Source organism: Lithobates pipiens, unplaced genomic scaffold, assembly GCF_037356315.1.
Source record: "Lithobates pipiens isolate NorthernLeopardFrog02 unplaced genomic scaffold, aLitPip1_a1.2 Scaffold_16, whole genome shotgun sequence".
Lineage (NCBI taxonomy): Eukaryota > Metazoa > Chordata > Amphibia > Anura > Ranidae > Lithobates > Lithobates pipiens.
The window spans coordinates 471,002,454-471,070,930 of record NW_027507748.1 but is presented as its reverse complement, the minus strand read 5'-3'; the positions used below and the strand labels follow the sequence as shown (position 1 = coordinate 471,070,930).

At 42.0% G+C, this 68,477-nt stretch overlaps 1 protein-coding gene across 3 annotated transcripts; it reads right to left on the bottom strand.

Annotated features, from left to right (window-relative positions):
* Nucleotides 1-10,945: 10,945 nt before the first annotated feature.
* Nucleotides 10,946-56,149, bottom strand: LOC143983356 (protein-lysine methyltransferase METTL21E-like). 3 transcript variants are annotated; one of them, XM_077482930.1, is made up of 6 exons: nt 55,983-56,149; nt 55,757-55,892; nt 55,231-55,298; nt 20,925-21,085; nt 15,476-15,593; nt 10,946-11,497 (listed from the first exon to the last, which is right to left on the bottom strand). In XM_077482930.1, exons 3-6 carry the CDS (start codon nt 55,244-55,246, stop codon nt 11,064-11,066), a joined length of 729 nt encoding a protein of 242 aa, XP_077339056.1. In that variant the 5' UTR covers nt 55,247-55,298; nt 55,757-55,892; nt 55,983-56,149; the 3' UTR covers nt 10,946-11,063. The 3 variants fall into 3 exon arrangements, with proteins under 3 accessions (XP_077339056.1, XP_077339057.1, XP_077339055.1); XM_077482931.1 differs by lacking the exon at nt 55,757-55,892 and adding an exon at nt 52,803-52,847; XM_077482929.1 differs by lacking the exon at nt 55,757-55,892 and having other exon boundaries at nt 55,983-56,148.
* Between the last annotated feature and the right edge of the window lie 12,328 nt (nt 56,150-68,477).

The following is a 68,477-nucleotide window of genomic DNA, read 5'->3' as shown; positions in this document are numbered from 1 at the left end:
ACATTCCTGTGACCCATTTTTAGCAGACAGCGGGTTTATCACAGAGCCGGTCCAGGCTGGGGCAAGAACATAACAATATGGTCGGGATCCACCCACAACCCTGGACAGACTCCTAGCTCAGACTCTCAGGCTCAGCTCTTAGAGCCTGGGCCAGCGGCTCCCACACCCTCCGCAGCTCCAGTGAGTGCTGAAGGGTCAGTGTAGACAGCGGTGACTGTCAGTCACCAGCTCTCTGCTCACGGAGCTCTAAGAACTGAGTGATTAGCGGTTCCTTTCTTGCTTCTGGTCCCAATTTATATTAGTAAAACAAAGCCAATGAAAATTCCCAGCTCAATTCGTCAGCTAGCCTGCAAACAATCGGATTAACCCGCTTAACAGTTTGCTTTAAAAACAGGGGTTTTGTTTGCACACATTTTCAAATACATGCATAAGCTGTGGAGGCCCCGACAAGGCACCCCATTATTATCCGCAGTCCTAACTCAACATATTTTTGAGAGCCTCCATAGTAGAAGCACATGCATTATAATGGATAGACAGAGGGCAGGTGCATCTGGAAGGAGCCCACTCCCCCTTAAAGGCACAGGGGCACACTTGACACCCAGCACATATCACAATGGCAGCAAAGGTGTCCAGTGCATGCCCTCACCAGTATTCCAACAGTGCAAACAAATTGCCACTGCCCCCACTTATAACTGGCCTTAGCGGCATCTCTAACGCCACTGTATTGGTGTCAGGTCATCTGAGGCTAAGTGACAGGTGCACCCCATTGGGGTCAGGAACTCTTGCCCTCGGTGACAAAATAAAAACAAATTCGTAGTGACTCTTAGAGGGGTATGGCATGCAAGTGAGACTTAGCCCTGAACTTATGGAAGTGGGTCAGGGGTATGGTACACAGATGAGACTTAGCCCTGAACCCATGGAAGCTAGATAGGGGTATGGTATGTACAGTAGGTGAAATTTAGCCCTGAACTCATGGAAGTCTTACCCTCAGTGACAAAATAAAAACAAATTCGGAGTGACACTTAGAGGAGAGTTGTCTGATCTATAAATGCAAAAACAACACTTTGTTGTGCTTTAATGGGGACGAGCCTTAGGCCGCGTACACACGGGCGGACTGTTCGCCCAACTTTGTCCGCTGAACAGTGTTTCAGTGGACAGTCCGCTCGTGTGTGGGCGTTCAGCGGACAGTTTCAGCGGACAGTTGGACGAACAAGGTCTTACGGAAATTCCGAAAAACTGTCCGCTGAAACAAGGTTTCAGCGGACTGTTCGCTCGTGTGTAGGCTTGTTCGGCCAACTAAGTCTCGCGCATGCTCAGAAAGGATTTCCACGTCGGAAGGTTGCATTGCAGCGTATTGGACGTCGAAATTTTCGATCCGTCGTGCGTGCCGAAACGTCATCGCGCACGGTTTCAGCAAACTGTTCGTCCGTCGTGTGTGGCCATGTCCGTCCATGCTAAGTTTGAGCGGACTGTTTGCCGAAACTGTTGGACGGACAAAGTTGGGCGAACAGTCCGCGCGTGTGTACGCGGCCTTAGGGTTTTTCTAAAATGTATTAAACAGAATTCAGAGTTTCAAAGTCAGAATTTTGAGATTAAAAGTAATAATTCTGAGTTTCGAAGACAAAGTTCTGAGATCCAAAGCCAGAATTCTAGATTAAAAGTCAGAATTCTAAGTTTTAAAGTCAGACATTCTCAGATTGAAAATCAGAATTCTGAGATTTAAACGTTAGAATTCAGAGTCCAAATTATGAGTTTATAAATGTAGTCACCTCTGTTAGGAGGGTTGTGGTTTGTAAGAATATAGGACCAATAAGCACCTAATATATATATATATATATATATATATATATATATATATATATATATATATATTGTGACAGAGCGAGGCTCTGTCCTTATGAAATCGGAGGAAAAAGAGACAGAGTTTGCATATCTCCAGCCCTGTGTCCAGGTCTTGAGGATAACGAGCAGGGTGTGTGCCCAGCTGCACACAGGCCATTTAACAAAGGGCTGTTGGGAATGGAGTGTGGAGGATGGTGGAGTAGCTTGCTGCTGTGCATGTCCAAAGAGCCCAAAGCTGTGTGCATTGAAGGGTTGAAGCTGTGTGCGTCCAAGGAGTCCAAAGCTGTGTGTTGAAGGGCTTGAAGCTGTGTGCGTCCAAGGAGCCTAAGACTGTGTGTATCCAAGCAGCTTGTTTGAGGGGCAAGTACTTATAGCAGCACTACTGCTGAAGAGTAGCCAGGTGGGCTAGCATTTTCATTTGGATTGTGTGTATTGAATTTAAGCTTGGACCCCTGCGTGGGATTCCTGGATGGACTATTATTTTGTTTTTCCTTTTAATAAACGTGGGCTACCAGGCCCTTAACTTTAAATGCCTGCCTGATGTGGACTGAAAAATGCCTCTAACCACTTGAGCTAAACACCCCAATGTTACAAGTGGTGTTCGAATGCGGGCACAAGACGGTGGAATCCGGGTCCTTGCCCTACAGTAAGTTCAAGTCAGGAACTATTGGCTGTGTGTGGAAGTGCAGCCAGGCAAAAGGCATTGCGTGTTGCAGGTGGTGTACCTGTGAATGAAAAGTCAATTTTTTTTTTTTGCTATGAACTGTGTTTGTGTGCATGAGACAGCACAATCTGTGTGTGCAGCTGAGGAGAGCTTGCACGAAGAGAAAAGCAACTTGCTTTAAAGTGACAGCGTTTTTCTTTTTTTGCTGGACGGCGCAAAAGTCTGGTGGAGAGACTGCAAAGATGAAGCAAGGGTTTGAGCCTGCTGGAGAGTATTGCAGACTGTTTTTTGCTACACCAAACCCAGTTAAAGGGGACGTGCATATTGTTGCCCCTGACAACGCTGGTGCAAGCAGGCCAGTTATCAATGTGCAGAAGCCTAATTTTGAAAGTGGATGCAATTGGGGAAGCCCTGTTAAGGCTCTGAAACAAGAGCGCTGTTTGCGGTGCAGAGAGTGGGGTCATGTTGTCGCCACGTGCCCATTGTCTCTGTCTCCAATACAAAGCCACATGGCCAGACAAAAGTCTAAAATGTTTAGGAAACCTGATTTGAGTCCCAGGAGTGCCCAAAAGGCTGACCAGAAGTTCAATAAGTATGTGGTTGCCCGTAGCAACCGTGGTAATGTGAAGGCTGCAGACAACCACGTGAGAAAAGTATGGCCTGCAGAGGATTGTGGCAAGGTGAAAGCAACAATGCTTCAAGGAGTGCAAAATCGCTGCATTTGGGAGAGTCAAAGTACAGCTGGAAGAGTGCCATCTCCCTTGGCAACAGGAGATGGAGTGTTAACCGGAAGGAGGAGCTACAGTGGAGATGTGGAACGGCGTCCTACTAAAGATATGTGCAGAAATGTACCATGCCTGGAATGTGGTCAACTGGGGCATGGTATTTTTTCTTGTCCCAGGTTATGGAACATGCCTGGAGATGTGGTTACTGGGCAGAAGTCTTTGTCCGCAAGCCCAGATTTTTGTGCAAACGTGTTTTCAGTCACCTCTGGCAACAGTGAGGAAGCACCTGTTGTGCTTGCAGGGGGTGCTAAGGAGTCAGAAGTGGCTGCTGCAGTTTCGTTCCATGGCCACCAGGGAGAGTTGGCCAGTAAAAGCGTGATAAAGGAGAGACGACGTACTCAAATGAAGCCAGAGTTACCTGCTACAGATTATGGTAAGACTGTTGCAGTTTGTGGGACTGATCCCAGTGAAGTGGAAGTATATCCGGCTGGAAGATCAGCAGAAGGTGTAAAAATGGACTTGTTGCAGGGTGCTACCCTGAGTAGTGGGGAGACACAGGTTGAAGCTCAACCTGCAGCAAGGTTAAGAACTCAAAAAGACTGGACTCTGTGTGTGCCTGGTGTAATCCACCAGAGTGCTGGAAGTGGTAACCTAGGGGTGACCAATACAGTTTGTGTGCCATGTTCCCTAGTGACTGGTGCTACAGAGATGCCCAGGGAAACCTACCAGGAGCCCGCAGTGGTGAGGCATGTGGTTTCCCAGGACAACTGTGGAGCCGCCCTAATGGGCAAAATAATGCCTTTGGAGAGGAAGGGTGGTGTGCTGAGTGGTACACGGGGTGCTGAGTGTACTGACCAAAAACAGCCTGTTAAAGCTAATAATACTGCTATGTCTATCAATGCTGATGGTAAAGGTATTGCCGATGATAAATGTACTTATTCTGATTTGCTCAAAAGTAATGAGGAAAGAGGGATGTCTCCCTTGGTAACCAGACGCAGAGCCACGGGGTTGTCCATGGAAGTCTCAGGGGCTCTCCATGCGTTTGAGCCAGAGATTTTCCAGGACAGCACTGAATTTGCTCTGGGGGAACAGACTGGGTCTACACCATGCAGTGATAGTTTGTGTGAGCAGTCTGTTTACCATATGTGTAACCCAGTTGGTAAAGGGTTAAGTCCACTGGCCAAAGGTGAAGGTACACAGCTGAGTGTGCTTGTGCCCCAGAAGCAAGGTGGTGATGGTGTATTGCAGCCTGCCTTGTTTGATGAAGCATTAGCAAAGAATAAAAGCATGTCGTCAAAATGTGATTTATATAGAACTGACAAAGGTACTGATTGTGCTGCAGAATCCCAGGTGTCTCCTAAAGCAGAAGAGGTACTGCTGAGCCCTCATTATGGAAGCACAATGGATTGGGACAAACAATTACTAGCCATGTTAGACAAGGCTATGTTGAGTGACAGGGGTCTGAATACAACAACTGCTATGCCAGACAGGGAGTTTGCAGAGCGACCGATGGTTGAGGGTGCGTTGGTCACTGCAGGGGATGTTTCCCTCCTGTTGGAAGGACCAGATTAGGGCGCATGCATGGCAGATGTGGTGCTCACAACCCAGCCGCTAAATGTCAAGTGTCAAGGTGACACGGTAATAAATTTTGACTTGCAGAGGCTTATTGGTGAGTTAGAGGGGATGAGTGGGAGACATGCATCTAACAGTGTTCCAGAGGAGCATCAGGCTGTGATGGGTACCTCCAGTGAGGTGGAGGCCCCCTTAAATGTCGTGGCCCCTAACGCTGAAGTGAATGAGCCCCTCTATGTCTCTGATAAGGGAAAGGTCCCCAAAAATGTTTTGCATATTGATGTGGAGTGTGTAGAATTTACAGATATGCTAGTAGAACTACTTGAACTGATGAAAGCACCTTCCTTGTATGCCTGGGTGCCTCTGTTGCAGTCAGATGTGGTAATGCTGCATGGTACCAAAGGGTGGAGCCAGGTAATGCAAGCTGTGCTGGGTAACATTAATCACCAGTGGAACTGGGTGGTATGGTGCTTAATAGTCTGGAAAGTGATGTCACAGTTCCCTATGAGAGTGCTTCCGGAAACGGTTCAGTACGGAAGGCACTCTAGGTGGCTGCTGGAGACATCAAAGGGTCTCTCCGCCTGGTTCAGTGATAGACATGTCTGCTAGTGCAGTCCGAGGTGCGGCTGAGCAGGGTATAGTAAATGGTGTGGATACTGCGTCACCCGCTAGACCTCGTAAGAAGGAAGGGCCAGATATGGACATGGCAAAAGCAGAGATTCTGTCTATCACCTGCAGAGAGGTACAAGTTTGGGTACCCGGAGACGCTCTCAAATATAGTATGGAGAGGAACAAAAATTGTGACATGGAAAAGTGTGAGCTAGCAAAGATTGGTACTGGTGAAAATAGGTCATGCGTTGTTCAATGTCAATTGTTAGGACAATTGCCCACAGAGATTTGGACAACAGGTGAAGTGAAGCCTTATGAAGATCCCATAGGGGATAGCTGCTCACCTGTGTGTTGTCCCTCCTTGGGCCTGGCCCTAACAAATCCCGAGCAAGAAAGAACTGACAGTATTGGTAATTGGAGAAATGGTGGTGTATTCCTGAATGTTAGTTTAAATAATGGCCTTGATATGAACATGAATAATTTCTTGGAAAATGAGCATGATACACAGACGTTAAGCTCTGGGGAGTTGGTGGTCAAGGGTAAAGGCAAAGGAGTTGGTAAACCCAAGAGACCTGTTGTGATGGGGAACACAGGTACCAGTGAGGGAAAAGGTAGTTCCTCATCAGGTGTAGTGTCTGAAGCAGGTTCCCTACAGAATCTGGAAACTGAGTTTAAAGGAAGTAGCAGGAAAGGTGGTGGGCCACCAGAAAATAAATGGGAGCTCAGGAACCCCAAGGACAGAGGAAGTAGGCTGCGGATACAGAACTGTAGGACCCCGTTGCGATCCAGGGTAAGGCGTGCCTGGAAGCACACCCAGAAAAAAGGTTGGGCCTACGTGGCTGACAACCAGCACAGAGGTGTCCCAACCATCATGATGGGTGCTGGTGTTCCTCCCGCCGGATCGAAACAAAGGGGGGGGATATGTGACAGAGCGAGGCTCTGTCCTTATGAAATCGGAGGAAAAAGAGACAGAGTTTGCATATCTCAAGCCCTGTGTCCAGGTCTTGAGGATAACGAGCAGGGTGTGTGCCCAGCTGCACACAGGCCATATAACAAAGGGCTGTTGGGAATGGAGTGTGGAGGATGGTGGAGTAGCTTGCTGCTGTGCATGTCCAAAGAGCCCAAAGCTGTGTGCGTTGAAGGGTTGTAGCTGTGTGCGTCCAAAGAGCCCGAAGCTGTGTGCGTCCAAAGAGCCCAAAGCTGTGTGCGTTGAAGGGTTGAAGCTGTGTGCGTCCAAGGAGTCCAAAGCTGTGTGTTAAAAGGCTTGAAGCTGTGTGCGTCCAAGGAGCCTAAGACTGTGTGTATCCAAGCAGCTCATTTGAGGGGCAAGTACTTATAGCAGTACTACTGCTGAAGAGTAGCCAGGTGGGCTAGCATTTTCATTTGGATTGTGTGTATTGAATTTAAGCTTGGACCCCTGCGTGGGATTCCTGGATGGACTATTATTTTGTTTTTCCTTTTAATAAACGTGGGCTACCAGGCCCTTAACTTTAAATGCCTGCCTGATGTGGACTAAAAAATGCCTCTAACCACTTGAGCTAAACACCCCAATGTTACAAAATATATATATATATATATATATATATATATATATATATATATAAAATATATATATGTGTGTGTGTGTGCGCGCGTGTGTGTGACCAACACACATGATAGGGGGAACCAGTACTGTGACGTGATCTGTAGCTCCCTTACTGTATTGATAGTTACTTATGTACATTTAATGCCTATCCTGCCATTTATCTTCCTGCATGTCATGTGTTCAGCAGACATTAAAGGGGTTGTAAAGGTTTGTGTTTTTTCACAAAAAAACACCTGGCAGTCACTGGCCCCCTAGCCCCCCATTTTACTTACCTGAACCCCTTCATTCAGTCGGCCGGGACGCGTTGTCTTTCTCTCCACGGGCTCCCGGCTCCTGATTGGATAGATTGATAGCAGGCAGCCATTGGCTCCCGCTGCTGTCAATCAAATCCAATGACGCAGGCGCTGGGGGAGTGGCATTCTGTGTCTTTAGATGCAAATGATGGACTTGGGAGCACGCCCGCAAGTTAACCCCCTCAGGGAAGCGCTTCTCAGAGGGGGTTATCAGATTTGGGGAGGAGCCGCAAGAGCCACAGGGGACCCCAGAAGAGCAGATTCGGGGCCACTCTCAGCAAATCAAGCTGTACAATGGAGGTAAGTATGATATGTTTGTTATTTAAAAAAAAAAAAGGCCTTCACAGTCACTTTAAGCAGACTGGTGGCCAAGTGCAGCATCATGATCTACAACACCCCACGTTGCATTTTAAAATGACAGCTATGCCATTCATTACCTTATGTACTTTGAAGCTGCTACATCAAAAGGATCCAAAATCACTCAGGACTAGAGTACTAATTAACCACTTAAAGACTGCCTACCGCATATATGCTGCGGCAGGGCGGCTCTATTGTGTGAAATCACATACCTGTATGTCATTTCATGTAATAGATACTGGGGGCGTGTGCACGACGCTGGAGGCGTCGCATGCTGATTGGACAGAGGGGGAGCAAATCAGGGGGTCCGGTGGACCGTGAACATTCCCCTGGGAGGCAGAACGGCGATCTGCCTATGTAAACAAGGCAAATCGCCGTTCTGTCAGGGGAGGACACAGAGATCTTCTGTTCCTGCTAAGTCAGTCCATCCCTCACACAGTTAGCAAGCACCTCCCAGGGACACACTTAATCCTTTGAGCGCCCCTGATGTTAACCCCTTCCAAGTCAGTGTCATTAGTACAGTGATACAGTGCATATTTTTAGCACCGATCACTGTAATAATTGTCACTGATTCCCAAAAAAGTGTCAAACGTGTCACTTAGTGTCATATTTGTCCACCACAATGTCGCAGTCCCGCTGAAAATTGCTGATCGCTGCCATTACTAGTAAAAAATAAAGAAAGAAAAATGCCATAAAAATATCCAATAGTTTGTATACGCTATAACTTTTGCGCAAACCAATCAATATACACTTATTGTGATTTTTTTTTACCAAAACTATATAGCAGAATACATATTGATCTAAATTTATGAAGAAATTTGATTTTATTTTTTTTATTGGATATGTTTTATAGCAGAATGTAAAAAATATAATTTGTTTTTCAAAATTGTTGCTGTTTTTTTGTATATATATTTCTATATATTGTTTTACTGTGGAGGTGATCAAATAATCCCAAAAGAAAGCTCTATTTGTGGGAAAAAAAGGACATCTTTTATAATTGGGTACAGCTTCGCACGACCGCGCAATTGTCAGTTAAAATAATACAATGCCGTATCATAAAAAATGGTCTGGTCATGCGGGGGGTAAACCTTTCGGAGCTGAAATGGTTAAAAAAAATACACAGCAAGAACTTTGTGCACTTCCCTTACCCTTCATCACATTATGCTTACATAAATTAACAACAATTGTATAAACATTTCTTTTTCCCACCCATTCATAATAGTGTAGCAAGGTGTTTTTTGTTATTAGATGGAGAGAAATGGTACTCAATAGTTCATGCTGGTCAGTAAACCACCAGACTACGTGACATTGCTAAAATTCACGTAATTGGCTGCCATGGGTTGCCATATCTTGCTGCTGTTTTGTACTGTGTATGGTAAATTCTACTGTATGCAAATACTGTACTGAGTATTAGCCCTTGGGCTTAGGCGGGCGTGAAAGAGCAACTAAAGTGACATATGACATTTGAAATTGATAGTTCTGTCCGGGGAACGGTGCACACATTACTTCATAGTATGTGACCGATATTGAATTTAACAAGTGTAAATACTGGGCATGTGTGGCATAACACATACAGTAAGGATATAATGTGTGAGCCATGCGTAGCATTTCCCTGCACAGTAAATTCTTATGAAAACCTTATGCTATGTTATGTAAATGTTAGCATATAAAATTACATTTAACGAGGGCTCATTGATAATTTACTTCAAGATGTAATATGTACAATAAATACTTGTCAAATGCATATTCCAGTTTGTCACACCAACCTATCATGTTGCACCATCGCATACACAAACACTTACTGAATAAACTACTATAGGTCACTGTTTTTTTTTTTTCCAGAATGGGTTTGCCAAGTTTCCAGTAAAAATAAAATCACCAATATAGGTATGCCCTAATTATAATATATACAGTAGTTTTGATTTCACTTTTATTCAATTAACAATAAGAATGGGCACAATATTTGGCCAATAAGTCAATACAGGATGTACATTATGTTAGTATAGGTTGCGAGCGACCTAACAATACTGTGTCCAGTGGTGAACACGAACAAACAGTGGAATGGTTGGTCATCAGACTAGAAGTTAGCAGGCAGAGGAGGGGAGGGAGGGGCTCCATTTTTTGATTAACCACCTTAACCCCCGGGAAGGATTTACCCCCTTCCTGACCAGAGCGTTTTTGCGATTCTGCACTGCGCCACGTGAGCTGACAATTGCGTGGTTGTAGTAGCCAAACAAAATTATTTTTTTCCCCACAAATAGAGCTTTTATTTGGTGGTATTTGATCACCTCTACAGTTTTTATTTTTTGCGCTGTAAACAAAAAAAGAGCGACAATCTTGAAAAAAAGGAAAATTTTTTACTTTTTGTTATAATAAATATCCCCCAAAAATATATTTAAACTTATATTTAATTATTATTAAATTTATATAAACAGATTTCTTCCACAGTTTAGGCCAATATGTATTCTTCTACATATTTTTGGTAAAAAAAATAAATAAGTGTTTACTGATTGGTTTGCGCAAAAGTTATAGCATCTACAAAATAGGGGATAGATTTATGACATATTTTTTTTTACCAGTAATGGCAGTGATATGCGATTTTATCATGACTGTGACATTGCAGCAGACAGATTGGACAAAATAGCCACTTATTACTGTATAAATGTCACTGGTAGGGAAGGGGTTATACACTAGGGGGTGATCAAGGAGTGAAACTGTGTTCCCTCAGTGTGTTCTAACTGTAGGGGGGATGAGATTCACTAGAACATGACAGAGATCCCTGTTCTTGATCACTGGGAGCAGTAGATCTCTGTCATGTCAATAGACAGAACAGGGAAATCCCTTGTTTACATAGGCATCTCCCCGTTCTGCCTCTCCTTCTTGTAATTGCGGGCCAACGGCAAACATCGAGTCCGCGGTACCCACGGCCACGCTCCGGCGGCGTGCGCACGCTAGGCGGGAAATAAGAAAGGAAGTATGGGTACACCATTTTGTGCACCCGTTTCATTCTGTCAACGTAAATCTGCATGCAGCAGTTGGCAAGTGGTTAATAGGTGCAATTTAGTTTAAGCAGGAAGTGGAAGCATCAATGAGAGGATCGTTGGTTACGGGTCTGAGTTGATACCATTGAGTATATTGAAAACATTGCATTATAGATTGTTGAGTTTCTACGGGCTAGGTTTAAATGAAAGATTCCCAAACAATGAAGAATTTTTCAACCCATAATTCTTTATGCAGGGAGGCCTCCGTCAATTCAGGTTTTTTTTTTATAACATTGTAGTACAAATCTACAACTTCAAACTGTGTAATCTTTTATTATTTTGGAAAAAGAACAGTTAATCTTTTATAATTTCCTTAATATGTTCTGTTGATAAAAATTATTTTATGAATGTTTAATACCTATAAATGCCCTATTTCTATCCATGCGATTTCATGCCAGATCCAGTAAACGTACATCTTCTTCTTGCCTTGTAAAGTTTTATGCCTAGGCTTGGCAGATCATAGATAACCTCCATATCAAACTCTTTCTGAAAGTTGTGAAAAAATGTGTTTTGTATAAGGGTATTCTCTTTTCTGAATCTCATAGCCCACAGGATAATGGTATTCTCTTGGCACAAGTGATCAAATGTCTCAAGAAGTTCATTCAGGTATGGGTGGTTGTACACTACGTCTGCAGCAAGGATGTATTCAAAGTGTGAGGAAGATTTAGGAAATTTCTCCTCCAGATTGAATCCCCAAGTTAGCTCTTTAACTTGTGGTACATGTTTGCATTTCAGTTTTGTATTTCGAACAACATTATACTGCAGATTTCCAATCAGGTCCTGCAGGTCTGTTGCTATGACTTGTGCTCCTGCAATAAGAAAATAAGTGTCAAAACTGTAACTTAAATTTTATATACATAAACACTTTTTTTTGGAAAACCTTTATTTTGCATATAATCTGTACATTAGTTAAAGTGGACGATATCCCTAACTTCATTGTATATTATACGGTAGTTAAAAATGTTCCCTCCTCGCTTCCCTTTCCTATCCAGCCTAACCAGTATAAAAAGATCTGTATACTCACCTATTTTAGCTTGTCAAGCACTCCCGTGCACAGAGTTGCAGAATCACATGACTGGAGATCTGGTACGGTGATGTTGATCGCTTCCTTGCACAGAGTTGCAGAATCACATGACCGGAGATCTGGTCCGGTGTTGTTGATCGCTCCATTGCACAGAGTTGCAGAATCACATGACCGGAGATCTGGTCCGGTGTTGTTGATCGCTCCATTGCACAGAGTTGCAGAATCACATGACCGGAGCCCTGGGTCATTAAAGAATACAAATGTGTCCTCTCCCCAAACATAGCCTTTTTAATGGACAGTGAAAAAGAAAAAGCAGACTGATGGTGTCAGCCTTCTACTCACGCTGCCTTTTCCTCTTATCAGCTTGTTTCTTGTCAATATATTTACACACAGCTCACCCTATCAGTCCCCTCCCAATTGGATTGCTGCTATTAATGCCGCGTACACATGACCAGACTTTCTGTCAGAAAAGGTCAGACGGAATCATTTCATCCGATATTCCGATCATGTGTGGGCTTCATCTGACTTTTTTCTTCAAAAATTCGGACTGACCTAGAAATAGAACATGTTTTAAATCTTGCCGACTGAATCAATTCCTATGGGGAAAACCATTCGTCTGTATGCTAGTTCGACGGACCAAAATTTGGCGCAAATGCAGCTATTGGATACTGGCTATTGAACTTCCTTTTCTAGTCCCGCCATACGTCATCACTTTTGAAATGAAAGGACTTTGATGTGATCATGTGTAGGCAAGTCCGTTCGGTTGGAACTCTGTTAGAACTCCGTCAGAAAGATCGTCAGAGTTTATTCTGACGGAAAGTCCGGTCGTGTGTACACGGCATTAGAGTAGAGGTAAGAGGCTGAAAATCTACATAAAGAAAAGTTCAGTAGATAAACAGAAGTAGCAGTTCCACCCACAGGTCTTGAAGAGGAATATGTGTCCAAAAATTTATTCTATCCAATGTTATGATGGATTGCAGTCCATCTTTGTCAAGGCCCTTGACAAGAATAGATTGCGATCCATCAAAACGTTATACGCAATAAACACCTCTTGTTTGGATACACACTCCTGCTCAAGAACTGTGAGTGCCATTACTACTTTTTATTTATCTATTGATATTACTTCTCAGTGGAGGGAAGATACTCCCTTAAAAAAGAAGATTCAAAACAAAAACCCATGTTTTTTATTCACCTATGTAGATGCAGCATCAATCCGATGCTGAAGCTGTCCCTCGCCGCCTCTACCCTGAGAAGTAAGTGATTAAAGACCACTGATCGCTCAGTTCCTGGGTTCACCTGAGCACAGAGGGGCGACTGTTAATCACCGCTCTGTGCACTGCCCCTCCAGTGCTCACTGGAGCGCTAGGGCTATGGAGGGGGAGGGAGTAGCTGGCTCCGGCTCTCAGTGGAATGCTGAGAGGCTGAGCCTGCTGCTGTTCCAGGCATCAATTGGATCCCGACATTATTGTCAGAATTCCTGCAGAGTCTGGAGAGGCTCTATGACATCAGCTGACAGTGGTTATATTTCTCCTTTATGTTGCTTATAAAAAAATGTATTTCATTTTTTAGTAATGAACATTGCGTTAATTTGTGTCTTGTAGACTGTGTGTGAAATGTAATGTAATTTTCTGCTCATGTAATTGGCTCACTGCTTTTCCCAGCAGTTTTCTCATATTATACCGATCCTGAGATCTCCCTTCACCTTCAACACATCAAAAATAGGTTTAGAGCTTGGCTGCCATCACCAATGGCTTCTAGGTTAAATCGCTATAAAGAATTTATTAGAAGGTACTTTATACAATAATATGTCTATAATATCAAGCTTAAGCCAGTGCCTTGAAAAAGTATTCCCACCCCTTGAAATTTTACACATTCTGTCATGTTACAACCAAAAACATAAATCTATTTTATTGGGATTTTATGTGATAGACAAACACAAAGTGGCCCATAATTGTGAAGTGGAAGGAAAATGATAAATGGTTTTCAAATGTTTTTACAAATAAATATGTGAAAAGTGTGGCATGCATTTGTACTCTGCCCTCCTGAGTCAATACTTTGTCGAACCACCTTTTGTTGCAATTACAGCTGCAAGTCTTCTTAGGGATGTTTCTACCAGCTTTGCACATCTAGAGAGTGAAATTTTTGCCCATTCGTCTTTGTAAAATAGCCTAAGCTCTGTCAGATTGGATGTCTGAGAACAGCAATTTTCAAGTCCTGCCACAGATCATCAATTGGATTTAGGTCTGGACTTTGAATGGACCTTTCTAATACATGAATATGTTTTGATCTAAACCATTCTATTGTAGCTCTGGCTGTATGTTTAAGGTCATTGTCCTCCCCAGTCTCAAGTCTTTTACAGATTCTAATGCCCTGTACAAACGGTCTGACTTTCTGATGGAAAATGTGCAATCGGATCGTCTGTGGGCACCATCTGACTTTTTCCGATGGAATTTCCGTCACACAAAGTTTGAGAACTGGAGCTAAAATTTTCAGACAAAATCCGATTGTTTAAATTCCGATTGTGTGTAGACAATTCCGACAGACAAAGTGCCACACATGCTCATAATAAATTACAAGATGAAAGCTATTGGCTACTGGCCTCTTTATAGTCCCGTCATACGTGTTGTACGTCACCTCGTTCTGAATGATCAGATTTTCCGACAACTTTGTGCAACCGTGTGTATGCAAGTTTGAGCCAAAATCCATCTGAAAAAATTTGACGGATTTTATCGTCGGAATGTCCGACCGTGTGTACAGGGCATAACAGGTTTTCTTCTAAGATTGCCCGGTGTTTGGCTTCATCTATCTTCCCATCAACATTGACCATCTTCCCTGTCCCTGCTGAAAAGCATCCCCACAACATGATGCTGCCACCACCATGTTTCACAGGGATTGCATGTTCAGGGTGATGTGCAGTGTTAGTTTTTCACCACACATAGCACTCTGCTTTTAGGCCAAAAAGTTCAGTATCGATCTCATCTGACCAGAGCACCTTCTTCCATATGTTTGCTGTGTCCTCCACGTGGCTTTCCGCAAAAACTGCAAACTGGATTTTTATGGCTATTTCTCAACAATGACTTTCTTCTTGCCACTCTTCCATAAAGGCCAGATTTGTGGAGTGCACGAACATTAGTTGTCCTGTGGACGGAGAGTCTCCCACTTGAGCTGTGGATCTCTCCTCCAAAGTTACCAAGGGTCTCTTGGCTGCTTCTCTGATTAATGCCGTCCTTGCCCAGCCTGTCAGTTTAGGTGGACAGCCATGTCTTGGTAGGTTTGCAATTGTGCCATACTCTTTCCATTTTCGGATGATGGATTGAACAGTGTTCCATAAAATGTTCAAAGCTTGGGATATTTATTTTATAACCTAACCCTGCTTTAAACTTCTCCATGACTTTATCCCTGACCTCTTGTGTGTTCCTTGACCTTCATGAAGCTGTTTGTTCACTAAGGTTCTCTAACAAACCTCCGAGAGCTTAATAGAAAAGCTGTATTTATACTGAGATTAAATTACACACAGGTGGACTCTATTTGCTAATTAGGTGACTTCTGAAGGCAATTGGTTCCACTAGATTTTAGTTAGGGGTATCAGAGTAAAGGGGGCTGAATACAAATGCACGCCACACTTTTCAGATATTTATTTGTAAAAAAAAGATTTAGAATTTTCATTCCATTGAAACATATTAAGCCAAACTGATTTTTTTTTAATCCGACTTCTACAGTTTATCATGGCATAAATCTGATTCACAAATGAAATTGTACTTACCCAGTAAACTAGCTACTACAGAAACTAGCCCAGTTCCAGATCCTATTTCAATGATGCATTTGTCCTCTAACCCCAATTGCTTTGCATGTTTTTCCAAAAAGTAACAAAGTACAAGTGCCTGTAGAGAGCACAAATACATATTGGATGATATTGATCAAATATTAAAAACATACCGAAGAGTATTACACAAAGCCTGCAACACCTATTTTTACATTAGGGTACAAACATGATATAAAAAAAATCTAAAAACAATGCAGTTCATGAGTATTTCTTTTAATCCAAATAGTCTTATTTATAGCTTTTTAAAATTTTCTTTGTTTCTTATAAAAAAATTGATGACTTACAAGGTAGCTTTTGATGTCAAAATGTTTGTAAATCTAGAATCCCAATATACCAGCTTTAGATGTAGCTAAATATGATGTATTAGCAGTATACTTTCTAACTCACAGTTTAGCTTTTCTATATATTCTATCTATCACCACAATCTCCAAAAAAGTAATATCCCCTATGGACAACACAGACTGTTTTTCTACTGGACAGTGGCATAACTAGAACCTTCAGGGCCCCAGTGCAAGAAACCATGAAGGGACCCCCTGACCTCTGGATGGAGCCCTTTTCTCCGAGCCCGGTGGCAGAATGCAAGTGTGATGTTGTGTGGTGCCAGTAGTTTTTTTATTTTTTATTTATTTTTCGAACATTTGTTTTTTTTTTTAATGTTTTTTACAATTTGATAGGAGCCCCTATCAAATTGGGGGCTTTGGTGAGATACCGGGGTCTAAACAGACCTCTGATGTTTCACATTTGAGACAGAGAAAGGAGATTAAGGAAACAGCCCCCCAATCTCCTTCTCTGCAGCCTTAGTTGCACAGAATGAATGGCTAGGAATGGCTCTGTACAGAGTTTCCCATTCATTGACAAAGTGAAGCATAGGAAACACAGTTTTCTATGCTTCAGTTATGAATAGACAGAGTCATTGATCGGTACAGATCACTGACACTCCTTTCAGAAAAGGCTTCGCCCTGACAGATCCACTGCAGCAACCAGTGGGAGAGGGGGGAACCGTGCAGAGCTGTTAGGACAACGGGGGGAGGGGGGTGGGCAGGAAAGAAGCACAGGGGGGCTGGAGAGCACACAGGGGGCATCAGGAAGAAGCTGCATAGGAGAAGCTGTGGGGGTGGCTGCAAATAAAGGAACCAATGTCTCTCCATTTTTCTCCCGCTTCTCCTACTCTCCCATTTAGTGGCTGCAGGAGGAAAATGGAGAGATCAGTTCCTCTATGCCAGTGTTTCTCAATCTTTTTCCAGTCAGGGCACCCTTGAAGTATAACCCTAGGTGAATGGGGCTGTACTGCAACCACCCTGCAACTGTGTGCATTGAGGCCTCTGAAAAAAAGCTTGTATAACAGTGAAAATTTGCTGTCCCCTCAAAATAACTCAACACACAGCCATTAATGTCTAAACCACTGGCAACAAAAGTAAGTACACTCCTATGTGAAAATATCCAAATTGGGCCCAATTAGCCAATTTCCCTCCCCGGTGTCATGTGAATCATTAGTGTTACAAGGTCTCAGGTGTGAATTGGGAGCAGGTGTGTTAAATACCATATATACTCGAGTATAAGCCTAGATTTTCAGCCCCTTTTCTTAGGCTGAAAGTGCCCCCCTCAGCTTATACTCGAGTCACGGAGATCAGGTAGACAGACGGCGGCCATTCCACTATTCAAAAGCCGCGCCTCCCTGTCTGTGATAGGCGGAACACTCAATTTCCCAGCAGTCAGTGTTCCGCCTATCACGGACATCCGCTCATTCTCATACTACGGACGAGGATGAGAGGATGTCCGTGATAGGCGGAACACTGACTGCTGGGAAATTGAGTGTTCCGCCTATCACAGACAGAGAGGCGCGGCTTTTGAACAGTGGAATGGCCGCCGTCTGTCAGACGAGGAGGAGAGGTGCGGCATGGCACACAGAGGCTGCAGATTGGCACAGGTAGGCAGGGATGGACGGGACACAGTGATGGACACAGCGATGGACGGGACACAACGATGGACGGGACACAGGGATGGACGGGACACAGGGATGGACGGGACACAGGGATGGACGGGACACAGGGATGGACACAGGGATGGACGGGACACAGGGATGGACGGGACACAGGGATGGACGGGACACAGGGATGGACACAGGGATGGATGGGACACAGGGATGTCTCACCCTCGGCTTATACATGAGTCAATACGTTTTCCCAGTTTTTTTGTGGTAAATTAGGGGCCTCGGCTTATATTCGGATCGACCTATACTCGAGTATATACGGTATGGTGTTATAGCTCTCACTCTCTGATAACAAGTTTGCTAAAGACAGGCAGACTAAGGACATGGCTTAGTGTAACCATGTCCTGTGCTCTGATGAGACCAAGATAAACTTATTTGGTTCATATGGTGTCAAACGTGTGTGGCGGCAACCAGGTGAGGTGTACAAAGACAAGTGTGTCTTGCCTACAGTCAAGCATGGTGGTGGCAGTGTCATGGTCTGGGGCTGCATGAGTGCTGCCGGCAGTGGGGAGCTACAGTTCATTGAGGGAATCATGAATGGCAACATATACTGTGACATACTGTCCCTACCTTCGGAGACTGGGCAGAAGGGCAGTATTCCAGCACGATAACGACCCCAAACACACCTCCAAGACAACCACTGCCTTGCCAAAGAAGATGAGGGTAAAGGTGATGGACTGGCCAAGCATGTTTCTAGACCTAAGCCCTATTGAGTATATGTGGGGCATCCTCAAACAGAAGGTGGAGGAGTGCAAGGTCTCTAACATCCACCAGCTCCGTGATGTCATCATGGAGGAGTGGAAGAGGACTCTAGTGGCAACTTGTGAAGCTCTGGTGAACTCCATGCCAAGAAGGTTAAGGAAGTGCTGGAAAATAATGGTGGTCACACAAAATATTGAGGCTTTGGGCCCAATTTGGACATTTTCACTCAGGGACAATAATGGTGCCCACTCAAAATATTGACCCGTTGGGCCCAATTTGAACATTTCGCAAAAATGGTAGGGGTGTACTCACTTTTGTGACATATTGTATGTGAAGGAAATATTTGCTGAATTGAGTTTGCTGATCTTTATCTTTGCTTGTATCTTTGTGTATGTTTACACACCCTCTATGGACCTAACTGTTTTGTAAACCTATACGTATATTGTAACTTGTCTGTGATTCAATCCCCTGGTTTCTCTTTGTACTCTGTACTCTTTTGAATATTAATAAATCAGATTAAATCCAAAGAGTGAAGTAATTATAAAATAACTAAAGAGATACATTTCCAGATTGCTCCTGAACCTGAAAAACCTCTGGATGACCTGGTTTATAAATTTCACACATCAAAAGCAACTCAGATTGCTAAAGACCTTGACATCTTGGGGTTGATTTACTAAAAGCAAAAATACTTTTTACTTTGGAAGGGAAGTTGAACTCTTCAATGAAATTTTCCCCAGAGATCAGTAAGGAGAAATGCTGCTGACTTCCAACATCTAATCATGTGCAAGTAAAAATGCGTTGTTTTTCTTTGCATTTGGTTATTCTTTGCAAAGTGAATTTTGCCCTTGGAAACTGAACAGCCCATTTGCCTTTAGTAAATCAAGCCCCCAGGAAAGAAAAAGGGAAGGCAATATACCAGGGATATGCAATTAGCGGACCTCCAGCTGTTGCAGAACTACAAGTCCCATGAGGCATAGCAAGACTCTGGCAGGCACAAGCATGACACCCAGAAGCAGAGGCATGATGGGACTTGTAGTTTTGCAACAGCTGGAGGCCTGCTAATTGCATATCCCTGCAATATACCCTTCTTTAGGATTACTCTGTTTTTTACCTGGTGATCCTGCCAGTAACACACATCCTGCATTAGGGTGCCTACACTCTGAACAAATGAGCAGCAGAGACACCTTTGGAAAGCAGCATTGTTAATCTGAGAGAAGGGTAGTGTTAGATACGCTAGTAGATTTAAATACATTAACACATTGAAGCTGAACTCCAGCAAACACTTTATAAGCAGTTACAGCATTTTGATTTTGGAATAAAGGTTTTACATAAATAAATAGAATCTGGCCATTGTAAGCACCCCTGTCAGTGGTGAATGTTTTGTCTCAACCATCTAACTGCTACCTCTGCAGAAGAGCTTGTTCTAAACAATAGACTTACTGGTCGGAATGCCAGGTGAAAATAAAGGAAAGAAAGCCTAAAAAAATAAAACAAATGCAACCTTTGCATCTAAGAACTGGTAAGCTGCATTATAATAGACAAAGATATAGGTTTATAGGGCAAGTAAGCTGTTTACAATGAGGGATCCTGTATGCCCTTGACGTAAATGATGTCCTGGTTCCTACCTTCACATGTTCTGGAAATATTCCTACGATACAAAGTTTCGGGTGGAGATATTATTATTAATATTTTACAGTATTTATATAGCGCCAACAGTTTACGCAGCGCTTTACAATATAAATGTATTGAGGTGTTGAACATGAAATTACAGCTGGCTCTCCCAATTACCCCATCTTTGGCACTATTGGGTATCATGGATGACGAACAAAGATCTCACCAATAAAAATATTCTCTATTATGCGAAAAAATACATTTTGATGAAATGGTTGTCCCCATCTCCCCCTGTACTATCCTCCTGGTAGGCTATGGTTGATGGTGCCCTCCCTATGTACAAAATGACGTATATTAACCAGCGATGTCCATGGAAGTTTGACAAAGTATGGTACCCATGGACCTCTGATTAGCTGGCTAACATAAGGGGCAAATGATGGGGCAGATAATCTGGGTGAGGAGTTTTGGCTTCATGTTATATCCACAATATGGTATAACTACGATGTTATGTGCACTTGCTCTATGTGAGTCTTTTGAGAACTTACCCTGATGACGGTATTTCCGTGTTAATTCTATTGATGTAATGCATTGTGTATATCTTGTTTACGTTTCTTCTTTATAATGGTAATGCAAAAAAAAAAAAAACATTATTTACTATGAGTCCAGGCAATAGAGATGAGGTGTAAAAAAGTACACTTGGGTAGTCTTTTTTTTCATTATCTGTCTAAAATCTAAATTGTGGGCTATATGAAAATGACATCTTCATACCTCCCAACTGTCCCAAATTTCACAGGACTGTCTGCAGAATTAAAATATAATCAGGTCCAATCTATGCACTTACTGCCAGGCAGAGTGATCTTAAGCCCAAATACTATGTGTAAAGTACTGGTGTCAATGTCTGAACTCTCAGCACATGCTATATGTTATAGGCACAATACTTTTCAGTTCTTACAGTGCATTTTTTTTGTTGTTGCAGGATTCTACAATGCATACAAGAAGATACTGGTTGATTCAACCAGTTTGTCTCCACCCAAAATTTAAATTCACTTTATATATTGATTGACCTTATAAATGTTTGATACTTACTGAGGGCCACACAGTAGCACCAAAAAGGTCTGTGGATTCTACTATTTTTATCTCATGCCCTACAAAGTTGAAACCTTCCCAAGCTACACTTGTAAGATATGCTGGAAAGAAACGCCGCTCCAAGATTTTGGACACCATCCATTCATCTTTGCTATGACCATCTGCAAACAAAAGAAGGTCAAACAAAGACATGATATTTAATATATCAAATAAATTCAGCACTACTGAGTTTAGAAAGTCACAGAATAAACAATTTAGTTTTTAAAAAAAAAGAATTAGCAAACTAGATAAATAGATTTGACCTTGTACAAAATATTTGGATATGTGGTATTCAATTTTGAATTTAACCGTTCTGAAAATGGATTTTCATTGCACCGGATATTGAGCTGCAGATGGAAGTGTCTCCTAGCTACACCACCTAATCTTCCAACATAAAAAGCATCCCAAAACAAGGTACTCCCCCCACATGTTAGCTGGGTTATGTAATAAAGCTTTAGAAAATGAACACAAAAAGTAGACTTATCTCCGTATAATTCAGTGAGAATCCCGCTTGTGCTGACCTGCCTTTGGGAAAGTGAATTCTGATTGATTGTTGTGGGTTACTACACACCCCATTTTGAATTCTTATTAAATAATCAGTAAGTAGTGTGGTTGGGAAAGGTGCCAAGCGACACCTTTATTGTTCCATTAAGATGCCTATAGACAATAGATGGCTATTTCCCAATTCAATTGTTCCTATATTTTCTGGATAATGTCTAGATTGTCTGACACAACAGTTCTCAGGGGATAAAGCAATTGGATAGAATATATCCAACAGTTATAATTTTTTTTTTCCCCCAAAATAATCTGGCACTAGTACTGTCTTCAGAGCGGGATCCTCACATCCTTGTACCTTAATGTTTGCTAAAACAGATCTGCTTGTGTAATTTGAACATTCTTGTTTACAGCAATTGCTGCACCTTCATTGTGAGATGGTCAGATCCCAAATGCCCATCTAAATATTTTCTAAGTCTATAAGCAGTATTATAGTCTTAAGTGCACACACAGTCCCCAATGAGCTTATGCAAAATGGAAAAAGCATGCCTTCAGTGCCTCTCAGTGTCAATGTTGGGGCCTGGTGATATCCTGCTCAAGCACCAGATCATTGTGTCAAGGTGGTGGTATGTCCATTGTTTGCACAATAGAAAATAATTTTCTATTATAATACAGGACTTATATATCACCAACAGTTTGCGCAGCACTTTACAATGTCAAGAAATTCTCTTTTCTTGAGGGGTGAGGACTTTATTGCCACTCTGAGAACTCTAAATAGTATCATATATTACCTTAGGGTGCCTGCTGTTTGGTAGTACCTTTGTTGGCTAGGTCAGGCAAAAGATACTACGTCTATGGGCAACTTATAACTTTGCAAATGCAAACTCTCCAATAAAAGAGAAGCTGTCTATATCATTGGGTGTTTTCATTAAAAAATACAATGGCAAGAAAACGTTCCTAAACTTTCTAGATTACAGAAAGAAAGACACTGCATGTTTGCCATAATACTAAACAAAGAATAACTTATTTAACAGAGAATACACAGGATTTTACACTTGCATATTTTGTTTTGTGTTTTATAGAATCATGATCACTGATGGAGATAGCGTTTGAGCCTCTGGCATGATACATCTTACAAACAGGGTAATTGGTGGCAGGTATTCCCATCAATGTATCATGTGCTCCAGTTAGTTCATGGGTGTTAGACCTCACAAGTTGTAGAAGAAAATGATTTCATACTTTTGGTTATCTACACCTCACAACAGCTTTCTGTTGAATAAAATAAAACATGATCAAATGAGACTCAGAAGAAGAGTTTAAACTCATAAGACTAGAAAGGGTTAAAAAGGATTTCTACATCTACAACCCAACAATCAAATAATTAGTAAAAGTTAGATGAGGCACCCCCTTTTTCTAGGAGCAGGTTACAACAAGAGTTCAAGGGTACACTATGCATCCAACAAATAGGTGACAAAAAACCCTAGGGTGTCCCCAGATATCTCCTAAACTTCGAAGGCCCATTCCATTCCCCAAGCATGTACGAATAGTGACATCTCAATAACTAGCCTTATCAGCTGTTTCAAATACAATCTTCCTTTCTACAAAATTAGAAATTTAAGCAGATTATATAGAGCTGTTATTGAGTTACTGTATATTTACATTTGTATCAGCTGTTGAGCCTTCATCTTTACCTCTAACTACTCCCCTGGGTGCTGATGTATGCAGAAATGAGTGATGCTTCTCTATCACAAGATGTGCAGGGGTCAAAACTTCCAACTGCCAAAAATTAGGAGGGATTGTCCCGTTTGGGGCCAAGTCCCTCTGTCCCCCTTAGTTGTCCCTCCTTTTTGGCCTGATGTGAAAAACTTAAAATATACTGTTTATTAGAAATACTGGAATAGAACTTTCACCCAACTCCTGAACTATTGCATTTGTCAATATGAAAAGATGATAAAAAAGGAAACAGAGTGGTGTCCAATAATTCATTGCATATTAATTCTCCATTCCATATAATTGGGGGTGTGGTCTTTGCCTACATACTTCATGCTACATAGTGTCCATTTTCCTATTTCAGAACATTGAGAGATATGGCAGGGGTACCCTTTATGTATGAGCTGTAATGGAAGATCAGGCTTCACTTTCTCCATTCTGTGTGACAGGCAAGATAACAACCCTCATCCTTTCCCCATAGTGGAATAACTGGGTCTTGGGGAATAGATTTCACTAATCAAGCATTGATGAGTTGCTTATAAGATGCATAGAATATATTTAGCAATAATTTCTCTAAATGTTGGCAAAGGGAAGGGTTACTTTAGCATAAGATATGTCATAACAAATCTTCATAAATGTTTTCCAGTACTAGTAGAATAGAGTTTGTTGGGCAGATAAAATGGTAGCAAAAAGCAAAATCACATCCCAGCTGTGAAGGCATGGTTGGAGTATAATGGCATATAATGTAATGCAGCTGCTTTGTTACCTTAGGGACTGACCAGCTTGTAATGAACGAAGAACCAATTAATTATAGTGATAGTCTACTACAGTATCTATCTGTGCTTCAAAACTTAGAAAAAGTTGGGTCATAAAGTATAATGAGGCAGAGGGGAAAACTAACTATAAAGTAGATTAAACAGAAGGAATCCTTTGTTTTAGAATGGCCATTTTCTGAAATCAGTAGAATGTGAAATGTGAAATGTTTTGATCTGAATTATGACATGGTAATAAAATTAAACTATAAGTGTCTTATTGGTAATTTTATTTTAATTTTTTCTCATGGCGTGTAATACAAGTTTACAAACAAACATTTAATACAAGTGCTTCCATGATACAGCATTTGCCAAGCCTACTGGGCTTTCTCATCAGAAAGCCCAGCAGATGTTGTTCACGTACTGACCGCTGCTGTCTAATTGAAACATCACATCATAGTGGGGAAAATATTTATTTGATACCCTGCAGATGTTTGCTCACTTACAAAGAATTTAAGGGTCTATAATTTCTATCTTAGGTGTATTTTACAGTGCCTTGAACAAGTATTCATACCCCTTTAAATTTTCCACATTTTGTGATGTTGCAACCAAAAACTTAAATGTATTTTATTGGGATTTTATGTGATAGACCAACACAAAGTGGCACATAATTGTGAAGTGGAAGGAAAATGATACATGGTTTTCTCATTTTTTTTACAAATAAATATATGAAAAGTGTGGCATGCATTTGTATTCAGCCACCCTGAGTGAATACTTTACAAGTCTTTTTGGGGATGTCTCTACCAGATTTGCACATCTAGAGAGTGACATTTTTGCACATTCTTCTTCAAAATAGCTCAAGCTGTGTGAGATTGGATGTAGAGTGTCAAAACAGCAATTTTCATGTCTTGCCACAGATTCTCAATTTGATTTAGGTCTGGACCTTGACTGGAACATTTCAACACATGAATATGCTTTGATCTAAACCATTCCATTGTGGCTCTGGCTGCATGTTTAGGGTCTGTGTCCTGCTGGAAGGTGAACCTCTGCCCCAGTCTCAAGTCTTTTGCAGATTTAGTATTTTGGTATTTGGCTCCATCCATCTTCTCATCAACTCTGACCAACTGCATTGTCCCTGCTGAGGAAAAGCATCCGCACAAAATGATGCTGCCACCACCATTGTTCAAGGTGATATGCAGTGTTAGTTTTTTGCCACACATAGCGTTTTGCTTTTAGGCCAAAAAATTCAAGCGGAAGTCCTGCAAAAAAATTTTTTTTAACCACTTTCAGACCGGACTATTTTGCTGGCTTAAGACCAGACCACTTTTTGCAATTCGGCACTGTGTCGCTTTAACTGAAAATCGCGCGGTCGTGCGATGTGGCTCCCAAACAAAATTTACATCCTTTTTTTCCCCACAAATGGAGCTTTCTTTTGGTGATATTTGATCACCCCTGCGGTTTTTATTTTTTGCGCTATAAACAAAAAATGAGTGACAATTTTGATCAGTTTTGAAAATTTATTTTTTACTTTTTGCTTTAATAAATATCCCCCAAAAATGTATAAAAAAAAAATTTGCCCTCAGTTTCAGCCGATACATATTCTTCTACATATTTTTGGTAAAAAAAATTGCATTAAACGATTATTGATTGGTTTGCACAAAAGTTATAGCATTTACAAAATAGGGGATAGTTTTATGGCATTTTTATTAATAATTTTTTTTACTAGTAATGGCGGCGATCAGCGATTTTTATTGTGACTGCGACATAATGGCAGACACATTGGACATTTTTGACACATTTTTAGGACCATTGTCATTTATACAGCAATCAGTGCTATAAAAATGCACTGATTCCTGTGTAAATGACACTGGCAGTGAAGGGCTTAACCTCTAGGTGGCAGTGTAGGGGTTAAGTGTGGCCTAGGGGCATGTTGCTAACTGTGGGGGGTGTGGCTGTGTTGTACACATCACTGATCTCTGCTCCAATCACAGGGAGCAGAGATCAGTGTCACTGTTGCTAGGCAGAATGGTTAGATGCTTGTTTACGTTAGCATCTCCCCGTTCTTCCTCCCCGTGAGATGATCGCGGGTATCCCCGAGGCGATCGAGTCCGCGGGACCCGTGATCGGACTCACGGTGGTCCCAACCGGCACGTGATGGCATGGCGGCAAATTTAAAGGGACGCACCTGTAAGCCCATTTGCCTGTCCGTGCCATTCTGCCGAGGTATATGTGTGTGTGCCGGTCGGGAAGTGGTTAAAAGTCAGCAGCTACAAATACTGCAGCTGCTGACTTTTAAAATAAGAACCCTTACCTGTCCAGGGCACCCGCGATGTTGGCACCCGAGGCCGAACTGTCCCTCGGTCCTCGGATGCTGCCACCACCAGCTTCAGTAAGGGAATCAGTAAATGAAGCCTTGTGGCTTCACTTACCGGTTCCCCCCTGAAAGGTACCAAATGTGACACCAGAGGGGGGAGGGTTACAAAAAGCAGAGGTTCCATTTTTGTGTGAACCTCTGCTTTAAATTTTGGTCTCATCTGACCAGAGCACCTGCTTCCACATGTTTGCTGTATCCCCACGCATGGCTTTTTTTTTCGCAACCTGCAAACAGGATTTCTTAGGGCATTTCTTTCCACAGTGGATTTCTTTTTGCCACTCTTTCATAAAGGCCAGATTTGTGGAGTGCATGACTAAAAGTTGTCTTGAGGACAGATTCTTCCACCTGAGCTGTGAATTTCTGCAGCTCCTTCAGAGTTACCATGGGGCTCTTGGCTGCTTCTCTGATTGATGCTCTCTTTGTCCAGCCTGTCAGTTTAGGTGGACGGCCATGTCTTGATAGGTTTTCAGTTTTGCCATATTCTTTTCATTTTCAGATGATGGACTGAACAGTGCTCTGTGAGATGTTCAAAGCTTTGGATATTTGTTTAACCACTTCAATACCGGGCACTTAAACACCTTCCTGCCCAGACCAATTTTGAGCTTTCAGCGCTGTCGTACACTGTACCCAAATGAAATTTTTATAATTTTTTTCCCACAAATAGAGCTTTCTTTTGGTGGTATTTGATCACCTCTGCGGTTTTTATTTTTTGCTAAACAAATAAAAAAATACAGAAAATTTTGAAAAAAATAATGTTTTTTTTTGTTTCAGTTTCAAAACTTTGGCACTGATGGGTGGCACTGATGGGCGACACGGATGGGCACTGATAGGTGGCACAAATTGGCACGGATTGGCATGGATGGGCATGGATAGGTGGCACAGGTGGGCATGGGTTAGGCGGCACAGGTGGGCATGGGTAGGCGGCACAGGTGGGCATGGGTAGGTGGCCCAGGTGGGCATGGGTAGGCGGCACAGGTGGGCATAGGTAGGCGGCACAGGTGGGCATGGGTAGGCGGCACAGGTGGGCATGGGTAGGCACTGATAGGCGGCACAGATGGGAACTGATAGGCGGCATTGTATTATAATATATTGTACTAATGGATGCCAATCAGTGCCAATCAATAATGCATGCCAATCAGTGATGCCCATTGTGGGCACTGATTGGCATCCATTATGGGCACTGATTGGCATCCATTGTGGCACTGACTGGAATCCCTGGTGGTCTAGGGTGGCATACCTTGTCCTTGGCATCCCTGGTGGTCTGGTGGCGTCCCTGGTGGTCCAGTGTGGGCATCCTCGGGGGGGCTGTGCTGATAATCGATCAGCACAGACCCCCCCTGTCAGAGGAGCAGCCGATCGGCTCTCCTCTACTCGCGTCTGACAGACGCGAGTGAGGAAAAGCCGATCACCGGCTTTTCCTATTTACACTGTGATCAGCCGTGATTGGACATGGCTGATCACGTGGTAAAGAGACTCCGTCGGAGACTCTTTACCGAGATCGTAGTTGCCGGGTGTCAGACTGACACCCCGCAACAACGATCGCCGCGATGCGCGCCCCCGGGGGCGCGCAGCGGCTCATAATCCTGATCACGTCATATGACGTCCGGTCAGGATTATGCAACCAATAAAACAAAAGATCAATCAGCGCTGAACACAATAAACAAGTGAGAAAATATAAAAATGCAGCTAGAATACTATAGGTCAAAATACCAAATCCCACATCACAAAGTAAAAAGTAACAGTACAGCGCATAATTAAATAAATAAAACAAAAAAAAAATGACAATCAATAAATATAGTGCATAGACAAACAATTAATGTCCATAAGAAAAAAGAAACCAAGTGAGGTTATTAAGGAAGAAATATCCACTTGTGCAGCGTGTCTTCGATCAACAAAAACTAGTGATGGTGTGATCCCTTCACCGGTAAGCAAGGTGGACTCTCACCTCAACATATGGACCCCTGTTCTCACAGATAGGTCAAACAAAGCGTGTTCCCCTCATGGGTAAATCACAGCATTCAGTAGATGTGGCAGGCATAAAATAGAATCCTCCTCATATCCTCAAGGCGGTATAATTCCATATAAAACATAAAGAACAAATCTAGTGCTCTCCGTTTGAACAAATTTATTAAAAGGAAGCAGTAGTAAAGTAAATACACTCACATATTAGTGCACTGAACTCCAGTGCCGAGTGTTGGGCATGAAAACAGATAAAACACAGCGTCCATGCGTGGATCAGTGAGGCGGCTTGCGGATGACGTCACGGGCTTAGGTCACATGGTCCGTACGCGTTGCGTCCCAGAAAGTAGGCGGGACTTCATCAGCGGATTATGCAACCACTTTGCCGCCGTCTATTTGCTATAGGGCGGGCGGCAAGTGGTTAACCTAAACCTACTTTAAACTTCTTCACAACTTTATTCCTGATCTGTCTGGTGCATTCCTTGGCCTTCATGATGCTGTTTGTTCACTAAGGTTCTCTAAAAAACCTCTGAGGGCTTTACAGAACAGCTGTATTTATACTGAGATTAAATTACACACAGGTGGACTTTATTTACTAATTAGGTGACTTCTGAAGGCAATTGGTTCCACTAGATTTTAGTTAGGGCTATCAGAGTAAAGGGGGCTGATTACAAATGCATGCCACACTTTTCAGATATTTATTTTTATTTTGTAAAAAATTTGGAAAACCATTTATCATTTTCCTTCCACTTCACAAACAATTATGTGCCACTTTGTGTTGGTCTATCACATAAAATCCCAATAAAATACAGTATCTCACAAAAGTTAGGACCCATGATTATGCAACAGCGCTAGTGTGAACTTAGGCTAAGGCTCCCAAGAAAATGGTTGGTGATTACTGTAATACTGTATGTACCTATTGTACAGGAAGCCAAGCTTGGGTCTTGGACGGGTGGTATGTAGCACCTGTATTTGGGTTGTGGTCCCTTTAAGGGGAGTGTGGGAGTATTCAGGGGGTCACCCGGTATAACCATATTAAGGAGAGGACAGTTCTCTGGGAAAAGGGCCTCCACTCCCGACTACAGGGACTCCAGTCCCACAGGGTTAAGAGCCACAGGAAGCAGGACCTAAAAGAGGAAGCAGTATTAGGTGTGATGGTGTGAGTAGGAGTGGAGAAAGACACCTATTTGGAGTGCTGCACGTTGGCTGGAAGCTGCCAGATAGCCAGACTGGGAATGTGCTAACCCTGGGGTAAAGTCTCATCTATGGACTGAGTATTTCGTTATATTCTATTTAAGCTGTTTTGTGCTGAAGACAAGCGGACTTTTGTGTTGTATTTTGTTTTGCTGCTGTAAGCAATTTTCTTTGTGTTTTGCCTGAAGAAAAATAAACACCTTTTTGCTTAAATTTAAATGGCTTTGCATATGATCCCATGGAGCTATAACCCCCAAACTTTACACTATATGCACAAAATTTTGATCTTAGCTATTAGAAATTGCATAGATGTGGTAAACATTTAACCACTTCCCGACCGCCGCACGACGATGTACGTAGACAGAATGGCACGGGCAGGCATAAGGGCTTACATGTACGTCCTTGCCTGCCCGCGGGTCGGGGGCCCGATCGGGCCCCCGCCCGGTGCCTGCGGCGGTCGGTATTCGTTCGGGAGCGATCCCGGACGAGGGGACGGCCATTCATTCATGGCCACCCCCTCGCGATCGCTCCCGACGAATGAAAATCCTCCGTGACATCACTTCCTCTCCTGTAATGTAAACACAGGAGAGGAAGTGATGTATTCTCTCCTCCGTGTCGGTATTTTTCGTTCCGACACCGAGGAGAGAGGATCGGTGAGTTGCACCAACACGACACTACACAGTAGAACATGCCAGGCACACTAACGTCCCCCCGATCACCCCCCCAATTACCCCTGCCCCCCAGTCACAGTGACACCAATGTCATTTTTTTTTTTTTTTGCATTGGTGTCATTTGTGACTGTAATAACTGTTAGGGCAGTTAGGGTTAGCCCCCTTTCGTTCTAATGTACCCCCCTAACCCCCCCCAATAAAGGTTTAACCCCGTGATCACCCCCCGTCGCCAGTGTCACTAAGGCTGGGTTCACATTGCAGCGGTTTATGAGAACGGATGTGATTCGCACCGCACTGCAGTGCAAATCACATCCGATCTCTGTGCGATTCGAGTTCAGCCATACAGATAGTATGGCTGAATTCGCATCGCACCCGCCGCACCCGCCGCAAATTCGCACGGGACCCTTTTTTTGGCCCGCAGCAGAATCGGATCGCATGGGTGTTCACACCATGCGATCCGAGTTTGCAGATCGCACTGCGATATGCGAACTGATCTGGGGGTGTCATTAACATTTCACTGACACTCCCAGCAGTTCGCATAGGGCAGTGTGAACTGCCGCCGGGAGGCATGCGATGCGGGAACCCGCCGCGGATTCGTGGCGTTCCCGCATCGCTCCAGTGTGAACCCAGCCTAATAAGCGATAGTTTTTCTGATCGCTGTATTAGTGTCACAGGTGACGCTAGTTAGGCAGGTAGGTATTTAGGTTCGCCGCAGCTTTTTATAGCGCCAGGGACCCCCATATACTACCGCATAAAGCCCCCTGATTGCCCCCTAGTTAACCCTTTCACCAGTGATCACCATATAACTGTTACAGGTGACGCTGGTTGGTTAGTTATTTTTTTATAGTTTCAGGGCACCCGCCATTTATTACCTAATAAAGGTTTAACCCCCTGATCACCCGGCGGGTGTCATTTGTGACTGTAATAACTGTTAGGGCAGTTAGGGTTAGCCCCCTTTAGTTCTAAGGTACCCCCCTAACCCCCCCAATAAAGGTTTAACCCCGTGATCACCCCCCGTCGCCAGTGTCACTAAGGCTGGGTTCACATTGCAGCGGTTTATGAGAACGGATGTGATTCGCACCGCACTGCAGTGCAAATCACATCCGATCTCTGTGCGATTCGAGTTCAGCCATACAGATAGTATGGCTGAATTCGTGTCGCACCCGCCGCACCCGCCGCACCCGCCGCAAACTCGCACGGGACCCTTTTTTTGGTCCGCAGCAGAATCGGATCGCATGGGTGTTCACATCATGCGATCCGAGTTTGCAGATCGCACTGCGATATGCGAACTGATCTGGGGGTGTCATTAACATTTCACTGACACTCCCAGCAGTTCGCATAGGGCAGTGTGAACTGCCGCCGGGAGGCATGTGATGCGGGAACCCGCCGCGGATTCGTGGCGTTCCCGCATCGCTCCAGTGTGAACCCAGCCTAATAAGCGATCGTTTTTCTGATCGCTGTATTAGTGTCACAGGTGACGCTAGTTAGGCAGGTAGGTATTTAGGTTCGCCGCAGCTTTTTATAGCGCCAAGGACCCCCATATACTACCGCATAAAGCCCCCTGATTGCCCCCTAGTTAACCCTTTCACCAGTGATCACCGTATAACTGTTACAGGTGACGCTGGTTGGTTAGTTATTTTTTTATAGTTTCAGGGCACCCGCCATTTATTACCTAGTCTCACTAGTGTACCCCTAAATTTAGGGGTGTCTACTTTCCAAAATGGGGTCATTTGGGGGGGGTTTGTGCCATCTTGGCATTTTATGGCCTTCAAAACTGTAACGCCCTTAGAAAGCCTGAAGGCGGTGCTTGGTTTTCGGGGCCCCGTACGCGGCTAGGCTCCCAAAAAGTCCCACATATGTGGTATCCCCGTACTCAGGAGAAGCAGCAGAATTTATTTTGGGGTGTCATTTCACATATGCCCATGGCATGCGTGAGCAATATATCATTTAGTGACAACTTTGTGGAAAAAAAAAAAAGAAAAAAAGTTTGTAATTTTCCCGCAACTTGTGGCAAAATATAAAATATTCCATGGACTCAACATGCCTCTCAGCAAATAGCTTGGGGTGTCTACTTTCTAAAATGGGGTCATTTGTGGGGGTTTTGTGCCATCTTGCCATTTTATGGCCTTCAAAACTGTAATAGGTAGTGAGGAGTGAAGTCAAATATTTACACCCTTAGAAAACCTGAAGGCGGTTCTTGGTTTTCGGGGCCCCGTACGCGGCTAGGCTCCCAAAAAGTCCCACATATGTGGTATCCCCGTACTCAGGAGAAGCAGCAGAATTTATTTTGGGGTGTCATTTCACATATGCCCATAGCATGTGTGAGCAATATATCATTTAGTGACAACTTTGTGAAAAAAAAATAAAAAAAAATTAAAGTTTGTAATTTTCCCGCAACTTGTGGCAAAATATAAAATATTCCATGGACTCAAAATGCCTCTCAGCAAATAGCTTGGGGTGTCTACTTTCTAAAATGGGGTCATTTGTGGGGGTTTTGTGCCATCTTGGCATTTTATGGCCTTCAAAACTGTAATAGGTAGTGAGAAGTGAAATCAAAAATTTACGCCCTTAGAAAGCCTGAAGGCGGTGCTTGGTTTTCGGGGCCCCGTACGCGGCTAGGCTCCCAAAAAGTCCCACATATGTGGTATCCCCGTACTCAGGAGAAGCAGCAGAATTTATTTTGGGGTGTCATTTCACATATGCCCATAGCATGTGTGAGCAATATATCATTTAGTGACAACTTTGTGTAAAAAAAAAAAAAAATTTTTTTTTTGTCATTATTCAATCGCTTGAGGCAAAAAAATAAAATATTCAATGGGCTCAACATGCCACTTATCAATTTCCTTAGGGGGTCTACTTTCCAAAATGGGGTCATTTGGGGGGGGTTTGTACTGCCCTGCCATTTTAGCACCTCAAGAAATGAGATAGGCAGTCGTAAACTAAAAGCTGCGTAAATTCCAGAAAACGTACCTTAGTTTGTAGATGTGACAACTTTTGCGCAAACCAATAAATATACAGTTATTGACTTTTTTTTAACCAAAGACATGTGGCTGAATAAATTTTGGCCTAAATGTATGACTAAAATTGAGTTTATTGGATTTTTCTAATAACAAAAAGTAGAAAATATAATTTTTTTTCAAAATTTGCGGTCTTTTTACGTTTATATCGCAAAAAATAAAAATCGCAGAGGCAATCAAATACCATCAAAAGAAAGCTCTATTTGTGGGAAGAAAAGGACGCAAATTTTGTTTGGGTACAACATTGCATGACCGCGCAATTACCAGTTAAAGCAGCGCAGTGCCAAATTGTAAAAAGACCTCTGGTCATTTACCAGCAAAATGGTCCGGTCTGAAAGTGGTTAAAGATAATATCTTTATTTATTTTAGTAATGTAATCTTTGACCTCCTGCCATTTCTTGGTAAATGGTGCATGATTTTTTAAGTTGTCACTCATAGATTGTAGTTACAAAATTTCTTCAAAACTGTAATAGGTAGTGAGAAGTGAAATCAAAAATTTACGCCCTTAGAAAGCCTGAAGGCGGTGCTTGGTTTTCGGGGCCCCGTACGCGGCTAGGCTCCCAAAAAGTCCCACATATGTGGTATCCCCGTACTCAGGAGAAGCAGCAGAATTTATTTTGGGGTGTCATTTCACATATGCCCATGGCATATGAAAGCCTGAAGGCACTTTTTGTCACACATCAGCTGGCGGATGTGTTACGAGAGGACGTAGCGTCCGCCTGAGGGGAGGGGCCTGCCAGCGCTAAGCTCACCGCACCACCGATCAAACAGCAAGAGATGGCTAGGAGCGGGGAGGTGAGAGATCCCAGCCCAGCCATGCGGAAGCCCTCGGTGCGGTGCTGCTAACATCTCGCGTTCTGAGTACGGAGCTTTCTCCAGCCGCCGTATTACATCACTTCGGCCAGCTCACCCCCCCCTCCCCCCCCCCCCTCCCCCGCCGCTCGAGTCCACAACGGATCCCCACTGGCTATACAGCAGGACTTTGGAGGCATATGGAGGAGACTCTCTAGAGCCCGGAACTGGTAGGAGAGCAGTGAGACACAGCATGGACAAGGCAAGGTAACATTTTTTAAAGTCACAAAATTGTTGCAGTGTAAATATATCTAATCAGGGGAATTAATATCGTGCCTATGGGGTTAAATGTCTGCTGGTCAAAAGGAGTCTTGTTAAGCAGATAAGGAAGCCCTACTGTGGATATGTTTCTTTGGCTGCATGCTTCCACCGACAGTTTTGAATGTAAAGTATCTACAGCGGGAAACCATTGCAGGGTTGTATAAACTTAAATAGGACCGTGCTTGCAGTGTATATGCTTATGGTAATTCGCTACGCTCAGTATACCAGGAGATGACAACTTGGAAGGTGTTTCCCTAAACAGTGGTGGACCCGCAGGGTTAACACGTATTACCTCCCTAAAATAAACTGCAACAATACCGCATAGACTATCGCAAGTACATGCGACATCTGTACATGCGAAATAATACGTGAGAAAAAGTCGCATAGTTCAAAATGAGGGGATAAATACCTGCTGTCAGGACAAACCTCGTATAGATAGGTGGAGGAAGTATATGAAGTTTGCCTCTATTCCAGGGATAAATGTACCGGCTGACGAGACGTTTATGCTAAATGAGCAACATTGATGAGAAAATCAGTATGCATGCATCAGAGTGCGGATTTAATGGTGTGGGATTGAAAAAGGTTTTTTTTTATCCTCACTTTCTTGCTGTCTCGGATATACACAAGAGCGGACCAGATATTCAGACCTGACTTAAAAAAAAAACCCAAGAGGAGAAGTTATGGCTGGAGGAATAATCGCAAAGAGATTTGCAATGCTACCATAAGTTCTTTTTTTTCTTTTTTCTCTCTTCTTCCTGTTTGTCTTTTTTTTTTTTTCCTTTATCCCTCGCCGTCAGGATATATTGTCTCCGCAACAGGAAATTGAGCAGATTACCTGAATCGCTCGCAATATTGTATATAGTATACAGTAAGAGGAAAAATTGCATGATTTGACTACAGGGTTTTTTTTTATTTTTCTCCTGGTGTATATCAGATCACTACAAATTTTCCTTGAATTCAGGATATCTTACCTTCCCTTTTCAAGGGATTGTTCTGTCCTTAGCGGAGAATAGAGATGAGCTCCTAAATGGCTGGACGGTCCCCCCCCTCCCCTGAGATAAGATATAGATAATCCTTTGCCCTCTATCTGTGAAATTAATCAAGATACTCTATGCAAAGCTGGTTATTGAAAGATAGGAGGCACCAAGCACTTGACAAGTTATCAGGGTGACTCGTCAATCCCAGGATCCATAGGCTTTAACCTAGGGGAGGATCGGCGCGGTTGGAGGAAGAAATTAAGATAAAATATAACGGGGTGCAGTGTATTATTCTGTGAGAAGAAGTTATTGGCAAGGGTCCCCCAAGGGGTTCTGCCAGCGGAACACAGACATAGAGGGGAAAAAGGTTGAGAATCCCTAAGTAAAATTGGGGAGCAAAGAGGTAATCTGGACGATCAGTTTCATAGAAGGAAAGTCGCTGGAGGAAGCGACTCCATCGATAAACTAAGATTCAAGGGAAAGAGCTATCGGGGTGTTTAGGATCCACATAATCTGGAGATAGATTGAATCATGAGTAAGTCAGCAAATAAGATGGCAAAAGGTGGAGCCGCTCGGAACATAAAAGATAAGAGTCTTGATACGTCAATCCAACAATATATGACACAAGGAGCAAGCCCCAAAGAAGTTGGACTGGATAAAAGACAATTAACCATATCAGAGTACAAGAAGGGATCGGGCAAGCATAAGGGTGGTGGAACACAACATACCAGTGAGGACACAATAATGGAAAGTGACTGGGAGAGCAGCAAAACGGAAGAAATAAGGACAGAAGACCTTCCACCCTCAAAAGGAGAAATGGCGGAGATGCTCTCAAAATTAGAAAATGCAATTAAAATGGACATCAGGGGGCTCCGAGAAGACCTAGGCGGTTTGCTGGAGAGAGTAGAAGCGACAGAAAATCGTGTAGATCTCCAAGCCATAGAACTAAACAAAATTAAAGATCAACTAAGAATACTCCAACAAACACAAAGGAATACGCTGTATAAACTGGAAGACCAGGAAAATAGAAGTAGAAGGAAAAATTTGAAATTGCGCTCAATCCCGGAAACAAAAGGCGAAGACCTAAGAGCAATACTAAATAGCATTCTTGCCCCTTGTTGGGGAAATGAGATGGGAGCTCTACCAAGGATTGATAGAATTCATAGAATTGGTAAAACAAGAATTAGAGATATGGATAGACCAAGAGACATAATAGTGCGGTTCACATTTTTTGATGAAAAAGAAGTAATATGGAAAAAGTTAAGGGGAAAAACCCCACATGTACATGAAGGAAGAGAAATACAGATATTCCCGGATATGGCACCCGAGACGCTCCTAAGGAAAAGACATCTGAAACCTCTACTAGATGAACTGCAAGCTCAGAACATTAAATACAGATGGGGTTTTCCTGCTTGCTTAATAGGGAACAAAGACGGTAAATCAGCGAAGCTGGTTTTCCCGGAAGATCTGGAAGATTTTTGTGAGAAACTGGAAATACGCCCGCCTATACTCCCCGGGTGGCAGATGGAGTAATGGGCTCACTATAGGGGGAAAAATGGGTTCAGGGAAGGGACGGGAGGGAAAAGGGGAAGGAAATAAGGAAAATATAAATGTAAACAAGAATGTGGGATTTAATACCTCCCGTCTTATGGGGAGAGGCGGGAGAGGCGCAGGTGGAAAAGCCCCAAACCCTCTTAACAAATAGATTAGGAGATGGTAGGGGTTTGTACGACCATTAACCTAACAAAGGCCGCTAATAGGCCAGGGGAGTGGGGGGGGGGGGAGGCAAGGAGGGAGGTGGGTAGGGGCTGCAAAGAAGGGCAGGAGGGAGGGGTGGATAGGGGAGGTTTGGAAGGTATAAGGGGGGGAAAGGGAAGTAAAGTGGAAAGCGGGGTGGGGGAGGGAAGGAAAAAATAAATAAATAAATAAAAATGTGGACCACCTTAGTAAACAAGATAAAAAGTACCTATGTAGGGTAGAGAAACGTAGGACAAATAGATGGGCAATAGTAAAATAGATGGTTTGAAATTTATGTCCTACAATGTGAAGGGCTTGAACACCCCAATAAAAAGACATACGATTTTAGCAGAACTGAAGCGCTATGAGGCCGACGTTATATCTCTACAGGAGACTCATATCTCCCTCGCATCAAACATTAGATTATATTCCAATAACTACCCGGTCTGGTTCTATAGCGACACTATTTCAGCCAGAAGTAGAGGGGTAGCGATAGGGTTCTCCAAAAGAATAAGGTTTCAGTTAAAGGAAAAAATGTGTGATGCAGAGGGAAGATATTTGTTCCTAAAGGGTACATTAGAGGAATTGGAGTGTACTTTAGTAAATATTTATGCTCCTAATAGTAACCCAATTAGTTTCTTAAATAAGATATTATATAAACTTATGGACTTTAAAGCAGGTTATGTAATTGTGATGGGAGATTTGAACTTCGGCCTCAACCCGGAAGTAGATAGTTCTTCGGAGGTTAAAAAGATGAGAAGCTCAGCACACAAAAATATAGTTTCAAAGCTATATAACAACCAATTAGTGGATGTATGGAGAGCAAAGAATCCGCTGTCACGTGATTATTCCTTTTATTCATCAGTCCATGGGACGTATTCACGCATAGACTACATATTTTTAGATCATAGGCTACTGGAATATGTGATGGATTCAGGGATAGAAGTGATGACTCTTTCAGACCACGCCCCGGTAAAACTATCCCTAAACATCTCAAGGATAGGGAGGAACTTCTCTGGATGGCGGTTGAATGAAGAGCTACTGCTTAGGGAGGAGGATAGGATAAAAATCGCGAGTGAGATCGATCAATATTTTACATTTAATGATACTGAGGGAATTAAAAGAAACATGTTGTGGGATGCACATAAGGCCTATATAAGGGGAATACTGATATCTTTACAAGCTAAAAAGAAAAGAACGAGAGCCGAAAAAATTAATAAATTAATGAGAGAGATACATTGTTTAGAACAAGACCATAAAAAAAAAAGTCTGCCCCAAAAAGACCTGGTATTTAAAAAGTTATTAACGGTAAGGATGGAGCTGAAGGACCTTTTGGACCAGGAAGCTGCGAAGGCATTTAAAGGGTTGGCCAAGGAACAATATCTATGGGGAGATAAATCAAGTAAGTTTTTAGCCAGAATGTTAAAAAAGAAAAAAGGGAAAAATTTTATTGGGGAAATTAAGAATAAAAATGGAAAAGTGCTCTATACTACCAAAGATATAGCAGAAACTTTCAGACTATACTTTGAACAGATATTTGCAGACAGCAATAAAAAGGTCAAACACGGAGATAAAGAGCAGAAGATCAGGGAATTTCTGGGGAAAACTACTCTGACTAAAATCACCCCCACGGAAAGGGATATACTTGAAAGGCCAATTTCGGAAGATGAAATAGTAAGAGCACTATTAAAATCAGCACCAGGAAAATCCCCGGGACCAGACGGTTTCACAACATTATATTACAAAACATTCAGAGAGGCCCTTGTTCCCCAATTGTGTCGGTATATGAACGGCCTAGGAGAAGAATATAGAATAAGTAATGAAGATTTAAGGGCTACAATTACTCTAATACAGAAGGAGGGCAAAGATCCTACACAGTGTACCAGCTACAGGCCGATTTCGCTGTTAAACGCGGATACAAAGCTTTATGCTAAAATACTAGCAGAGCGAATGAAGGGGTCAATGACTTCACTGGTTCACCCAGACCAGACGGGCTTCATAGGGGGACGAGAGGGAAAGGATAACGGAATAAAGACACTCCTCCTGCTTCAAAGGATGCGACAGGGTGGAACCCCCAGTCTGCTTCTGTCGTTGGACGCACAGAAAGCCTTCGACAGAGTAGACTGGGGGTTTCTGTTTAAGACATTAGAGGAGATGGGGCTAGGATCTAAGATGTTACAGAGGATAAAGGTACTGTACGAGCACCCAAAGACATGTATAAAAGTTAATGGGTATGTGTCGGAACCTTTTGAAATGGAGAGGGGTACAAGGCAGGGCTGTCCGCTTTCACCCCTCCTGTTTGTGCTCTCCTTAGAGCCACTCCTGGCAGCAATAAGAGAGGATCCTGGGATAGAAGGGGTGAAAGTGGAAAAAGTTGAATATAAATACTCCGCGTTTGCGGACGATATCTTAATATACCTGAATAACCCAAAGACATCGATGCCTAAATTATTTAAGCTACTTGACCAATACGGGGAGGTCTCAAATTTTAAAATAAATAGGTCAAAATCGGAGACAATGAATATTAACATGAACAAGCGAGAGGCACAAAAGGTACAACAAAATTGGAAACTACCGTGGAAGAGTGAGCTTAAGTATTTGGGGATAAAATTAGCAAAAACAGAGAGAAAAATGTACCGTTGTAATTATATCCCGTTACTGGACGAGATACAGGCAGAATGTAAAAGGTGTAGCTATAGGGCATTATCATGGCTGGGAAGAATAAACTCATTAAAGATGATAATATTTCCTAAGATCTTATACAGGTTTCAGATGCTCCCTATTTCTCTGCCTAATGTTTACTTGTCAAAATTAAAATCTATACTAATGAAATTCGTCTGGAAAAATAAAAAAGCTAGGGTGGCCCAAGCGACACTTCGACAACCAAAGAACAGGGGTGGAATAGCAGTGCCAGATGCGCAGACTTATTATGAAGCTGTTGTAGTGTCTAGAGTGAGTGAATGGAGTATAAGAGATAATGTAGAGAAAAGATGGGTGAGATTGGAACACGATTTATGTAGAACAAAATTAGATAAGCAAATTTGGAATCCTCCATTTGAGAGAAGGGTATTTTTGGAAGGGAATAATATTACACAAAACACATTGCGGATTTGGGATAAGATATATAGGCAATTTAATGGAAAATACAATTCACCACTTATAGCATTAAAGAATAATAATTTTTTCTTACCAGGGTGTCAGGAAATAGGAGGAAATTGGGTTAGAGAGGAGGTAAAATTAAAAGATGTAATGAAAGGGGAGAGATTAGCACCATATCACGAGTTGGCACAAAAAAAAGAGATGATGATAATTGATGAGTGGAGGTACGCTCAGCTTTCAAGTTTTATCAAAAAACTCCCTGTACGGGATAGAAAAGCGGAAGATCTGACCCCTTTGGAACAACTATGTACATTAAAGACATCAAAGAAAATTGTTTCGAGATGGTACAGAACGTTGCTAGAGGGAGTAGAGCTGGGGGTACCTGCGTACATCAAAAAATGGGAGAGGGAATTAGGATCACAACCAGAAAACACAATAGTAAGGAAAATATTTAAATTAGTGCATGGCTCAGCGGTAGACGCTAGAACGGCGGAAATGAGCGCTAAATGTTTGATGAGATGGTACTATATCCCAGAGAGGAAAAGCAAATTTCAGCAGGATGGTGCCAGGGAATGTTGGAGAGGATGTAGAGAGGTGGGCACGATGGCACATTTGTGGTGGAGTTGTCCAAAAATAAAATCCTATTGGAACCAAATTATAGCCCACATTAAAGAGATTACAGGCAAAGAGGTGAAGGCTGACCCCTGGGTAGTGCTATTCCATGGGACAAGAACTGGGCTCAGACAATATAAGGAATCGGTGATCCCCCATTTGCTGAATGCAGGTAAAAAATTAATACCGAAGAAATGGCAAGAGAAGGAAGCCCCGTCAATGTGGGAATGGGTGGATTCGGTAGAAAAGACCTACAAAATGGAATGTCTGAGAAGTAGCTGGGAAGAGCAGACTATTACCCCAATTATAGGGAAGTGGAAGAGCTGGGTAGACTTTAGGAAGAAATGGCTCATCTTAGAGGGGTTGAGGAAGCCCTAAATAGGCACAGTCAAGACACTACAAGGTACTAACTAGATAGAAATTAAAGTACGTATGGAAAAAATAGGAAAAGGTGGTCCACAGATAGGCAGGAGGGGGGGGGGGGGGGTGGGGGTCAGGGGAAAAGAGGAGGAAGAAAATGGGAATGTGTGACAGAGAGGGATTAAAAGTTTAATATGAAAAATAGTAAGTCTGGTACTAACACTCCCAATAATAAAAAAAAAAAAAAAAAAAAACCACTATGATGTGATTGTTGGAAGGGACGCTGAGCTGAAAGCTGAGGTGGTCCCATAGCAATTAAATTGATTTACACTGAGTGGAAAAAAAAAAAAAAAAAAAAAGAAAGCCTGAAGGCGGTGCTTGGTTTTCGGGGCCCCGTACGCGGCTAGGCTCCCAAAAAGTCCCACATATGTGGTATCCCCGTACTCAGGAGAAGCAGCAGAATTTATTTTGGGGTGTCATTTCACATATGCCCATAGCATGTGTGAGCAATATATCATTTAGTGACAACTTTGTGTAAAAAAAAAAAATTTTTTTTTGTCATTATTCAATCGCTTGAGGCAAAAAAATAAAATATTCAATGGGCTCAACATGCCACTTATCAATTTCCTTAGGGTGTCTACTTTCCAAAATGGGGTCATTTGGGGGGGTTTTGTACTGCCCTGCCATTTTAGCACCTCAAGAAATGAGATAGGCAGTCGTAAACTAAAAGCTGCGTAAATTCCAGAAAACGTACCTTAGTTTGTAGATGTGACAACTTTTGCGCAAACCAATAAATATACAATTATTGACTTTTTTTTTACCAAAGACATGTGGCTGAATACATTTTGGCCTAAATGTATGACTAAAATTGAGTTTATTGGATTTTTCTAATAACAAAAAGTAGAAAATATAATTTTTTTTCAAAATTTGCGGTCTTTTTACGTTTATATCGCAAAAAATAAAAATCGCAGAGGCAATCAAATACCATCAAAAGAAAGCTCTATTTGTGGGAAGAAAAGGACGCAAATTTTGTTTGGGTACAACATTGCATGACCGCGCAATTACCAGTTAAAGCAGCGCAGTGCCAAATTGTAAAAAGACCTCTGGTCATTTACCAGCAAAATGGTCCGGTCTGAAAGTGGTTAAGCAACTGGACCTTTTATAGTTTATCAGTACTTGTATACACTAATGGTTGTATTTTAGTAAACTTTTTGCACTCCCAAAACCTTCTCAGATTTTATAGATATTCAATAATCAATGCATTATTATCATGAACATGATTAATATACTACAAGAACACTGTTTGTGTGTAAAAATTATATATATATATATATATATATATATATATATATATATATATATATATATATATTATATACACAGTACATTTACTTTTTTGGCTGTAACATGACATAAAGGGGTGTGAATACTTTTTCATGGCACTGTAAATGATAGAGACAGAATATAAACCAAAAAATGAGAAAAAAAACATGTATTTTAATCGATAGAGGCAGAATACCAACCAAAAATCCATAAAAAACACATGATACAATTGTTATAAAATGAGTTGCAGTTCAGTGAGTAAAATTAAGTATTTGATCCCCTACCAACCAACAATAATTCTGGCTCCCACAGACTGCCTACAGTATGTAGCACCCTCTACCTTAGGTAGGTGCTAGAGTAGTGGGTTTGTTTTGTACTGTCAGCGCAGGTAAATTTAGGCAGGCCTATGCTGTGAGCTAGGCCTATTGGTTTTGATCTGGGGCAGGGTTTAGTATAGTAGCAGGTGACTGGCATGTGCTTCAGCTCTTTGGCGCCTCCTCTGGTTTTCTGAAGGTCCTGGAAAAGAGGCAGGGCGGAGAGCTGGAGTGAAATGAAGTGTATGTGGAAGCCCTGACCAATCCCCAACTAGGATTGGCAGGGGGCAGTCCTTCTATATATGCCCATGGTCAGCCTGCCGTGGGGGGAGTTCTCGGGTGGAAGAACTGAATGATGGAGTGTTAGACTGTTGTGGTCTGAGGGAACCCCCTTTCTGGGGTGGGGGTAATCTCAGCCCTGGAGCTTGGGAGCTTGGAGGGAGCCTCTCACTACACGGCCATTGAAAGGTTTCCTGGAACAGGAGCAGGAAGAGGACAGTTGGGAGCACTGCCAGGAAAGTCATTCAGGAGGGATCCAAGCCGGGGTTGGTGAGTGAGATTCACCGTGTTTGGAAAAATAAAAATACTGACTATGACCCTAAGAACACCATCTCAACAGTCAAGCACGGAGGTAGAAACATTCTGCTTTGGGGCTGTTTCTCTGCTAAATGTACAGGCCGACTTTTCCACATTGAGGAGCCAGTGGACAAGGCCATGTATTGTAAAATCTTGGGTGAGAACCTTCTTCTCTCAGACAGAACACTGAAGATGGGTTGTGGATGGGTCTTCCAGCATAACAATGACCCAAAACATGTCACCAAGTCAAGAAAGGAGTGGCTCAAGAAGAAGCACATTAAGGTTAATGGAGTGGTCTGGTCAGTCTCCAGACCTTAATCCTATAGAAACTTTATGGAGAGAGCTGAAACTTTGAGTTGCCAAGCGTCGGCCATGAAACATTAAGAATTTAGAGAAGATCTGTAAAGAGTGGACCAAAATCGCCCCTGAGATGTGTGCAAACCTGGTAACCAACTACAAGAAATGTCTTACCTCTGTGTTTGCCAACAAGGGTTTCTTCACCAAGTACTAAATCATGTTTTGCTTGGGGATCAAATACTTATTTTACTCACTGAACTGCAACTCAGTTTATAACAATTGTATCGTGTTTTTTTTCTGGCTTTTTGGTTGACATTCTGCCTCTATTGATTAAAATACACTTATGATACAAAAAATTGAAGGGTCTATAATTTTTTAAGTAGGAAAATTTAAAAAAATCAGCAGGGCATAAAATAATTATTTTTCCCCCGGTATATATGAGGAGTTGAAAACAGGAAGTGCTTCCCCTTACAGTTGTGTATGTTCTGAATAATAGATCAAATTGCAGCCTATTAAAATACAGTACAAAATTAGCATGGTAGTACAGAAAGCACACATCTGTACTATCATGCCAATTTTGTACTATATTTTAATTTGAGTATGTTTCTCCAAGATAGAATTACTGAAGCTCCTGAAGAAGGGACATTTCAGGTCACAAAACATGTAGAGCGAGCAATTCTTTGGACTTTTCTTGGGCTTTTCATCGCATATTCCGATCATGTGTATGCCCCTTAGGACCTTTTACATCTAAAATTCTGACGGGCCTAGAAAGAGAACACATTCTACATTTTTCCAGCAGAACCAATTCCTATCGGGAAAACCACTCATCTGTATGCTGTTCTGACGTACCAAAAATGATGCATGTTCCGAAGCAAGTACGAGACGGAAGCTATTGGCTACTGGCTATTGAACTTCCTTTTTCTAGTCCCGTTGTATGTGTTATACGTCACCGTGTTCTGGATGGTCAGACTTTGGTGTGACCGTGTGTATGCAAGACAGCTTGAGTGGAATTCCGTTGGAATTCTGTCGGAGAAACCTCCAGAGTTTATTCCGACGGAAAAAACGCTTGTGTGTACACGGCATTATTGTTACCTCTAGGATCAAACCACTGTGTCCCATATTACTTCATTACAAAAATTTTGTGTTGTATATGTATGTATTGTAAGTGAATTATTAAAATTTGTATATTTTTATATGTGCCTACAAAGCCCATTATTCCTTTATTCAGTAGTTGTAAATTAGGGTTGTTTATAGTTGGCTGAGGGTTAACACGGGTTTAAACTGTTGTACATTTTATCTAAAAAGGTTCTTTTTACCTGATGTCATATATAACTTTGGTCAACTGTCAACTTTTGATGGGGGTATGGCAGCAGGTGGGAAGGGAAAGAGATAAGCTTTGTTGTGGATTTTAAGACACATCTCTTGCCCAAGGTCCTCAAGTCATTAAAAGAAAAATTGGATTGAGAAGCAATAAAACAGAGTGAAAATAGCACACCCACAGCAATCACTAAAAACACAAGATCACACTCCACACAACAACCTTGCCTCAAAGCAGATCACTGCCTATACAACAGGTAAAATAAGTATTGACCATGCCACCATTTTTCTAAAGGTACTATTGACATGAAATTGTCATCACATGTCGGTTACAGCCCATGCAATCCACACATGCAAAAAAACTAAGGTCAGAAAATAAGTTATGTGTAATAAAATAGAAGGTCACAGGTAAAAAGTATTGAACACATGAAGAAAGGGAGGTGCAAGAAGGTATGGAAAGCCAAGACACCATCTGAAATATATCAGTAATTAGAAAACAATCCTGCCCCTTGTCAGTGCAAATTAATATCAGCTAGTTCAGTCTCAACTGATGGCCTATGAAAGGTGTCTCATTACCAAGGTGTCACACAAGAAACATCAGATGATGGGTAAAAGCAAAGAGCCCTCTCAAGATCGATGCAACCTTGTTATTGCAAAACATACTGATGGCATTGGTTACAGAAGGATTTCTAAACTTCTGATTGTTCCAGTGAGCACTGTTGAGGCCATAATCTGGAAGTGGAAAGAACATAATTTCACCATAAACCAGCCACGACCAGGTGCTCCTCACAAGATTTCTGATAGAAGAGTGAAAAGAATTATCAAAAGAGTTGTCCCAGAGCCAAGAACCATTTTTGTGGAGAGCTTCAGAAAGACCTGGATATAGCAGGTGCAATTGTTTCAAAGAAAACAATAAGTAATGCACTCAACTGCCCTGGCCTGTATGCATGCTCACCTCGTAAGACTCCATTGCTGAAGAAAAAGCATGTTGAAGCTCATTTAAAGCTTGCTGCACAACATTTAGCCTGTGAAATACTGGGAGAATATAGTCTGTTCAGATAAGACCAAAATTTAACTCTTTGGATGTCATAATGTACACCATGTTTGAAGGTCAAATGGCACTGCACATCACCCCAAATACACCCCCATACCAACAGTAAAGTTTGGAGATGGGAACATCATGATGTGGGGCTGTTTTTCAGCATACTGTACTAGCAAACTTCATATCATTGAAAGAAGGATGAATGGAAAAATGCACCAAGATATTCCTAATAAAAATCTGCTGCCATCTACCAGGATGATGAAGATGAAATGAGGGAGAACATTTCAGCAGGACAATCATCCCAAAAACAAAGAAAAGGAAACTCTCAATTGGTTTCAAAGAAAGGAAATAAAGCTGCTAGAATGGTCCAGCCAATCATCTGGCTTTAATCCAATAGAAAATCTATGGAAAGAACTAAAGTTGTTCAGAGTTCATAGAAGAGGCCCATGGAACCTTCAAGATTTAAAGACTGTGAGGAAGAATGGGTCAAAATTACACCTGATCAATGCATGTGACTAGTTTCTCCATACAGGAGGTGTCTTGAAGCTGTCATTACCAACAAAGGATTTTGTACCAAGTATGAAATACATTTCAGTTAGCATGTTCAATACTTTCTCCCTGTGTCATTCTATTTTATTAAAAATAACTTAGTTTCTGGACTTATTTGTTTTGGTTTCTTGGTATGTATGAATTGCATGGGTTGTAACCGACATGTAGTGAAAATTGCATGTTTAGAAATATATTTACCTAGAAAAATGGTGACATGTTCAATACTTATTTTACCCGCTGTATATCATTTCCTCTTTAAATTGTTTTCCTTCCAAAAAAATGTGTCAAGTGGAGAGCATCACATAATGGGTCGGAAACGCGTCTATCCACTATAGGCATTTACAAAGAGTTGAAAATGTATTTCCTATCAACACTGTGAACTTAGCCTAACTATGATGCTCCTGGCATGCCTGTTGCAGCCAGGTCCATAACTCAGAAAGTACTGAAGTGAGAGATGGCCAAGCATCTAGTTTTATCAGACAGTGCCCAACAGTGGCAGCCTGCATATTTCTCTTTCTTAGTCAGAAAGTGACAGAACACCCTTGATGATTTGCACCTAAATAGAAGGGGGTCTGCTGTGCTCGGGAGAGGTTTATGGGAAGGCTGGAGGAGTATTTAAACTAGGATTGAGAGGCAGCGTGAACTAGAATTCAATCCGGCATACAGGTCAGTTAGGTGACAGACCTTAATAGAGGGTGGAATGAAGAAAGATGGGGGGAGGGTTGAGAGGTGATAAGAAGGTTACCATTTTACAAACAACCTTTAGAAATGATAATAATATTTGTACTACTAAAATGATATGCAAAACACAAGAAAAAAATGAGTTAAAGTGTTTGCTCACCAATGCCAGAAGTCTGCCAAGCAAAATAGGAGAGTTGGAAGCTTAGTAGTACGAAGACAACTATGATTTATTTGGTATTGCTATTGGTTTTATTTGGTATTGCTGAATCTTGGCTTCATTGACTGGGCTATTAATATTCCTGGCTATGCTCTCTTGGGGAGACAGTAAAACGTAAAGGTGGCGGTGTCAGTCTCTGAGAAGTGATCTCAAAGTGAGTGTGAAAGAGGACCTACAGTAGTTGATGGAGAGTGTGATGAAGCTATCATTTGAGTTTGTTATAGGCCATCCAGTGTTAATGCGTTGGAGACACAGCTTCTTGCACAGATAGAAAGGGCTGCAAGGTCTGGGACAGTGATAATAATGGGGGGCATTTTAACTACCATGATATTGACTGGAGTAATGACACTGCAGGCACATTTAAAGACCAAAAATATATAAATCTATTACAGGACAATTTTATAGTCCAGTTCATAGAGGTCCCAACTAGAAATGATAGGTTGTAGATTAGGAGGTTATCTGTTTTTTTTTTTTTTTGTTTTTTTTTGTATTTTAATGTATGTTGTATGACTAAGATCTGCTGATCTTACCCCTGTGAGGGCTAATGTTGTTTGTGTTACCTACCAAGAAAACCAATAAAAAAGAAAAAAAAAGAAATTATGCTCTGCTGGACCTGGTAATATCAAACCATGCAGAACGTATTACTAATGTTCATATGAAGGAACATCTGGGTAACAGTGACCATGACATGATTTCATTTAATGTTCACTGTAAACAACAAAAATGGAAAGATAAGGGGAAAAAATATAAATAATAAGAAAAGTGCTTTTAAAAAAATAAATATGAAGGAACACTATCATCATTTAAATGTTAACAATGAATATAACAGAATATATATAAAGAAAATCAAGGCAGCAAAAGTTCAGAAACGAACAACAGATTGCAAAAGAGAGTAATACAAACCCCAAAAAATTATTCAAATACATTAGGGCTCCATGCACACATTTTTTTTTAAAGCTCCTAGAAGCTGTTATTAGCATTTTTCTGCTCCTAGAAGCTAATAGTTTTATCGTATATATCTCCATGCACACTACTTTAAGCTATTAGCGTTTTTTGAGCTTCAGCGTCTAGGAGCAGAAAAACTTTTTTTTTTTTTTCCAGCAGAACAAAAATGCTAAATGCTCCAAAATGCTAAAAGCTCCTTAAAGCTACTAAAACTCTACCAAAAGCCAGCACAAAAATGCTATTATAAGCATTTTTCATTCGCAATTTATCATTGGGGTGTTATCCATTGCGCATTTGATCCTTGTTTAAGGATCCATATCGGAGGGTAAGAGACAGTGTGCTTGGGTGTCAGTGAGCCTTTGAGGCATGCATACCACTGTAGCAAATAGAGGTGCACCGAAATTTCAGCTGCCTAAAATGAATAGGCTGAAACCAGTTTTTTTATTCGGCCGATAGCAAAAAATTGCCGATACCGAAAGGGGGCGGGGTCCACCCAAGGTACCCCCCATTGCGGGAGTGTCACCCTGGCATGCCCCAGTCCTCCACTCCCTCCTCCTCCCCTCCCTCCTTGCCGCGATCTCCGTGTGTCATGGAGCTGAATTGTCCAGGCCATAGTAACAATATCCTGCCTTCTGTGATAGACGACACATTGAATCAGTGCGATGTGATCATAGGAGGCTGCACATTATTACTGCGGCCTGAGCAATTCAAACCCTGTTCACACGGAGATCACCACTCTGATCCGGGCACAGACAGGCTGCATATGATGGACATTGGCGAGGCTGTTGGGCACAGGCATACTGTATATAATGGGCACTGGTGTGGCTGTTGGGCACAGGCATACTGCATATGTTGGGCACAGGCAGGCTGCATATGATGGACACTGGTGAAGCTGTTGGGCACAGGCAGGCTGCATATGATGGGCACTGGTGAGGCTGTTGGGCACAGGCAGGCTGCATATGACGGGCACAGGTGAGGCTGCTGGGCACAGGCGGGCTGCATTTGATGGACACTGGTGAGGCATTGATCTCTTGTATCATGTCTGCAGTCTCTGACCATCTCCTGTATCATATCTGCTAGAGGTGCAGAGAATGTAAATTTTGCTAAGATTGCAGACATGATACAAGAGTTGGTAAGAGACTGAGGACATGATACAATAGATGGTAAGAGACTGAGGACATGATACAATAGATGGTAAGAGACTGAGGACATGATACAAGAGATGGTAAGAGACTGAGGACTTGATACAAGAGATGGTTAGAGACTGCAGACTCCATTTTTCTTGACCTTTCTTGCACTAAAGGTACCAATAATGGCAAATAATAAATTCATATTAATTTAAATTGATATTAAAAGTTGGATATACTACAATTATATATAAAAATTGAAATATTTTTTAAAAACTGTCATTTTTGGTATCGGTTTCGGTTTTCAGCCTAGTGCATCCTTTATTTTTGGTATCGTTTCATAATTTCCATTCGGTGCACCCCTAGTAGCAAACACCTATTTTGCACATCTATATGGACTTTTGTCACCTTGGACTTTATTTTAGTTTAGCACTACACTATTACGAGCCTTTTGTGGATATACTGTAGTATACTTAGATTTTGCAAAAGTGTTTGCCACATACAGCTAATGTGTACGGTAAAGTCTACAGGCTTGGAAAGATCAGTTTGTAAATGGATAGAAAACTCAAACTGGCTAAAAGACCATACTCAAAGAGTAGAGGTTAGCAATTTATACTCTGAATTGTCTAGGATTGTTGTTGGTGGTGTACCCCAAGGTTTAGTGTTGGGACCCTTAATGGGAGTCTGGGATTAAGAGTACCATTTCAGTCTTTGCTGATGACACCAAGCTATGTAGTGGAAAAACATCCCTACAGGATGTCTCCAACTTACAAGCCGACCTCAATGCACTGTTTACTTGGGCAACTATGTGGCAAATGAGGTTTAATGTTGTTAAAAGTAAAGTTATGCACCTGGGAGCTAAAAACCTACATGCATCTTACATACTAACAGCTGGGAAAATCAATGGTGGGGAAAGGATCTGGGTGTTTTGGTAGATTGTAAGCTTAATAATAGCATGCAATGCCAAGCTGCAGTTTCCAAGGTGAGCAAAATCCTTTCTTGTATTAAGAGAACTACAGTATGGACTGCAGAGAGAGAGATCATTTTGCCCCTGTACAAATCATTAATAAGACGTCATCTGGAATATGTAGTTACATTTGGGGCACCAGTTCACAAAAAGGATATCGGGGGAACTGGAGAAAGTGCAGAGAAGGGCAAACAAACTGATAAGAGGCATGGAGGAACTCCGCTATGAGGAAAAATTTGCTAAACTGAATTTATTCTCTCTTGAGATGAGGAGATTAAGGGGGTTTATGATCAACATATACAAATACATAAGTGGTCCATATAGTGAACTTGGTGTAATTCACTTTAAGGTCATCAGAGAGGACAAGGGAGCACACTTTACGTCTGTTGAAAACGAGATTTAATCTCCAAATACGAAATGGCTTCTTCACAGTAAGAGCTGTGAAAATGTGGAATAGACTCCCTCAAGAGCTGGTTGTAGCCACCTCAGTAGATTGTTTTTAACCACTTGCTTACTGGGCACTTAAACCCCCCTCAGTCCCAGACCAATTTTCAGCTTTCAGCGCTGATGCACTTTGAATGACAATTGCGTGGGCATACAACACTGTACCCAAATTTTTATCATTTTTTTTCCCACAAATAGAGCTTTCTTTTGGTGGTATTTAATTACAGCTCGGAGTTTTATTTTTTGCTAAACAAACAAAAAAAGATGCAAAAAAAAAAAATCATGTTTAATAGTTTGTTATAAAATTTTGCAAATGGGTCATTTTTCTCCTTCATTGAAGTGCGCTGATGAGGCGGCACTGATAGGCTGCACTGGTGGGCACTGATGGGCTGCATTGGTGGGCACTGATAGGCTGCACTGGTGGGCACTGATAGGCATAGTTAAGGCGGCACTAATAGGCACAGATAAGGCGGCACCGATGGGCACAGATAAGGCGGCACTGATGGGCAAAGATGGGCACAGATAAGGTGACACGGATGGGTGGCACAGATGGGTGGCACGGATGGGTGGCACGGATGGGCACTGATAGGTACCACTGATAGATGGGACTGATGGGCACTGATAGGTGGCACTGATAGGTGGCTCTGATAGGTGGCACTGCTGGGCACTGATGGGCGGCACTGCTGGGCACTGGTAGATGACACTGATGGGCACGGATATGTGGCACTGGGGTGCAGCACCTTTGTTGAGGCAGATTGTGGGCACTGCTGGGTGGCACTATGGGCACTGCTGGGTGGCACTGACGGGGGCACTTACTTTTTATTAATGTGGCACTGGCAGGGGGCAGGTGGGCACTAGCAGGGCTGGCCATGATCGGGACTAATGTCCCGATCACGGCCGCGGTTGACCGGCTTTTTTTTTTCTCCTCGCGCTGACAGCGCGAGGAGGAATAATAGCCGATTACCGGCTCCGTTATATCACATGATCAGCTGTCATTGGCTGACAGCTGATCACGTGATAAGGGGTCGGATCGACCCCTTGCACGGATCGGTGATCAGGCGAGTCTCATAGACTCGCCGATCACAGATCGCGCCGCGCGCGCCCCTAAGGGGGCGCGCAGGCCGCTCGTGTACGGGGCGACGTCAATAGACGTAGTCCCGGAAAAGGAGATCCGCGCTGTAGCCGTCATTTGGCTATAGCGCGGATCTCAAGTGGTTAAAAACAAAGGCTGGATTCTTTCCTAGATATACATAATAAAACTGGATACTAATATTTATAGGTAAAATCCAGGGAATATCTGCGGGCCTCTTGAAGGATCAGGAAGGAATTGTTTTCCCCCGATGAAGCAAATTGGATCATGCTTTATTGGGGTTACATAGTTAGTCAGGTTGAAAAAAGACACAAGCCCATCTAGTTCAACCAAAAATGTAAATAAAAAAAATGCAATCCCATTTACACAATCCTTCACCCACAGATGATCTAAAGGAAGGTCAAAAACCCCAGCAAAGCATGATCCAATTTGCTACAGTGGAGGGAAAAAAATCCTTTCTGATCCCCAGAGAGACAATCGGATTTTCCCTGGATTAACGTTGCCTATATAGGTCAGTACCCAGTTATATTATGTACATTTAGGAAAGAATCCAGGCCTTTTTTTAAAGCAATATACTGAGTTGGCCAGAACCACCTCTGGAGGGAGTCTATTCCACATTTTCACAGCTCTTACTGTGAAGATACTTTTCCGTTTTATTGCCTTCCTCCGGATCAACTGTGAGTATAGGATTGTGTATATAGGATTATATAATTTTTTTTTCCTTTCTATTGGTTGAACTGGATGAACTTTTTTGGCTTTGGTCTTTTTTTCAACCAGATTAACTGGTTGATTTCCTGCTTGAGAAACAAGGCAATCTTAACATTTATGAGTAGCCTTAGTGCAATCACAATGGTCATGTTGTAGACATTCACGTACTTACAATGAATCAAAGCATTTCACAGTAAGAGAGACTTTGGGGTGTTTTCTATGGATATAGAGCAAATGCATCAGATAATGGTAATAAATAAAAACTATAATGGTTTTATTAGTAAAGTTTCTAAGTTAATATTTACATAATTTTTCTCATTGTATGTATTTTATATTTTACAACCATTTAAAACAAGGTGCTTCCATGATAGAGTACTGTAACAAAATCCTAGCACGTTTACTAAATCAGCAATATTAACACAATAATATTTTGCGACATGTATAGAATGGCGGGACTTGTAAAGCACAGGATAGCACTTCCCATGTACTCATTGCTTCACAGGACCCTAGTTAGTATAAAGCTGGTCATACAGTGGGTATAGAAAAGAATCATCCCCCTTTAAATCAATCACATTTTGTTGCTTTGCAGCCTGAAGTGAAGACAGGCACAGTTTTTGTTTTATCCAGCTGTATTAACTAGTGCAACTTATAACACCCAAGTGTCAGAACAAAAGAACCCCAAAAAAAGCAAACAGAATCACTGAGTTGGAAAAAGGATCACCCTCTTTATGTCAGTATTTTGTTTGACCAGACTAGATGAGACTAAAAATAAATTATTTGCCCTCAACACCAAACTATATGTCTGCAGAAATCCAATACAGCTCACCATCCAAATGACACCATTCCTTTAGCAAAGCATGGAGGTGGTAATATCCTGTTATGGGGGTGTTTCTCTGCAGCAGGGAATGGAGCACTTGTCAGCATAGAAGGAAAAATGGGTGGAACAAAATACCATCAAATTCTTGAGGAAAATGTGCTGACTTCTGCCAGAAAGTTGTCAATAGAAGGTTGACTTTCCAACATGACAACGACCTAAAGCGCACAACAAAAATTATCACACGGTGCTTGAAGAAGAAAAAGGTGAATGTTCTTGCATGGCTTAGGCCAAACTAAATCCCCATACACACGGCAGAATGTTGGAAGACATTTGCCTGTTCAAAAAAACAACCGACATTCTTTGTGTATGTCTGTCTGTCCAACAGAAGCCAGCCATTTTGCCAACTTCTGTCAGATGTGCATTCTGGTAAACTAGCATCAGACCTCTCAGCCAATGGTAGAGGGCACTGATCAGAGTGTTCTGGCAGGAAGGGGGGTGGGTGTCTCCCTGTCAGAACACAACAGCTCGGAGGGGGAGATCGCTGACCTGACCTCGAATGGTTAGTACAGCGGCCCTGACCCGAGTTGACACTTTTTTTTTTTCAGGCAATCCTCTGGATTGCCTGAAAAAAAAACTGTAGGGTGTAGCTGGCTTTAAAGCACATTGAAAATCTGTGGAATGACTTGAAGACTGCAGTCCACAAACGGTCACCATCAAATGTAACTGATTTTGAGCAGTTCTGCAAAGAAGGGTGGCCAAATATTGTAAAGTCTAGATGTGCAAAGTTAATAAAAACATCTCCCAACATACTAAAGGCTGTAACTAATGCAAAGGGTGGTCCAACAAAGTACTGACATAAGGGGGTGATCCCTTTTCCAACTCAGTGATTCTGTTTTTATGTTTTGTTTTTTGCTTTCTGACATTTTGATGTTATATCTTTCACTTGGATGCTATAAGTTGCACTGAGTAAATACAGCTGGATAAAACAAAAACTTAATTTCAGGCTGAAAAGCAATACAATTTGATTATTTTATAGGGGGGATTCTTTTCTATACCCATTGTATTTAGTACAATTTTATTGTTCAATTTCCTTTAGATTAACCTTCAACTATGTAGTACAAGGGCTGGCCTGGTTGCATACAAATTGAAAGTGTTTAGGATTGACCTCATATAATGTAGTTTTGGTAAATCTAAAGAAAAATTGTACAAGGAAATGATATAATGTATCGCCAGCCTTAGTGCACACAGCCACCATGTTGGTTGTATTTAGCAACAGAATTATGTTACACAGACCATGGCAAAATCTTTCTGTGGAAGAAAAAGTATAGCAGTTATATATTCAAAAGCTGTGTTAGGCTCATTACAATATCATTTTTTAACATGGTGCAATTTATTTATTAATTTTTTTAATGATCAAAAATCAGAACAGGGTGCATAGGTCATTTTCCTAACTTAAGCAAAATTTAAATTGCATGTGCCACCAGGAGAATTGTCCTTGAAGGAGCTCGCTACTGTACAGAGTCTTGAGAAACACACCCACACTGCTCCAGGAAGTGTTTAAAAACCCACAGAGGTCAGCTGACACACTATGGAATGCTGAGGAAGTCACATGACAGCGTCTTCATCACAGGGAAAGTCCTTGTGGCCTAGTCCTTGGGGCACCAGGCAGGTTTATGCTGAGCAGGTTTCTGGTTTCAGTCATTTATGGTATGTGCTGGTTCAACTATAGTGTTAAATTCAATATACAGTAATTTCCTTAAATAGAAATGAAAATTGATCATACCTGTTTCCTCATTCATTTTGATGTTACTGAAGATAGTATCTACTATTTGTTAACCTTAATCTTCAAAGCTGTAAAAAATGTAAATGACCATTTTAGCTTTTTTGCTATTTTAAAGTAAAATGCAACCCATATGATATTAGTAGAATTAAATGCCTGCTGGGAGATTGATTTTGTCTACCATTTAAGGTTTATATACTCATACATGTATAATGCAAAAAAATAATCAAGCTGCTTAGGAAATATAAATATAATTTCATTTTTTCAAAAGTCGTTGCTTTGCCAACGTTCCAAGACTCAGTGATTAATTCTGGAGAGACATTAGCATGTCAAAAAGCAAGGAGCCTATGTCTTCACTGATAGCAGTTTTTAGATCATCTTCTCAGAATATGATTATAGGGCCTTTACATTTTTCAGTATGTTATTCAGAATTAGTAATGCTTAATAATAATAATAATAATACTAAATACAAGTAATATTAAAAAAACACATAAGTGAAACCTTAATATAAAAAGGAACAAACACATACATTCTTTATGTTATTACTCTTTTATAGGAGATGTAAGGGCCCATTCAGCATAGTCTCCACTGCTAAATGTTTAATTTGCTATGTTAGTTAAGGTTCACAGTCAATCACCTGCTTCTTCTTGTCATGATTATGTGATCTGCAAAAAGTGACCTCTATTAAAAGCTTTACAGAACCGAGACATATTCAGCTAGTGAGTTATTGCTAAGTAGCATGACAATGACATTACCTTGTATTTGGACCACTTGAAGCCACGGGGTGTCAGGATAATAAAAACATTCCTTGTCGAAAAACACTTTGGATATTGGCCTTGGCTATTCCCTCCAGAGGCAGCGTACTCTTAGTGTAAGTTACACACTGGTAATGTCACTGTGATGTTCTCCGTACAAGGGCAAGGCTTATGAATCCTGATACTGACAGCTGTGCCTTGGACACAAACATCCTATCAGAACATTCCAGAAAAAGGCTGCAAGTGAAGTTGTGCTCAAGACAGCTTATATGGACTAGAGCTCAGAGGGAAAGAAAAGTAAACCAGTATCCCTGTATGTGTACCTGCTGCATTTTAATGAAACAGATATCTTATGACACTGATTTCTTAATGCAGGCTTTATTAAAGGATAGGAACAGAGATGAAGTGAACAGGGTTTAACCACTTCAATACAGGGCATTTATACAGCTTCCTTACCAGACCAATTTTTAGCTTTCAGCGCTCTCACACTTTGAATGCCAGTTACTCAGTCAACACTGTACCCAAACAAAATTTTTATCATTTTTTTCAGACAAATAGAGCTTTCTTTTGGTGGTATTTAATCACCGCTGGGTTTTTTATTTTTTGGACATAAGTGAAAAAAGGGTGAAAATTTTGAAAAAAATTTTTAGTTTCTATGATAACATTTTGTAAATAAGTCATTTTTGTTCATAAATTTGGGCATACATTTATACGGCTACATCTCTTTGGTAAAAATAAACCAAATTAGTGGATATTATTTAGTCTCTTTGAAAGTTATAGAGTCTACAAGCTATGGTGCAAATCATTGAAAATTGATCACATCTGATCACACCTGATGTACTGACGGCCTATTTCATTTCTTGAGGCTCTGAAATAGCAGGAAAGTACACATACCCCCCCCCCCCCCAAATGACCCCTTTTTGAAAAGTAGACAGTCCAAGGTATTTATTAAGAGGCATGGTGAGTTTTTTGAAGTTGTAATTTTTTCCCACAATTCTTGGGAAAAATAAGAATTTTTTTTTTGTTTTTACAAAATTGTCATAATAACAAGTTATTTCTCATACACAGCATATGCATACTTCCAATTATACCCCCAAATACATTCTGCAACTCTTCCAGAGTATGGCAATACCACATGTGTGGGACTTTTACACAGGCTGGCCACACAGAGAGGTCCAATATGCAGGGAGCACCGTAAGGGGTTCTAGGAGCATAAATGACACCTCTAATTTCCTAATGACCTATTACATTTGTGAAGGTCCTGGAGCACCAGGAAAGTAGAATTACCCACAAAATGAACCCATTTTGGAAAGCAGACACCCCCCCAATGTATATTCTATGAGGCATAATGAGTCTTTTGAACAATAACATTTTTTCCACAAGTCTTCGGAAAACGTGGAAAGAAAATGAAAACATATTTCTTTTTACACAAAGTGGTCAGTTTATAAGATATTTCTAACTCAAAGCATGTACATAGCAAAAATTACACCCCAAAATACATTCTGCTACTCATCCTGAGTATGGCGATAGCACATGTGTGTGACTTTTACACAGCGTGTCCACATACAGAGGCCCAACATGCAGGTAGTGCAGTCAGGTGTTCTAGGAGCATAAATGACACCTCTAATTTCCTAATGACCTATTACATTTGTGAAGGCCCTGGAGCACCAGAACAATGGAATTACCCCATTTTGGAAAACAAACACCCCAAAGTATATTCTATGAAGCATTATGAGTCTTTTGAATGGTTAATTTTTTTACACAAGTCTTCAGAAAACGTGGAAAGAAAATTAAAATCTTTTTTTTTACACAAAGTTGTCCATTTATAAGATATTTCTAACACATAGCATGTATATAACAAAAATTACACCCCAAAACACATTCTGCTACTCCTCCTGAGCATTGCGATACCACATGTGTGAGACTTTTACAAAGCCTGGCCATATACAGAGGTCTAACATGGAAGTGGTACCTTCAGGAATCTAGGAGCATAAATTACACATCTCATTTCGTTCCTACCTATCACACTTTTGAAGGACCTGGAGCACCAGGACAATGGAATTACCCACAAAATGACCCCATTTTGTAAAGCAAACACCCCAATGTGTATTCTATGAGGCATGGGCTGCAAATAGGTACTCGGGTACTCTGACGGGCTGGTGACAGGTACTCTGTTACTCCAACGGGCTGGTGACAGGTACTCAGGTACTCCGACGAGCTGGTGACAGGTACTCGGGTACTCCGACTGGCTGGTGACAGGTACTCTGTTACTCCAATGGGCTGGTGACAGGTACTCCGTTACTCCGACGGGCTGGTGCCAGGTACTCGGGTACTCCGACGGGCTGGTGACAGGTACTCGGGTACTCCGACGGGCTGGTGACAGGCATTCGGGTGCTCAGATGAACTGTGACAGGTACTCAGGTGCTCAGATGAACTGTGACAGGTACTCAGATGGGCTGTGACAAGTACTCAGGTACTCGGGTACTCAGACGGGCTGTGACAGGTACTCAGGTACTCAGATGGGTTGTGACAGGTACTCGGGTACTCAGATGGGCTGTGACAGGTACTCGGGTACTCAGATGGGCTGGAACAGGTACTCAGGTACTCAGATGGGCTGGGACAGGTACTCAGGTACTCGGGTAATCAGATGGGCTGACAGGTACTCAGGTACTCAGATGGGCTGGGACAGGTACTCGGGTACTCAGATGGGCTGACAGGTACTCAGGTACTCGGGTACTCAAATGGGCTGACAGGTACTCAGGTACTCAGATGGGATGACAGGTACTCAAGTACTCGGGTACTCAGATGGGCTGGGACAGGTACTCGGGTACTCAGATGGGCTGGGACAGGTACTCAGGTACTCGGTGTGACGAACGCTGGTGTCAGATCCCTGCCCTCCTCGCTAACTGGCGACAAAGGACCGGCCAACCTTACACCCCGCTGTCACTTACGTAACAATGCCACACTCAGCTGCACCCAGCACAAAGATTTTCCAGCTTGCGGGACCACAATCTAGGTGCGGGCAGCCTGAGAGCGATTGTCACCGGGCTAATTACACAATTAACCCTTTAACTGCCACCACCCCCGTTTATAAGACAGAGCCGGGGGGACTCGTAATTTTAGCAATACCAATTATAAGTTTAGAATAAGCGCCTGCAACACACACTGCCACCACAGACAGGTCTGCTCAGTGCCTTACTCTACCACAGTAGCGCCCTTTTAAGAGACAGGTTCGTTTATAGTTTGCATCAAGAGCTTTAAAGACAAGGTTAACACTTTTCAACATAAGGATTTATTATGAAAAGGTCAAGGTTGGTGCGAATAAAACATTTACAGAAAAAGGATGTTTCAAAAAATAAAGACAATATACAGCCACAAAGAAATAAGGTAGAATTGAGAAGGTAGAATACTTGCAATTAATGTCCAAGAGTTGATCAGAGTTCAATCGATGAGCAAAGGTAATCGGTTCTCAAACTTGGCAGAGGTTCCTGCTTAGATGGTAAAAGGAGAACTGCCTATTGCCTTGGCCTCTCCTCTTTTCTGTCAAATCAAAGGGGGTGTTGACAGCGACCAGTGACCAATCGTCTGGTCATCTTGTTTAGGGGTTGGTTGCTGGGAGGTGTCTACACTCATGACCCTGTCCCAGGTACACTTATGATACATATTCATCTCTCTGCCTCTCTATTGTTTATAGACTGCAGATATCCATTTTAGTGATCAGCATGATATTTGCTTCAAAACAAGTCCACACATGACAGGTTTCCCATTTCAGGGTTATCTAGGAGGAGTAAGGGGTCCCAGTGGCTTCCCATATGACCTGACATTGGGGTGTTTGGACTTGAAATGTTAGAAATTATCCGAGGAAACCAAATATATCCATATTATGGCTGTGCTATGATGGCTTTGAAAGTTATAAAAAATGTTAAAGTTTCAACACGTTACTAATCTGTTTGCACGCTATCTTGTTGGAAGTATTTACGACGAGGATCTGTTAGTTCTCTGAATGGAGAAAGTGACAGTTTTACGACAGGCCGCAATATCTTGCCAGGCAACTTGAGCCTTGTTTATTTGACCTGGCCTGGTTCTGTTTTCTCTGCTTTCCTTTTGAAGATGTTAAAACATTTGGAATTCCTAAGACAAGGGAGGGGGGAGTTTTTACAGATGTAAGTAAGTTTACAAGGTAGCCAAACTGTCATGGCTGCGTTCCACACAAAATGGCAACTAGTTACAATATATCCTGGCTCAGACGTGATATCGTTACACTCGGGTACTCAGATGGGCTGTGATGGGTGATGACAGGTACTATGATGGGTGGTGACAGGTACTTTGATGGGTGGGGACAGGTCCTCTTTATTGGGGGGGTAATCAGTGTGTGTTGGTGTGTACACTAGGTGGTAACGAGATGTTCCCGCAATCTCCTCCTTACAGTGTGTGAGGAGGAGAACCCGGTAACATCTCGTTACCGCGGTTTGTTTATATTCTGTGACCAGCTGTGATTGGACACAGCCGGTCACGTTGTAAAGAGCCAATTTTATTGGCTCTTTATTGGCTCTTTACTGCGATCAGGGTTGGGCATCCCCGATCGCCGCTCTGCATGCGCCCTAGGCGCGTGCATGAACGCTGTAACGGTACAGTACATGTGACCGGCTGTGATTGGACACGGCTGGTCACATGTATTGGGGGGGTGGATGAGGCTGGCAACCACACAGATCGGGGATGGGCTGTGTCCGAGGGAGCGGCGAGGCCGTTATGACGTCCACCCAGGATGGGAGATCCCATCTGTGGCCGTCATATGACTATGGCCGGGTATTGAAGTGGTTAAACAAAAATTTTATGTATTGCAACTTACAAATGTTGTCATCTAAGGTTGCTTGCTTCTAATTTGGGTAACAAAAGACCTCCACCAGGGCTTTTACCTCATAAAATAAGTGCAGGAATTTAACCACGACCCCCCTCCCACACACACACACACACGCACACACCCTTCAAACCGCATAAACTAGTGGTTGTGGTCAAATTTCACTAACAGTGGGAGAATCTTAAAGGGGCACTTAATACCAGGAGTGCATTAGGTACCAAGTGCAAAATTCGGGGGGGGGGGTTACACACAGAGTGCAGAGTGCGGGGGTGCGCTATGTACATAGTGTAGATTGCAGAAGTGCGCTTAATGCAGAGTTTAGGGGTGCACCAAATGCAGAGTTTGGGGGTGCACTATGTACATAATGTAGAGTTCAGATGTGCGTTGCATACAGAGTGCAGAGTTTAGGAGTGCAGAGTTCGGGGGTGTGCTATGTACATGTGTAAAGTTCAGAGGTGCACTGCATACACAGTACAGAGATTAGCCTTCTTCCACAACTGCATTCCCCATCCAAAACTCACATTCACCCCTCTTCAGCTCTGACCTCTGCATGCAACCCCCCCCCCCTCCAATGTGCCCATCTTCTCCCCCCTCCTAAGAGCTCCACCATTTTCCACGTGTCTTACTTTGGTTGCTTTATTAAGCTAAAGCACTTAGCTGGCTCTAGTACCTTCCCACACACTGTAGGTTGCTCTGCCTCTCTCACTTGCAGGGCGATCATCCAGCAGGGGTATAGACATCCACACTGCATCCTGGGCACCTGCATCTCCCTTGTACCTATCCTGCACTCAGTGGGAGCTGTTCAGGAGACCAGATCTGTGGGAGCCATTGGGAGACGAGCTGTGACTTGTAAACACAGAAGCCGGACGTCTGTGTTTACAAGTGATAGTGGTGAGTAGGGACTAGAGGGCCTGAGCCAAAGGTGGTGGAACTGAGTTTCACCAGGTTCCAGCTGCAAAAAAGCCTTGATCTCCTCCACCTATCTCCATAATATAGTGGGGGAATACTGGGCAGTGCTAATATTTATGCTTGAGATTTTAGTGCAGCAAAGGAAGAGTGCAGGGAAAGAGCTCACCAGATTTTTGGCAGGATCAACAGATATATTTCAGTCACCACGGATGAAACAAGTTTACGTCCCACTAGATTTTGTGTGGATAGCACACTGGTATTATATGCCTTGTGCTCATGGCTGATGATCTTTTTTTCATTCTGACCTATAGGATCTCTAGCTAAGGATGAGGTGTAAAAAAGACTGTATCAAAATTCACATTCCACATTCAGGACAATGTTCAATGTATGGTAAGATTTCCTGCATAAAGATCCGATCTGTTCTAAGCCCACTGAATATGACTAGGCCTATTCAAATTATCTAGAGCTTCCCCACAAGGTATAACACCCACTCCATCAAAGTGGACTGCTTTTAGCAAGGAAGGCATTGTCATGGTCATAGAGGGGTGGGTCCTGCGCAAATCGTGCCACTCAAATAAATACACAAATTCAAACTAATATAAATATGTGCATACATATAATGCCGTGAAAAAAAATATAGTTCATAAAACAGCACGGGTAAAAATATAAAACATGGAGAAGGGATCAATGATAGAATACTGATAGAATGTCCGCTACTCAAGGCTCCCAGAACTCTCACCTTCAAACGAAGTGAATAAACAAATCAAACAAACTCCAGGATTCTCTTATTACATTCATTAATAATAGCCATCAGGAAATCCAAAGGAGGGATGTAATGATACAATTCCGCCACTAGAGGGCCAGTCCCAGATTTAAATTGCAAAAAACAAACACAATCAGGAAGAGGGTGTAATGGCAACTTCCTGCCTGTCTTACTCTACTTCCGGTTCGTCCTATGGCCACTCCCTACGCGTTACGTCATGTGACTTCTTCATGGGGATCCATATATATTATATTAGATATATTAGTTTGAATTTGTGTATTTATTTGAGTGGCACGATTTGCGCAGGACCCACCCCTCTATATCCATTATTTGATAGTTTGTGTTCACTATTTTGTCCTGCTGCATTTTTTAGTTAGCATTTGCACTTTATATCACTCAGGCTCTTTTTCACAGCATCTGTGTTTCATTAATTTTGATTTTGGATTTTGTTCCACTCTAGTCACTCATTACCACTTAGTGGCGCAAAGGCTGACCACTTTCATTGTCATGGTCATAATGACTTTTTTCCAAAGAGATTGACATCAAGTTTGAGTAGAAAATGTAAATATAGTTGTGAAAAAAGTTTGTGGCCTACTTGGGAAAAACCATAATGTGGGCTAATTAAAGTGGTTCTAAAAGCTACAGTTTTTTTTTTACAGTTGTTTTTTTACCTTAATGCATTCTCTGCCTGGCTCCACTTTCAACCCAGCACTGTCTGCAGAAGCACATCTTTCTCTTCCTATGTTCACAGGACACAGAGGCAACAGTGGGAGCCATTGGCTCCTGCTGCTCTCAATCAAAAACTACGAGGAGGGAGTGGGGGGAGGGTGAGGTCAACATGGGTGCCCCATAGCACACAGTTGCTATGGGGCACTCAGAGAAGAGGAGGAAAGGGGCCGCTTTGTGCAATCGTTTGCACAAAATGGTAAGTATAACATGTTTATTATTTATTCATCTTTTTTTTTTAAACAGCCTTTAAAACGGCTTTAGATTTCTGGTGGCTCAGAGTTTCCACATCTTATATGATTAGTAACATCAGGTAGGGGGCTACAACAAGATGGAATCAAAATGTGCATTAACTCATTTGGGCAGAGAAATATGCCTTTGGCCGTTTAAGTCAACCCATAGTTCTTTTGAGCCTTGTTCCTCTGAACTGCTTATTGCACTTGTTGGTGATTGTGTGGGCCATCAAAGCAATTCTAGCTAACAAACCACAGTTTGCTGTCACTAGTTGCCTAGAATAGCTCTTTAATGAGTTATGAATGCTAACAAGTAAACTCTGAAGTTCTGTTAAAATCAGAGGGGCAATTCAGTTTGACTTATCTAATATTTCTATAATAGCATGCAGCAAGAAAATTTACAGACCATCTAATAGGGTCACTAGGGGAACAGTAGGATGGGAGTTCCACGTGCCCATGCTGGGTAACTTCCATCTCCACTTACTTCACTACCATTTACATCCAGACTTGTAAAGTTTGAATGTAGTGACTGTGAGAAACTTCTTACCACTGCCTTTCATTTTACTTATTTTACTGAGACTCTCTAACTGGAAGCAGCAAAATGTCTTAAGGATCATTAGATTACTATTTTTCAAGAAATTAAAGTGTTACTAAACCCAGGACCCTGCATTCACTATATCTGGTCTCCCACTGCACACAGAACATGAAAATGCAATAGTTTTAGTAAATATAAACTGCTAAATACCTTTTCTCATCAGCAGTTAGAGCACTCTTGTGACTTCTATCAGTTTCCAGCCAATCATGAATTAAAGCTTGTAGGAGGAGTCCTCTGACTACCCTATGAGACTGCAAGACGCCTGACTCTCTGTCTGGACAGTGCTGATTGGCCCTGTGCTAATCACATGCACTCTCCCAAGAACAAAAAAAAAAAAAAAACTCTCTAGCAATACACACAACTGTGTATATGCAGTCTGACTCCATAGGCTCTGTGTTATCAGGAAATTATCAGGGGACAGTGGAAGTAGGGGAGGATCAGAGAAGACAAGATAAAACTGCCTTTTTACACAATGCAGAGGATTAACCCCTTAAGCTGGATACACATTATACAACTTTGGTTTTTCTACTTCCTTTAGATTTACCTTCAACTATGTAGTGTATGGGCTTTCCTGATTGCATACAAATTGAAAGTGTTTAGGTTTAACCTCATATTATATGGTTTTGGTAAATCAAAAGGAAAAAATCTAAAGAAAATTGTATAGTGTGTATCCAGCTTTAGTTCCACAGGAACAAGCATCCTTTACTGCATATATAGACTGATTTTACTGTTGTGGGTTTAGTAACACTTTAATATGTTTTTCACAAACTCAAATGACTTTGCCTGCTGTCCTCAATACACTTCACTGAAACAGAATTAGGTCTACCTGAAGTTAAATGTAGCATGTAAAATGAAACCGATCTATGCATAATAGACTTCATGCCATGTACACACGGCCGGACTTTTCATCGGACTGAACTCCGAAGGACTTTTCGACGGAGTTCCGCCAAAACTGACTTGTTTACACACAATCACACCGAAGTCCGACGGATTCAACCGTGATGATGTATGAAGGGACTAGAATAAGGAAGTTCATAGCCAGTAGCCAATAGCTGCCCTAGCGTTGTTTTTTGTCCGTCGGACCAGCATACAGATGAACTGATTTTTTGTCCGGACTCAAGTCCGTTGGAAAGATTTGAAACATGTTCTAAATCTAAAGTCCGTCTGATTTTTCGACAGCAAAGGTCTGATGAAGCCCACACACGGTCGAATTGTCTGACGGATTCGTTCCTGTCGGACCTTTGCTGTCAAAAAGTCCAGCCGTGTGTACACTGCATTAGAAAAATTGAAGAAAAAATTTGATAATTAAAATTAGGAAATAGCATGCCGTAACAATACCACACTTGTTCAGTGTTGCCAACAGTTAGTATTTCTACTGGCACTTTTTTTTTCCGGCCAGTAAATGCCAGTGACAGGAAAAAGGTTGCTAGTAAAAAATATGGCTGTGATGCTCGGCTCAGGACTGCACCTGCGCAGAGCCAGCCAAGACTATCCGAGTGCCTGCTACAATGTGTTCGGGGCGGTGCTGCGGATGGGGGGGGGCGGATCTGGCCTGAGTGTGTTGTGTGATGTCATTGTGCAAGGGACCCGAAGCGGTGCCTTGTGTGCAGGTCTGCAGGACAGGAGCAAGGCAAGCTGGGAGTGGGACTGTCAGTGCTGTTGGGACTGGAGTGGACTGGAGGTACCACCTGGCGTGTAGAGAGACTGTCACTGTGACTCAGGAGGGGACATGAGGTGTCCTCATCTGTGCTGCTGCACACTGCTGTCAGTTTCACTGAGAGAGTTAATTTCATGTGCATGTATGTGCCTGTCCATTCTCATTTCTTGTCCTCCTGAGTCCTGTGCCTAAGTGACTTACTTACTATATGGAAAATAAAATATGTTTTTAGCCTTAATATCTGCCTTAAATCACATTGCTAATTGCATATTGTACTTGTTTGTAGCCTTATAATGACGTTTTCACTTAAAACTGTAATTTTTGGAAATGCCAATAAAAACTTGGCTGTGCCAGTAAATTTCAATCTGGTAGGTTGGCAACACTGCACTTGTTATGCTTTATTGAATTGGGCTCATAATTTAAAAAATGTAGATGTATAAACAGCAGAAAGCTTTCATACAATTTTTTTTTCTGTTGATCTGATTAGACTGCAGAAAAAAATATTTCAGAGAGCAGAGGAGTCACTATAAGCACGCTTTTACACTAGTTAAATTTGTTGTGTGTCTGCCGTCACGCTGCACCCCATGAGAATGAAAATCCCATTATTCTCTATGGTGCCTATTCCCATGAATGCAACATGAGGCAATGAGATTTTTGAAAAAAAGCTGCATGTGTGCTTTTGGTGCTAAACAGTGTGTTGTTCGCCCCATAGATATTAAAAAATGCATGTACATGCTTTTTTGCCACGTTTTTGGTGCAGTTGTGTGCTTAACTTCAAACAATGTCACAGTAGATCTTGCTAATCAATCACTGGCCAAAACAAAAACACATGAGCCCTGAAAATGTGCAACACCCCTCTGAAAGACCCATGATTATACAACAGCACTAGTGTTGGTGATTACTGTAAGCCCTTGTACACACGGTAGGAAATTCCGACGGAAAATGTCCGATCGGACCGTGTTGTAGGATAATCCGACCGTGTGTGGGCTCCATCTGACTTTTTCCGTCGGAATGTCCGACCAACAAAGTTTGAGAGCTGGATCGTTTTAGAGAATTCCGATCGGACAAAGTGCATGCATGCTCAGATCAAATTTACGAGACCAAAACTATTGGCTATAGCCTGAAAGTAATCCCGTCGTAACGAACCTCATCACGTTCTGAACGATCCGATTTTCCGACTACTTTGTCCTACTGTTTGTATGCAACACCAGTTTTGGACAAAATACGTCTGAAAAAATCTGACAGATTTTGTTGTTGGAATGTCCGACCGTGTGTACAAGGGCTTATATGTATCTATATACACAACATTTTGATCTTAGCTATTAGGAATTACATGGATGTGGTAAGTCTTTAAGCAGCTGGACCTTTTACAGTTTATCGGTACTTACATACTTACATAATGGTTGTATTTTAGTAAACGTTTTGCGCTCCCAAAGCCTTCTCAGATTTTATAGATATTCAACAATTGATGCATTATCATATCATGAATATGGTTCACATACTGTACTACAAGAAGAGTGTGTATGTGTGTGTGTATGTATGTATGTATGTGTGTATAGATATAGATATATATATATATATATATATCCAACACATCCAAAAAGATGCTCTGTTGGATTGAGATCTGGTGACTGTGGAGGCCATTGGAGTACAGTGAACTCATTGTCACGTTCAAGAAACCATTTTGAGATGATTTGGGCTTTGTGATATGATGCATTATCCTGCTGGACGTAGCAATCAGAAGATGGGTTCAATGTAGTCATAAAGGGAATGACGTGATCAACAACAATACTCAGGTAGGCTGTGGCGTTTAAACAATGCTCAATTGGTACTAAGGGGCCCAAAGTGTGCCAAGAAAATATCCCCCACACCATTACACCACCAGCCTGAACCATTAATACAAGGCAGGATGGATCCATGCTTTCATGTTTACACCAAACTCTGTCCCTACCATCTGAATGTCGCAGCTGAAATCGAGACTCATCAGACCAAGCAACACTTTTTTAATCTTCTATTGTCCAATTTTGGTGAGCCTGAGTGGCACCTGGGGTGGTCTATTGCTGCTGTAGCCCATCTGCTTCAAGGCTTGATGTGTTGTGCATTCAGAGATGGTATTCTGCATACCTTGGTTGTAATGAGTGGTTATTTGAGTTACTGTTGTGCCTTTCTATCATCTCGAACCCATCTCTGCCCATTCTCCTCTGACCTCTGACATGAACAAGACACATTGGTCCACACAACTGCCACTCATTGGATATTTTCTCTTTTTCGGACCATTCTCTGTAAACCCTAGAGATGGCTGTGCATGAAAATCCCAGTACACTAGAGCAGTTTTTGAAATACTCAGACCAGCCTGTCTGGCACCAACAACCATGCCACGTTCACAGTCACTTAAATCCCCTATACATACATACTATATATATATATATATATATATATATATATATATATATATATAGATATATATCTATATATATATATATATATATAAATAATTTTTGTTACAGATTACATCGTGTACATTTCAACAGGGAAAAAGAAACAAATGCAGGACGTCCGAGAACCTTTCATTTTGGTGGTATACCAATTAATCTTTTGGAAGTTATCTGTTTACAAAAACAAACTATTTTTAGTGTTACAAGCTTTGCTAAAACAGCCTCGTGAACAGAAGTTCATAAGTTAGCTAAACTATTTGCAGTTGGCAAACTGTCATAAAAAAAGATAAGTATGCTGTTATCAAAAAGCTGTTTACCA

Bases quoted from the DNA above. Each gene is read 5' to 3' on its own strand.
- LOC143983356 (XM_077482930.1), bottom strand. The intron at 15,594-20,924 runs GTAAGTATCAAA...TGCTCTCTACAG, and splicing joins GTGCTACTGTGTGGCCCTCA to GCACTTGTACTTTGTTACTT. The intron at 11,498-15,475 runs GTAAGTACAATT...TTCTTATTGCAG, and splicing joins TGTAGTAGCTAGTTTACTGG to GAGCACAAGTCATAGCAACA.